The sequence below is a fragment of the Terrapene carolina genome, unplaced genomic scaffold (genome assembly GCF_002925995.2).
Source record: "Terrapene carolina triunguis isolate 2854851 unplaced genomic scaffold, T_m_triunguis-2.0 Scaffold998, whole genome shotgun sequence".
Classification (NCBI taxonomy): Eukaryota; Metazoa; Chordata; order Testudines; family Emydidae; genus Terrapene; species Terrapene triunguis.
Genome location: NW_020665349.1, coordinates 3,141,645 through 3,212,284, shown reverse-complemented (window position 1 = coordinate 3,212,284; position 70,640 = coordinate 3,141,645). Strand labels below are relative to the sequence as shown.

Below are 70,640 nucleotides of genomic sequence, written 5' to 3'. Positions count from 1 at the left end.
AGAAAAACATGCGGGGGGGAAAAAGCCCCCAAAGGCTCAAAAATCAGAAGGCAACTCAAGAGAAGTGTTTTTAAAAAATTTTACGATTTTGGGAGCCCGACTCCTGATTTAGTTTGAGCTCTAGAAGTTGGCAATAAGGAGCTTGTGGCAGCTTTGGGTGTATGGGAAATAAGCACTTGCCATGGTGTCGGCCAGTTACTAAACAGGGACAACGTACTCAGTGCTAAATAAAGACACGGAGGCCAGCAGCCATGTCCTATAGAGGCCCATCCAAATGCCCTGTCCTTCCATGTCTCTGCTGGCACGCTAATAGATCTGCACAGACTACATATTGAAACTCGGCAGAGTTCTCTCCATACAACCACCAAAAAGTCCACCCATATCATAGGAATGAATGTGAACTTTATAGTCTAATCTTGCACCTCTATACAGGCTATTATATGATTTGATCAAGTTTGGAATGTCCTTTTACATTACAGTCATGCCCAGACACTTGATCAGTTAGGTAAGGAGTCAACTCTGCAAGGGCAGAACTTGAAGAGAAATTGCCAGCTGTAAATGTATATATAATATATGACTTCCTTATTTGAGTTCCTAACAGCACTCAGAGTTAGTAAAACTGAGTTTCAAAGACAGATTATGCTTTTCTCCAATAAATGCCATGGGCAGTGTTGTTGCCAACTCCCAGCATTTTATCAGGAGTCTCATGGTTTTTCTTACGCCCCTACCTCCCGCAGAGATGCTATTTGAGAATTTCAAATTTCACTGACCTAGTTAGTTCTAGCCCTCCTGATTGCGGAGCAAAACTTGAAAACAGGACTCCAAGAGGCTCAAACCAGAAAGAAAAACAGCCCAAATTATGATGACATTTAAGTGTAATAAGATTGAAGCAAATCTCATAATTTTTGAATGCTTGGGGTTGGCAGTACTGCCATTGACCAAGAATGAGCGAAGTACAAAAATTGGGTGTAAATGGTCAGATCTACCTATTTTTAGGCCAGTTGCTAGTGAGTTTCCCTTAGCAGGGAACTGCAGAGAACGCAGGGAAATGTTATTTTCCCCCCTGCCTCCACATATACCTTTTTTTTTTTTTTTGAGACTCTCAACAGAAGCATTTCTATTGATGATCAGGTTTTATAAGGCCCTGACTGTGTCCTTTTAAGCCAGGGGTTCGGGACCCCTCAGGGGGTCGCAAGGTTACTACATGGGGGGGTCGTGAGCTGTCAGCCTCCACCCCAACCCTGCTTTGCCTCCAGCATTTATAATGGTGTTAAATATATAAAAAGTGTTTTTAATTTATAAGGGGGGGGTCGTACTCAGAGACTTGCTACGTGAAAGGGGTCACCAGTAAAAAAGTTTGCGAGCCACTGCTTTAAGCCTCTGCCAAAGGGCAAAAAACCATTACCATACCATTGCAATCTCCTCTCATTGCCTCATAAGGGCCTCTTTCTTTATTGCCAATTTGCCATCAAATCGGGCACCGCATGTTCTCGAGAAAGATCGTCCTAGATAAACCTTTGACGCTGATGCCAGGGTTACACTGGAAGCTTGCCAGCATAGTAATGGCTGATAGAAATGTTGCCAAAAAGTCACACCCCTATTCCAGCAAAAGTCCTAGTGTAGCGGCAGTTATACTGGCCAAAAAGATAGCTTATTTCACTCAGGGAACCAGGATAAACTATACCAGCAAAAGCACATGTTTGCCAGTATAAGCGGTGTCTCCACTGGGAAGGTTTGCTGGTATCAGTATACCGGTCTTCAGATTTTTATTGTTGCCGTGCACTGTATACCGGTGTAGCTATATTGGCAAGACTTTGCTAGGTGAGACATGGCCTTAGGGGCAAGTTACGGACAGGCCTGTACTAGGTGGAGCAGGCAGCCCTTCCCTCTCCCCTTCTCCAGGGGCATCACACAGGCAGTAGCTACAGTTGAGCTGCAGGATATGGTCCAGCCAACGCTTCTGGAGGGGCGTGCCTTGCCAAGGATGTACCTACGGCCCCACCACTGCATAACAGTATGGGAGCTGTACTGGGCAGGAGCTGGGGAAGCAGGATGAGGGCATGGTTTTTCTGGGGATGAAGCTGCTTCCCAGCATGCTCACTAGTGCCTTCCCTAGGCATAACCCCTCCTGGCTTGCCCCAGCCCAGTTCTGCTTTGGAGATGGCAGAGTTTTGCCCTTCAGCTCTTCCAAACTGGTTCCTCAACTTCCGACGTTCCCAGACCCGCAGGCCTGGTGTTGCCAGTTCTAATAGGAGCCTGGCACAAAGGTGAGGGAAAGACCCCAAACTTCCAGGCCAGCCTTTCTCCAGTAGGCACAGCTGTCGCCCAGGACTAGGGGATGGCCCGTTCTTGCCCTTGCAGCTCTGGGCGTTGGTGTAGAAGGAAGCAGCATCACCGGCGTTCTAACTGGTCATGGGACCACAGCTAGCTGCAGGCTCGGACCCTGAGAACCTGTCTGAGCTGCACTTCTGACGTGCTTGGGCTAAGGAGCTCGGTTACTTACCGTGAAACAATGCGGCTAGAGTCCTGTCCAGGAAACACCAGCGCCTGGTTTTTAGTTCAAACGTCTTCAGCAACAGCCATGTCCGCTTGAGCGGTCCGATGCCACATCGCCAGCTAGCCTGGGAGCAAGCCAAGCGAGGGACTGGATGGGACACCACCAAAGCAACACAGAGGCACTGCAAAGAATGGCGCTGGTGACTCAGTTGGGAGCATCTTTTCCTCAAGGCAAGTCCTGCCCCCAGTGCTCCAATCTGGCGTTTGGGGTGCTGTGTTTCAGAGATCCTGACCCCATAGGCTCCTTAAAGATCCCATAACCTTTGCCACAAGGTAAGATGTAGTGCCTCTTGAGTGCTGGTCAAATTCCAGCTTGGGTAATGACAGTCTGGCTCCCTAAATCCTCCCTGCAGTTTTCATTGGCTGTAGGAGCATCCTTCACTTTCCTGTTGTCAGCTCCTTTTTTACTGTTGCTGTGCACCATTATGAAGGTGCCACACTTCACCTCAGAGGTGGCTGCATTTTGATGGTAGGTGAAGTTAGCCCTGTGTAAAACAGCAGTGACTTAGGGCTAAATGGGGCCCAGGGCCACCAAGACCTTCTCTCCCATTCCACTCTCCAACAGTTTCTTTTCCCCAGCACTCCAGCTGGTCTTTGCTCTTGCCCATCCCCATTGAATTCTTGATCTTCTGAGGGAGGCAACCCTACCTAACCCACCCACTCACAAAGCTGGGCAGTGCTCCCATCTCATCTCCCCAGCCAGCCCACTTCTGACCATGGAGCCGAGATTCCCAAGGGTCTTGCTCCAAGTTCTCTCCCAGTGGTGTCTCATTTGCACTGAAGTGCTTTGCTCTCCATTAGGCGTCACCGCCAGAAGAGATTTCTCAGAAGGTTCTCAGCTCCCAGAGCTGGTACCAGAACGTAAGGAGAGCGGAACTCCCATTTCAGCACCTAATAAGTAGCCTGGTTTTCCAGAGAGCTCAGCATGCTGCCTGCTGAGCAGTTCTGAAACCCAAGCCCCCATGAATATTGCGGGGGGGGGGGGGGGGGGGGGGGGGGTGGCACCGGGGGCAGGGAGCCGAGAGGGCACAAAAAGGCAGCCTTAAAACTGAAGAATAAATTGGAAAGGGGGAAAAAAAAAGTTTCTTGTGTCTCATAAAGAGCACCAGCTTCCATGGCTCCAGGGAGCACGTACACCTGCAGACAAGGTGATTAGCTCCAAGCGAGCTACTCTTAAGGCCAAACACTCACTGTTGCATAATCACATTGCCAGCGAATGTTGCCATTGCAAAACATGTATATATAGTGCTGCGAGGCCACACTGCTCTGCCTAAACAGACGGGGGCACATTCCCTGACCTCAGGAGTTTATGGTCCAAAGAAGATTAGCTATCAGTCATAGTTGCATGGAAAATTGGCACAACTCCAGCATTTAACAGCTCGGAAGGATTATACACCAAGGTTGCTATTTCGTACGGGACCTCACAACTATCCAGATAGCTTTAATGCTCCCATCTCTATGGTATCCAAGTGCCACTCACGGGCATTAGTATTTTCAATGGTCCATTAAGGGTTCCCTAACATTGCAAAGCTAGTAACCAACAAGATCCTGCTAACTCTCTCAACTCCAGATTAAGTATACTGCAGGGCAGTGAACTGGGTTTCTGCTCTCCTTCCACCCTTCAACTGATGTGTGTGTTTTATAGCCACTTATTTGGTAATTATAGTCCTAAAACGACAGCTGGTTAGTAACAAGCGAGGTACAGGGTACATCTGGAAGAGGCAGCTTGGCTTGAGGGATTAGAGGTTTCCCTGTAGCGCATCCATCCCACCCATCAAAAGTTATTACAGTAATTAAACTCTCAAGGCACTGGTCCAGACAAAGAGCCCTGAGCCCAAAAGCCGTTCATTCTAGAGTCCTGTATAAAAGACATATGACATGAGTGCTTCCCCGCTCCCCCATTAATAACGTTACTAAATTAGTTGATGGATCCCATTGTCCCCACATACCAGGATCTTTTAACTCAGCCTGTTAAGTTTGAGCTGTAAACTCCAATCCAACTCCAGGGTTGACGCTATGTCAGGGCTCAACCCTACTAAGCACCGTTTTCCATATGATTTTTTGGATTCACTAGTTAAAAAACACTATTGTGAAGGAGCCAATCTTCCTTAACTCCCCAGGCACAGAATTCAACACCCGTCCAGGAAGAAGTAAAGTGCATGACCTATTAACCAGAGAGGCAACAGCTTCTTCTAGTGCATGGGGGTCGAGCCAGGAAACTTGCCTGTCAGCCAGCAGAGTGCTGACAACGCACACGGAGTGCACACCAGAACTCCCCGCCCGAGTCCTACGGAGCAATGGCAGGATTTAGTCGATTTTGCAATGATTTCTGGAGGGGAGGCGGCTGCAGGCAGAGGTCTCCAACGCCACAGACGCACGCAGCAAGACAGGGCGCCTTGCTATGAGCAAGCCCCAGAAAAGTGTCCCAAGGCAGGGGGGTGGGGAGTACACCCTAGTCCCACTGGAAATGGAGAGACAGGGGGGGCAGATCCTGCAGAGGGGAGATGGCACAGACCCCTGGCTGATTAGTCCTTGATCCCCTGCAGCCTGGCTCTCTGCAGGCGACAGGCGGCTTGTCCCAGCCAGGGATGGGGGCTCGCAGCCTGGCCGGGCAGGTGGCCCCCTCGCCAGCCACACGGAGGGGGGGGCGCTTGTTTATGGGGCTGGGGGTTCCCCCTTTCCCCAGCCCCATTTGGCCAAGGGAGGGGACCTAGGAGAGGCGAGCGCCCTGGATCCCACAGCCTCCCCACTCCCGGACCCTGCACGCCCAGAAACTCACCGCGGCGCAGCACCGTCCCCAACGCGCCCCGGTGTCACTGGGGCAGGAAGCGCCGCCTGGTATTTGGGGCTGCGGTGCCTGGTTCCTCATTGGCTCTTCAGGTGTGTGGGGGGGGAGAGGGGGGAGGAGAGGCACTGTGGGGCCAGCGGGATGCTGGGAGATGTAGTTTGCAGGCCCGGATTGGAGGGGCCGGGCGGGGGGAGCCGGCGGGGGCGCTGCGCCTTGGGGCGCATGGTCCTGCGCCCTGGGAAGCGGCCGGGCTGCAGCGTGCGCTGCGCTGCGCTCGGCGCTGGGCACGGTCCCAGAGCCGGAGAGTCTCAGCCCAGGGCTGCCCAGAGGATTCAGGGGGCCTGGGGCAAAGCAATTTTGGGGGGCCCGTCCATAAAAAAAAGTTGCAATACTATAGAATACTATAGTCTCGTGGGGGCCCCGGGCAAATTGCCCCACTTGCCCCCCCCCTCTGGGCAGCCCCGTCTCAGCCAGGCCAGCGCCCCCACCCCTGGGCATGGGGCAGGAGCCTTCCCTGCAGGGCAGAGCCCCCCCCCCCGCCTCCTCTCTCCCTTTGGCAGGCTGGCCACAGCCCACTGACGAGTGAAGCTGCCCCAAGCCCAGGCTTATCAGGCAGACCGGGGTCCAAGCCCACTGGCCGCTAGGCAAGTGAAATAATCCGGGGCAAACTGATTATAGCGCTGGGGAGTGGGGGGGGGCAGTGGGGTACACTGCCGTTGTGTAGGAGGGCGTCAGAGCTTGCTCAGCTGTGTGTCATAAGCCCTCTACTGCTCACGGCGAAGGGAGGTTCTCCTTTAGCTCAAGCAGGAGGCGCTTTGGAAGCAGAAGGCCCCCGTCATTGCTGCGGGGGGTGGGGGTGGGGCGCACACGGTCGGCCGTTCTAGTAGCGGCTAAAGGCCTAGGTGGTTGTGAGTCTTTTACGGGGGCAAACGGGGGTCGGGTTGAGGAAGTGGAAGAGCCACAGGATGAGGTCACTGTGGAGGAGAGTGGAGGAAGTGAATTTGCAGGCAGGGCCAGATGACGTCCGTTCTGGGCCCTGGACATTTTATGGCCGTGATATGAGGCCCCTCTGCCCAGCCCACTGGAGGGTGGCCTGGAGTCCCCCCCTTTCCTCCCAAAGAGCTGCAGCAGCACCATGGGGTCCCTTTCTCCCCTCCAGAAATGGCAGCAAGAACCCTCCCCTCACTTACTCCAGCAGCCCGGGTGTCTCTGCTTGACGAGGGAGGGCTGCTGTACTTTTCCCCTCAGAGTCGCCTGTTGTGGTGGGGTTAGCAGGGTCTCCAGAGCCGTGGGTGGTGGAGATATCAGCCCCTAGAGATGAAGGGGGCAATTCACCCCTCTGAGGGTGATGGTGTCTGACTCCCTGTAAACTTCAGCAGCCTTCACTGTGTCTGTTACGCTCCCCCGCCTCAGAGCCATTGTCCCAGGCTCTCTACAGACCCAAGCATCAGTAACAGCCAGGTCACATTTTTGAGTTTTTCCTCCCACTCACTAGGGCTAGAAACTATTCCCCCCCCCACTCCAGGAAAGCTGAAATTCTGAAGTAATCCCGGGACTCCAGGACCTGGTGCCCTAGGCCTGGGCCTATAGCTCAGTGTTGCCCTGTGTTGAAATTAAGGCACATTTAAGCTTGGACTCCATTGGTTCTATCTTCCAGTGTAGTGTTCTTGTGTGCAGATAGAGGGACACGTAGCTTGGAGGCACCATCCCAACAAAGCATGCTTAGAAGTGGCCCTGGTCAGCACATCTGTAGACAGACACGCAGCCTTCAGCCACTGATGTCTCTGCCAGCCTGTTTCTTAAAGACCAGATCCAATAGGGATGAGGAGTACAGAAAGGAACAGGGCCGGCTCCAGGCACCAGCCCACCAAGCGTGTGCTTGGGGCGGCGCCTGGAGGGGGGCGGCGCGGCGGGGCGGGGCGCTCCGGCCCGAGAGCGGGGCCGCAACTGGGCTCACCGCTCTCCCGCGCTCCGGTGGCCGGGGAGAGCGGGGCCCCGGCCGGGGAGAGCGGAGAACCCCAGCCGGGCTCTCCGCTCTCCCCCCGGCGCTCTGGCCGCCGGGGAGAGAGGAGAGCCCCGGCCAGGCTCTCCACCCTCCCCCCGGCGCTCCGGCCAGTCGGGGACTGCGGGCCCGCGGCCGGGCTCGGCGCCCTCCCCTGCCGCAATGGGAGGGGGGCGGCCGGTGGCTTTTTTGCCTAGGGCGGCGAAAAAGCCAGAGCCGGCCCTGGAAAGGAGGGATAAGGGAGCATGTGTCCTTTGCAGGAAGGCAGGGGAGGTTGCTCCCTAGCCTCGGGAAGTGATGAAAAGGTGCAGATAACTCAGAAAGCTTGAGTTAAACATTACCCCGTGTAACCAGTTGGCCTAGATCGAAAGGCAGGGCAGCAACAGGAATGGGAATGGGAACAGACCCGGTATAAATATGCTGGAGTGACTGAAGACCCAATTTCACTAACAGGGCTGCCTCCTGTTCTATAGCTCTGTACATCCCACAAGGCCACTCTGTGGTGGTGTGAGCCGCTGACAAGTGACTAAATGGAGCTCCAGGTGATACAGTAATGCCCTTCTGACTTCCGCTTATGTGCCGGATAATCCCAATGCGGCTGCCAGTGCACAGATCCTGGACAAGCCAAACCAACAGGCTTCCTGCATTGAAAACACGTTTGAAACACTGTGGAACTGGTGCCTTTTTCATAGTTAGCTGTGCGGGATGTATCGACAATGCGATTCGTGGGCAGAGCTCTGCACCAATAGCATGGGACATGTAGGTGCCTCACGTATACAACGCAGCAGTCTCCAGTTTTGGCTTAGATAATGTCACCCTGGTATTTGCAGTATTCCCTGCACCAAGGATAGGAAATATGGCAAATCCCAGAAAAACACCTGAGCCACACAGACTGACCCAGTGTGTGGGCGGGTGGGGGGTTTCATGGAGGTTCAGGGGTCTGCCCACAGGGACCTTATCAATTGGAAAGCTTTAAGAATGACTGGGCGTGTGTTGTATGATTTCCTCTATTTTATTATTATTGGAGTACCCACAGAGTGCCCGGTGCTGTACACGGACCCAGTCCTGCAAAGACACATGCACAGTCTGACTGATCAATGGAATTAACCGTACAGTGCATAAAGGCAAGCGCGGGCATTGGTCTTCACGGGACTGGGGCCATGATACAGAGATAAAGACAGTCCCTACTCTAAAGAGTTTACAATCTGCCAGCCAGAAACAGAGGAGGCAGGATGCCGTGGGACCCTGAGGAGGGAATACACGAGAGTGGGATTTGAAGAATGATCGTTATAATGGGTCAGATCTTTAGCCAATCAGTGTCAGAGTCAATGGCGCGAAGTCAGTGGAGCTGGGATGCTTTAGGCTAGCTGAGGATCTGGCCCAGTGACTCCAGTTGAGCTATGCCAATTTATACCAGCTGAAGATCTGGCCCAATGATCTCAAAGCAGCTACACCAATTTAGACCACCTGGCCCATTGACTTCTATGAAACTATGTTGATTTATGTCAGCTGAGGATCTGGCCCAGGGATTGGACTGGTTCATTCCCCGAACATTGCAAAGCAGTGAAGGAGGGACTTTAATGTAGTGAGGGTGGTGGCACAAATGTTTGAACAAATATCTTTTTGATACACTCTCCTGAAAATACTCTTGTGTCAATTACAGGCTTCACGCTGCCCTCTCCACTGGACCACGCTGCCTCTTATAAAAGGTTCCAGTTCCACAATAGCTAAATCCATTTTCAGTTACAACAAAGAGTCTGGTGGCACCTTAAAGACTAACAGATGTATTTGGGCATAAGCTTTCGTGGGTAAAAACCTCACTTCTTCAGATGCATAGAGTGAAAGTTACAGATGCAGGCATTATATACTGACACATGGAGAGCAGGGAGTTACCTCACAAGTGGAGAACCAGTGTTGACAGGGCCAATTCGATCAGGGTGGATGTGGTCCACTCCCAATAATAGATGAGGAGGTGTCAATTCCAGGAGAGGAAAAGCTGCTTCTGTAATGAGCCACTGGCCATCACATACAGCCCACAGCTAAAACCTCTCCAGCGCATTATCCACGATCTACAACCTATCCTGGAAAATGATCCCTCACTCTCACAGACCTTGGGAGGCAGGCCAGTCCTTGCGTACAGACAACCCCCCAACCTGAAGCAAATACTCATCAGCAACTACACACTACACCACAGAAACACCAACCCAGGAACCAATCCCTGTAGCAAACCTCGTTGCCTACTCTGTCCCCATATCTACTCTGGCGACACCATCAGAGGACCCAACCACATCAGCCACACCATCAAGGGCTCATTCACCTGCACATCCACTAATGTTATATATGCCATCATGTGCCAGCAATGCCCCTCTGCCATGTACATCGGCCAAACCGGACAGTCCCTCCGCAAAAGAATAAATGGACACAAATCGGACGTCAGGAATGGTAACATACATAAGCCAGTAAGTGAACACTTCAATCTCCCTGGTCATTCTATTACAGATTTAAAAGTCACTAGCATTGAACAAAAAAACTTCAGAAACAGACTTCAAAGAGAAACAGCAGAACTAAAATTCATTTGCAAATTTAACACCATTAATCTGGGCTTGAATAGGGACTGGGAGTGGCTGGCTCATTACAGAAGCAGCTTTTCCTCTCCTGGAATTGACACCTCCTCATCTATTAGTGGGAGTGGACTACATCCACCCTGATCGAATTGACCCTGTCGACACTGGTTCTCCACGTGCGAAGTAACTCCCTGCTCTCCATGTGTCAGTATATAATGCCTGCATCTGTAACTTTCACTCTATGCATCCGAAGAAGTGAGGTTTTTACCCACGAAAGCTTATGCCCAAATAAATCTGTTAGTCTTTAAGGTGCCACCAGACTCCTTGTTGTTTTTGTAGATACAGACTAACACGGTTACCCCCTGATACTTGACTCCATTTTCAGTGTGGGCAACACATTGTGTGACCGCTATTAAAAATATTTCTTCCCTACAGGGTTCCTGGACTGCCCATGCGACCCAGTGGAGCAGGGGTTCCTATGTGCGTTCGTAAAGAGAATTTGTAAGAGAACAGCTTGTTGAATACATTAACATGCGCGCATGGAGTTTGCTGTAACATTTTGCAGGCATCAGTCGTTCCTATAAATGGAAATGATTTCCCAACGGGAAGTGGGCAGCTGAGTGTGCAACAAATCTGTGGTGATCTCACAGGACGGGTAATCTGTGGTTAAAGCATTGTATGGGCAAATCCTGGCTCAGCCAGACTCCCTGTATTTGGCCTTGGAGTAGGCAAAGCTGATCAGCGGCAGCTGTGGGTTTTGTAAATGACCAGTAAGTTCAATCAGCAATCAATTGCTACCCAGCTATTCCTGGAGACAGAAGGAAATGCTGAGACCACTGCCTGTTGTGCTGACTCTATTGTCTCATTCTTTGCTTGTACTCCCCCGTCCGTCTGTCTGGATCCCTCTGTTGTCTCCTGTCTTAAATTGAAAGCTCTTTGGGGCCTGGCACAATGGGGGCCTGGTCCATGCCCGGGTCTCCTAGGTGATACAGTAATACAAACAAATATCCAGGTCCAGAGCCGGCTCTACCATTTTTGCCACCCCAAGCAAAAAAAAAAAACAAAAAAAACCGCTCGGACTGCCGCCGCCTGAACTGCCGAAGCACAAAAAAAAAAGTGCTTCCTCCGCTGGTGCCTGGAGCCAGCCCTGTCTAGGTCACCCCAGGGAGGACTGTTTTCCTGGCTGGTGGCTGCCTAATAAAGTCTGGAACCCGGGCGAGGATTGAGATCTTCGTGGCCAATAGGAAACGTCATTGTACAGGCAATTTTGATAGTTGTGAGTTTATTTAAATCGATGCAAATTACACATATGCAGATTAGGCGCCTGATCTGGAGAGGTGCAGAGCACCTGCAACTCCCATTAAAACGTGTGGGCATTGCTGGCGCTGGGCACCTAGCAGGATCAGCCTGTGGGTCACACCCAAGGGAAGTTGTTACTACAGTTCTGACTGTAGTGCTAAAGGTGTGCATGGTAACAAGACCCAGTCTTTCCTCTGAAGATCTTACTGTCTAAGGGCCTGATGCTGCCAGGATCCATCTTGCCTTCAGTGAGCGTGAAGGTCTTTCAGCACCTTGCAGGATCAGACCCTTTGTCAAAAGCTGTGATTCTGTTCATGTTGACGTCAGTGGGAGCAGGCCAGAAGGTGCCAATGCTGCCCTCCACACTGCGAGGTGGGTGTGGCTGGGATAGGGCTCCCAGGGTCACTGATACATGCTCACTGTCCCCATTGCTTCACAGCCGAGTTGCATCCCGCCATATGGTCTCCCTGAGCCAGTCCTGGAGGATGGTATCCTGCTCCCCAGGTAAACACGCCATCATACACGCTGCCGGCCAGTGGTCATTAGAACTGTAGCCTGCCGGACATTAACACTTGGATGTTGCCAGGCGTCTGGCCCTGAAAACCCACAATGAATAAACAACTTTATAGGATGTTCTCCAGCTTCCCAGGCAGGGAGCAGAGGCCGCAGCACAGCAGATGGAAATCTGACCTGTAGTCAGGTCTGTGGGCTGCTCCACAGCTCCAAATGTAGCGAAATTGTTTACCACTGAGCAGGGATGCACCTCTGCTATGCTAGGATGTAGAGGCCCTGTGGAAATAGATATAGCTCTGCCCTTCACCCGGCCCAGGGCAAACTATAAGGCACAAAAGATACGATGCTGCTTTGTTTTTTGCTGTTTATGCAACAAGTCCAGTATGAAGAAACTACACCAACACGGTTGCATTCCAAATAACCGTGTTTACTAAATATACAAAACATCCAAGGCCTGGGAACATACATACGCCGGCTCCTTGGTGGTTTCTGATGGCTTCTAAATCATAGCACATCGTGAACACTACTAGTCTGCTCACCAGCTATTTAAAGGGATACAACTCTATTCCTATAAACTGCACACACACAAATCGCTTTCAACTACACCTCTACCCCGATATAATGCTGTCCTCGGGAGCCAAAAAATCTTACTGCGTTATAGGTGAAACTGCGTTATATTGAACTTGCTTTGATCCACCGGAGTGCGCAACCCCGCCCCCCGGAGCGCTGCTTTACCGTGTTATATCCGAATTTGTGTTATATCGGGTCGCGTTATATCGGGGTAGAGGTGTATGTCAGATTAATACTCTTTATCGCAAGTGAATGTGTCTTTAAATGTGAAAGCGGGAAATCCACCAAAGGTACTGTCAGTGACTGACAGTCTTGGCCTAATGGTTGGAGCAACAGTCAGGCCTACCAATTGGAGCTGAATCCAGATGGGGTGGTGTCCAGGCTGATTCCCCACTCTGGCACTTCGAGTGCAGAAGGTGGGGGCCCGCAAGGATTCTAAAAATTAATACTGACCACTCCAGGCTTGTATTAAACACCCAGGGTTACAGCTTCTCTCTGACCTTGGATGGGTAGATGCTGCCACCACCCAAGTGCAAAAACCCCCTTTGAAACCAGAAAGGCACACTTGGGAATTCCTTCCTGTGGGGTACCCTCAAGCCCTTTCCCCCCTCCTCCAGGGAAGAGCTGAGAAAGAAAAACAAAGGAAATCAGCTGTTGCCACCAGCTAATTAAACAACATGTGCACAAACCTCTTAGGAAACCAAAAATCCAATCCTGTTCTTAAAAAATGGAAAATTTTATTAAAAACAAAAAGAAAGAAAATACATCTGGAACTTAGACTTTTGCTAGATTTAAAAAACCCACTTACAAAAATTAAGCATCAAGATAGCTCTCTTGAGGTTTAGCTTAAAGGTTATAAGCAAAACAAAAACATTTGGGGTTAGCACAGAGGAGTCCACAAGCCAATAAGAAATAAAAGAAATAACCCTAATTGCGTCTTTCTAGACATTCCCTGATTTACTTACATATTTGGGGTTTTAGATAAGTAGGTTTGAGGTATGATTTGATGCTTTTTCATACCTGGTTTTAAAGCTGCTTACACATTGCTGCTCTGTGTCTCTGCTCTCCAGAGAACAACAACAGACACAACGGGGAAGTTTTTTTCCCATTTTTAAAAGTTTTAGCCTTCCCATTGGCTCTTTTGGTCAGGTGCCCACTCCCTTTCCTTTATCTGGGGACTTTTTTTAACCCTTTACAGGTAAAGCAAGCAGAGAACAGCCACCAAGAGGGACTTTATAGCTAACTGGCTGTCTGTGTGTCCATAAAAGGGAGTTATCCCCCCCCTCCCATTCATCACAGGTGGATTCTTGGAGCAAAGCCGAAGGTCAGAGTCAGGAGTCAGAAGCCGAAGCCGAAGCCGAAGGGAAAGCCGGTGTCGTGATCAGGAGATGTAGCTGAGGGTCAGAGCCGGGAGCCAGAAGGCAGGATGGAGCTGGGTGCTGGGGCAGGAACGGGTACTGCTAAGACTGGGACTGGAGCAGGACTAGAGACAGCGGAGACAGGGACAGTACCAAGTGCAGCTGCCAGCAAGGAGCCCGTTGAGCAGCCATCGGACTGCTGCCGCTACTGAGTGTAAGTTTCCGCCTGCCAGTCAGGTAGCGCAGTCAATCAGACAACTTCCATCAGGGCCAGCTGCGCTCCTCAGGTTGCCAGGAGACTGTCTCTGTGGCAGGCTGGCCCCTGGTACAGACAGACGTCTGAACGCCTTCAAAAGCAAACGCCTCGGGAAAATACGAGCTGGCGAGTGGAATGAAGTGAAAACAAATGCCGAGATTCGCCAGCGAGTGCAGCAATCCCTCATCTCTAAAGTTACCCAGAAGAGAACATGGAAGTATCTGGGATGTGGTAAGACTGAAGCTAGAGCGTCTGCCTTGGCAGGGGTTTCATTGGGCCGCTGGAGCAACACACCGACAGGGACGACTGAAAGAATCGCTCCATCACATTGTCCTCAGAGAGGGAAAACGTATGGGAATGGACAACACAGAGGACATGTAACAAGCTACCCAAGATCCCAGGTCGGAGGGGCCTTGTTTGGGTCCTGTGTGACGTTTAACGACGCGGGAAGGATTCAGTCTCATCTTCATGATTCACCGTTCCCCAAATCCTTGAATTGCAGTAAGGACAGCAAGACACGAGACAGAAGCGGAAGGGAGTCAATCGTGGGTCTAAGGGGAGGGATGAATGAGGCAAGTTATTTACAGAATCAAGCTGGAATCAAGAATCTGTTGGCATGAGAGCTTTTAGGACCAAAACCAAAGCCCATTAGACTCTGCCAAAAGACTCCCATAGCCTTCAATGGGCTTCAGTTTAGGCCCTTAATGAAGAGCACGATAGACCGGTGCATTCTGGGAGATGTAGTTCAGTAGGCCCCTCAGATCCACTCCCTCAGAAAAATTTCTGAAGCAGATTTTGCCTTGGGACTGTCACAAGAAAGGCTGCAAAATACTTGCTGCTCTCTACTGCCTCACTATGCACTGCACATGTGTACTGACAATGTCCTATGTGATTTATATTGCCCTCCTGCATGGTGCTCTCTAGTTAAAGGATCGGGGAAGGTTTCCAGGCGCTACTATTTTAGCTGTTTAATAACACCAAAGCATTCCCTGTTGCACCTTGGCCTCCAGAGCTTGGCTTAGAACTAAGGGCTTTTTCCCTTAGTCCATTTCAGTTGTTCAGTTCTTAGAGGCTAACTTGGCAAAAGCGAATGAGTTATAAACAGCCCAGACTGTAAGTGATGAACGTGTTTATTGTCTGTTGGGCCGGTATCAATATCACGTCTATTTCTGGCTGCGTTAATGTGCTGTGCCCCTGGCGTGTTCTTTTGCAGCCTGCTCCAGAGACCTGTCCTTGCAAAAGGTGCCAGGCTGACAGCCCCGGAATGTGCAGTGGGTTTGCTACAGAGCAGGTGCAGCCCAGGTCAGCAGCAGCCTACACGAAGGGAGCCAGTGATTCTTTTACTTCAACAGAGAAGAGTCTGCTTGCACCCCCAAGTCTTTAAGGTATCTCTCCTTACAACACCCCTGTGAGGTACAGGATCCCCATTGATGGGGAACTGAAGCCCAAGAGACTAAGGCCCAGATTTTAAATTTTAGGCGTTGCTCTGCTCAGCACTGCAAGGCCTTTAGGCAGTTAAATCCCATTTCCAAAAGCAACTAAAGCAATCAGGAGCCTTCTGAAAATGGGCCTTAGCTATCTACGTCACTCAGACCTTGTAACACCGAATGGAGCAATGGCGAAACACCTTTAAAAATCTGGGCGTAAGTGACTTGCCCAACATAATGCGGGCAGTTTGCAACAGAGCAAGGGACTTAATTCAGATCTCCCAAGTCGCAGGCTTTCACTTTAACCACTGGGCAATCTTTCCTCCCTACATGAGCCATCAGGACTGACCCTGGCAGCATGGACAGTGGGATGGGTAGGGGTTAAATCAGGGGTTGGCAACCTTTCAGAAGTGGGGTGCCGAGTCTTCATTTATTCACTCTAATTTAAGGTTTCGCGTGCCAGTAATACATTTTAACGTTTTTAGAGGGTCTCTTTCTAGAAGTCTATAATATATAACTGAACTATTGTTGTATGTAAAGTAAATAAGGTTTTTAAAATGTTTAAGAAGCTTCATTTAAAATTAAATTAAAATGCAGAGCCCCCTGGACCGGTGGCCAGGACCCGGGCAGTGTGAGTGCCACTGAAAATCAGCTCGCGTGCCGCCTTCAGCACGCGTGCCATAGGTTGCCTACCCCTGGGTTAGATGCTTGCTCCGAAGTGCCGTGTGCTGCACCTGTTCTGTGGATAAAGACAGCACTTCAGATGCCTGGGCTGGTAAACCCACTGTGGGGAACATACTGGACCATGATCAGGTCAAAATTCATATTCTGCAGGCAATTCACTGTTCCTTCCTTTGTCTGTGAAGTGGTATTTCCATTATCACTGATCACGGCTTCAGAACTTTAGTGTAAGAATGCTCTGATTGTCTTTGCATCAGCTGCTGCTCAGCAACCCCCGCCTGTGCCACCCACGTCTAATTAGCAAACACTGGAGATCTTCAGATCCGCTCTGGTACTTTCCAACCCCCCTAATTGCTGGCTCTGTACCCAGTGCTGGGGCTAGCCCATTGGGGGCCCTAAGCAGGAATATTTTGCCCCCCCAACACATAATAAAAAGCGAATGGGGGGCCCCTTTAGCGGCCCGGGGCCCTACGCAATTGCTTAGTCTGCTTATGCCTCGCACTGGCTCTGAATGTACTTTTAAAAGACAGCATGGTAGAGCTCTTCTGAATCCCCTCCCTTGGGAGTGCATCAGAGGGGCTGGGAGAGACGGCTTGTGTGGCCCTATAATGAAGGCTAGTATGGGCCTTGGTTCTGATCCTGCACGTGCCCCGTGCCGGCATGGAGGGAGTGCGGCCATGTGAAGAGGTCTGCAGGACCCTTGTTGGCTTGTCCTTTGGCTTCTGCCTGATGCGAGGGGCTGAGTGTATTTAGACTCCACTGACTGCCCTCCACACGACCTCCCAGGAGCAGAAGCCCAAGAAGGGCTGGTTCCTCTCACTTCATCACAACGTTCCCTCGGTGGAGGTCCCGACTCAGGGGCACAAAAGAGCAATCGGCCAGTGAGACGCGTGTCAGTGCTAAAGCCAGTTTCCCCACATTCATTCCCGCCCCGGCTGCCTGGAACCCCAGAAGAGATGGGCTCTCTGCCCATAAAACCGGCTGGGCCTTGCACTTTCCTTTAATGTTTTCATGTTCCCTTAAGGACTTTATGCTGAGAGGTCTCCATGTTCTTCCCCGCTCATGAGGGTGCTCAGCCCCTGGCTGAATCAAGCACTTAATAAGCCGGTATATTAGCCAACCCCTTTTAATTACTCATCCCTGACACAGCAGGTTGATCTGAATGCTGGGCTGACTCCTGAGTGCCATTCATTGTCTTCCTGGACAAGTCGCTCCCCCAGCTGCGTGTCTCAGTTCAGTGGAATTAATACCACCCTAACTCACAGTGGGCTTGGAGTAAGTGTCTTACATGCAGAGGAAGGGGCATCAGTCCTCATGTGCTGTGAGGGTGTGAGGTATGAAGAAGCAGGACGTAGGCAGGGGTTCTGGGGGCAGAGTTAAGGTTGGTTTAGTCAAGGATGACTCAGGCAACCCTGGAGCCTTTGTCAGAGCCACTTAATTGGATGGCTCCCAGCTGCAACGCCCAAAAAAAGCACCTTCCCCTATTCTGCACCAGCCTGGGGCTGCTGGTGGTGGTGGTGGCAACCAGTTGGAGGTGTGTGGGGAATGGGAATGTAGCTGGATTGCTGTGTGGGTGGAGAAAGGGACACAGTGGATGGGATTTTCCTGTTCATCCAGTGTGGGAAGCAATCTGTGATGTGCCCCTGCCAGGCCTGCGATAGAGGGGGGAAATGCCTGATTCCCCCAGGGACCCCACATTATCATCAAGCAGCTTGCACTTCATGCCATGGGTCCTCATGGCAGTTAAATCTAGTGTGTGTGTGTGTGGGGAGGTGTCCCAACACTTAAAGTGTTTTGAGATCTACTGAGGAGGGACCATTATCCCTGTCTTACATATAGGGAAACCGAGGCACAGAGCAGAGAAGTGACTTGCCCAAGGTCAGCTAGCAGGGCAGTGGCAGAGCTGGGAATACACCCTACGCAAAGGCACCAGAATCATTAGTTTCTTTTGCAAATCTTGGCCAGTAACGCTGTGTATGTAACTTTGGGGGGAGGGGGGAAGGGACTCGTCGGGGGGTTGGGTAAAAATGAGCCTTCTACAGGCAACACACTTGCGCATTTCTAATCTGTTCCTGAAATGGAGGGAGCTGGTTAATTTCAGCTAACAGCGCAGAATCTTTGACAGATCCCAGCAACACGAACATGAGTCTGGTCCACATTTATCCTCAGTAGGGTGACCAGACAGCAAGTGTGAAAAATCAGGACAGGGGGTGAGGGGTAATAGGAGCCTATATAAGAAAAAGACCCAAAAATCAGGACTGTCCCTATAAAATCAGGACATCTGGTTACCCTAATCCTCAGTGCAATTTTGTGGCCTGCAGTGAAGTTACACCAGGGTTGACTTCGGCTCATTATATTTAATCTTTATTTTCTGAGACCAAGATCCACCTGTTAAAGGATCGGGCCATCTGCTGAGACCTGGCCAGCCCATAATTCCAGAGCTAGCTTTCCTTTTCTTCCTAATTTGGAATAAACGAAGGGAGCTCTGGATCAAATGTAGACTGGCTCTGCTAGTCTGGGGTTTGGGGCGGGGGGCGGGAAGAGGGAAATGAAGATACAAGCAAGGAGACTCGTTTTTCAAGTTGGGTACAAACCACCTATTGTAAGTCTTTTGGCATAGCTATTACTGAATGGATTCTCATCACACTAATATTCAAGCAGTGAAAAGTAAAATGCAGTCATGAGGTGGCAAGCCAGTCTGTGAACTTACCACGGTTCCCTTCTGAATGGAATCAGCACTGCTCAACTGTGTGTCATGTGCCCTATATTGCCAACATGATGATTCTCTTTCAGCTCAAGCAGCGTGGGGTCTGTTCTCTCAACCTTGTTGTTGCCATGAAATTCCAAGTGGTTATGGAGTGTAGCACAGGGATGGTTGTGAAGTTCTCACTAGGTGGCCACCAAGTTACAATATGTATCTAGCGCTGCAGTTGCAGCAGGATAGGGAAGGTTTAATGAGATAAAGCCATTACAGAATCCATCACCAAATACGTCTGCTGTAGGCTGGCTTGGCAACCTTGGACCTGGTTGGGGGCAGGGGAGCAGCTTGGGTTTTCTTCCCAGATCCCCTGGGATGTCAGTAAGCTCATCTCTGCAGGGCAGGGAGTGGCTTGTGTCCCACAGCCCCGCCTTCTAGTGAACTAGTGTGTGGCAAAGACAGACTCCAAAGGCAGGTCATTCTTCTGGAAGGAAGAAGGCTGCAAACTCTGGGGCTTGACAGGAGATTGCCGGGGGAGCTGGAGCCTCCGGCCTCCCTCAGGCAAGGGGAAGACCCTAATCCCTTTTCCTGCCCAACCATCTTGAGCAGCAAAGCTGCCAGCCATGCAGAGGCTTGGGGGAGGGCTAAGCAGCTGCCCAGCAAGGTAGGTTTCCACCCTCCTCTTAGCTCCCTTTGCCCCTTGTCCGATGCTGCCGCTGGGGGGCGGGGATGTTTCACCGACGGCACCCTAAGGAACGAACACATGAAGGTTGGCAAGACCCATTTTAATGGAAGCCCGACTCTGTTCTCTACCAGCACGGCGAAGTGGGGTAGGACTCCGACACAAACTCGGGATGGATGACGTAGTTATCCTTCTGCGGCCCGCCAGCCTTCTGGAAGTGACTCGTGTCCCACCTGGGAAAGGAGGAAAAACCGATGGATCGTAAGCCTCACCCACGCAGGAGGGTCCTTGGTAATCCACTTCCTACTGGTGCTCATTAGGAGATTCCAGGGAGATTGCAAAGGGCAAGCTTTGGGAGCCATTCTCTTGGCTGATTCACTGCAGAGCGATGCTTCCACAGGTTCACCGTTTTTCTGCCCCATATCGAATGCCTGGTCCTGGGATTTGGGGAGGGAGGTGGCCTGGTCAGTGGGGTCTCTGGCAGATGGGTGTGGCAGGTGAGAGACAAGGGGCTAAAAGGCACATGGGAGCCAGTGGGAGGGACGTGACGTGCTCGGGGGTTCTGGGAAAACCCCAGAGACTACCTCTCCGCCTAGCTAACTAGCCCACGCTGGTGCCTATCTTTTGTCTGCGGTGAGATGAATACAAACAACAGGAAGATGAAATAAAGCAGTGGTGGGCAACCTGCAGTAATCCACTGGCGGGCCGCGAGACAATGTTACATTGACCGTCTGTAGGCACGGCTGCCCGCAGCTCCCAGTGGCTGAGGTTCGCCATTCCCGGCCAATGGGAGCTGCGGGAAGCAGTGGCCAGCCTGCGCCGCTTCCCGCAGCTCCCATTGGCTGGGAACAGCGAACTGCAGCCACTGGGAGCTGCCGGCGGCCGTGCCTGTGGATGGTCAATGTAACACTGTCTTGTGGCCCGCCAGCGGATTACCCTGACGGGCCACGTGTGGCCCGCGGGCCACAGGCTGCCCACCACTGAACTAAAGGTTTGTTCTACCTTCGCCAGCATTGGAGAACCATTTTCAATCCCAATTTTAGCTAAAATGATTCTTCCCCATGCATGTGAACACTGTTGCTAATGCTTGCACTATTTTGGTGCTTTCCTTAAAGCCCCAGCTCCTGGAGTCATGTGATTACATGAAAATCTGTTTTTAAAAAAATAAGTCAGTTTCTAGCCCTCCTGGTTGCAGAGAGAAGTTTGAATATGTGACCCGAGTGGATTTTAAAGGCTCTGAAATCAGAATGCAAATAAGAACATTTATGATTTTTTTTAAAATCTCACAATTTTGGGGGCTTGACCCCTGATTTTGGGCTGCTTGGGGTTGAATAGGGCCTACAACAGCAAGGCTAAATCTAGTTAAACAGGCCCTCCTCCCAAGGCCGGTTCCTGGTGATCGTTGCCTTCTCAGTGGCAGGATCCTAAAAGTAAAGGGGGCAGTGATTAAGAGGCGCTGCCAGAGGAATGGGTGAAGGACACAACCAGGACACACCACAGCATGCTATGGTGTGACGTTATCTGGTTAAAATATGACCATATAGATCATGGTTGCAATCACTGTTATATATTTGCAGCAAATCTTGTACAAAGGTTGCTGAGTGAGGTGTCTATGAAAAGGTTATGATTTTCTGGTTATGATTGTGCTATCTGTATGCATGTATCATTTTTGTATGTGAAGTTATAAGTGTTGGCTCTATGCTTGGATTTCAAATGTTTGCTCCTGGGGTAACGCCCACAAGGTAGCTAGCCAGCACATCTTGGAGGGACTATTCAAATTAAGTGGCTCATCAAGAAACACTTGGTTGACAATGGACCATGGGAGACGCTCATCTACCCTGAGTGGACTGTCATGTAAACGTGCTGTCTGGAGCGCGGGTAATGGCTTCCTGCAATGACTGAGGAAAATTGGGCATGAACATGTGACTTGCCCAGGTGACTCCAAACTCCATCTTGTTGCTGTAATTTTCCACAGTAAGAACAATGGGATGCCCTCCACATGGCAAAAGCTATAAAAGGCCCTGGCAACCCCTCCATTTTGTCTTCAATCCTGCTTCTTGCCTCTGGAGGAACCTTGCTACAAACTGAAGCGCTGAACAAAGGACTGAATGACCCATCCAAGCAGTGGATGTATTCAAGAGATTTGATTTGAACCTGCAGTTTAGTCTATCACTGCTACAAGCCTGAACCAAGAACTTTGCCATTACTGGATGTAACTGATTCCTTTAACCAATTTTAGCTCTCACCTTTCTTTCTTTCTTTTTATAAATAAACCTTTAGATTTTAGATACTAAAGGATTGGCACCAGCTTGATTTTTGGGTAAGATCTAAATTATATATTGACCTGGGTGTGGGGCTGGTCCTTTGGGATCAGAAGAACCTATTATTTGATGAGACTGGTTGTAAAGAACCACTCATCTCTGAATCCAGTGGTTTTTTTGTTTTTGGTGGTGATATAAGAACTGGAATGCCTGAGGAAACTGCCTTTATGTTTTCTTGTTAGCCAGTGTGGTGAAACAGGAGTTTACTTTTGTGGCTGGTTTGGTAGATCTTATGAAAGAATCACCACCAGTTTTGGGTTGTGTTTGCCCTATTTCTAAGCAGTTCATCCTGAATGTGGCATCCTCAGTTGTGACCCACGGTTACACTATGGAAACAGGGACACTGGATAACTAGGGCTCTGGGCAGATGATGATGATAACAAAAGCTAGTGCCGCAAAGACTAGACATGGAAACCTGTTAAAAATGGCACAAAAACAAATCCCAAGCGATGGCCGCCCTATCTCAGTAGTGTTGTGAGCCTGCAGGGGTTTCGAATACTTACGTGGGGTTTTATGATTTCAAAGGGGGAGGGATAGCTCAGTGGTTTGAGCATTGGCCTGCTAAACCCAGGGTTGTGAGTTCAATCCTTGAGGGGGCCACTTAGGGATCTGGGGCAAAATCAGTACTTGGTCCTGCTAGTGAAGGCAGGGGGCTGGACTTGATGACCTTTCAAGGTCCCTTCCAGTTCTAGGAGATGGGATATCTCCATTAATTTATATGTAATTTAATTTAAATAACCATATAAGCATTAACTAGTAAAAAGCAACAGAGGGTCCTGTGGCACCTTTAAGACTAACAGAAGTATTGGGAGCATAAGCTTTCGTGGGTAAGAACCTCACTTCTTACTTGCATCTGAAGAAGTGAGGTTCTTACCCACGAAAGCTTATGCTCCCAATACTTCTGTTAGTCTTAAAGGTGCCACAGGACCCTCTGTTGCTTTTTACAGATTCAGACTAACACGGCTACCCCTCTGATAATTAACTAGTAAATAAACCCTCACACCCCTGCCCAGGTCGAGAAGGCTACCAGGCAGTGGCTACCCCTGTTTTGCAGCTGGGGAACTGGGGAGGTGAAGTATAGTACAACTAATGAAAGCATTACAGCAAAAAGGCAACAAACCCATCTAAGCAACTGTTTTTAGGTCTCCTTTAAACACTCCTAGTTACATTTATAGTTCTGGGGACTCGCTCTGCTGGTCCTGGGCCCAAGTCACCATCCAAGGCTCCCGGCCCCCGGCAGGATTTGTTTTACATCAAGGTGACCTCTTGCAACCCTTTTGCTAACTGCTTCTCTTGCTGTCAGGCTAGGACCCCAAGGTGGGCAGAGCAAACACTCCTCCTTTGTTTGGTCCCTTACACTCCTTCATTATTTTGTACCATGAATAAAAGCATGGTGCTGTCCCTTAAAAATAAGCTCCTCCCACCCTGCAAACTCTGCCACTTGCTCTGTGACCTTTGGCAAGTCACTTAATCTCTCTGTATTCCAGGGGCTACCATAATACATGCAGTCATTTGTCACGATTCACTTGAAACCCAAATGAGGGAAGTTCTAGCCTCTGGGGAAAGTCCAAGACTGTTGTGAGTTTCCTGTTCTCCCCAGTGTAAGACATGATTTTCTAGAGCCACAGTGCCCTTCCCCCACCACTGAACCCGGCTTTAACTTTCTTACTTAAGGTTCATATATGGGAAAGATTGCGGCGGGCTGTGCAAAGGTGCATAGTCCATCGTCTCTCGGCTGCAGCCGCAGTATGGGATATTCCTGAAAGAAACGCAAGGGGATGGTTAGCGATAGCAACAGGCGGCCGGGCTCGCTCCTCTCTGCTCCCTCTCGTTTTGGTGGGCAGTGAGCGTACGTGGGAAAGATCCTTCCTCCCTCCCCACAAGTGGGGCATGGTGGCGTCAGCAGCGTCAGAGACGCAAGTGGCGGTGGTAGGACTCTGGGGTGGAGTAGTAATGACAGGGAGAGGTCTGTCCACAGCACAGGGACTAACGTCCCAGGGGCAGGTTTTAGCGGTGCCAAGCACCCAGACTTTAACTGCAGGGAAAACCAGATCTCTGGGCTCCTCAGCTCCGAGTTAAGGCTGCTACAGCTCTCTCCTCCACAGAGAGAGGTGATGCTAGGAGCACTGCTCCTGGAGACGGAGGGGTTTTCAATGGGCAGCAGTGGGGCTACAGCGCTATCCTAAGAGGGCTAGAAGATTGCCTGCTGCTCCCCAGCAGCGAGGCTGTGACCCCGAAGGCAAGGCAGGGCTGGGGCTTTGGGATGGTCTGCACCCAGGAGCAGCACCACTTTAACCACACTGGCTCCTGAGCAAACTGAGTGAAGCAGACTGTGTATCGGCCGCTCTCCAATCGGTTTGAGGGCATCTGCCCACAGAGATTGCATTGGTTGCATGAAACAGGTTCAGAAACCCGCTTCGTAAAAACTGCAATTTCTGTGTGGCTGGACCCCATGGGTGATGGGCACTTTATAAACCCCGAGACAGAGAGACGGCCCACGCCCTGGAGTGGGTTCCTCTGGGCAGCCTCTCGGATCCAAAGCAAAATAATGCCCAGAGCTGCTACTGCAACCTCTCCGCCTGCCCGTCAGTCACTAACTCCGTGAGTCAGTCCTCTTCATATTGCCCATTGCTCCAGCACCCCAAGGACCCAGAGCTTTGACTATTTGGGTGTCCTGGCCTGTATTTGCCAGGATTGCTCTCAACTCCTGTGCTGAAGGTGTCACCCTGACTCTTCTCCTCACTGCCCTTGCCTCTGTGGCTACAGAGCCTTCGGCCACGCTTGTGTATAGATATATCCCTCTTTACGGTATTGCTCTTACCTCTGCGGTGCCGGAGGGGATGTACCTGGCTCGCAGCCCTGTCCTGGGGAGCTGCAGGGCTGCTGCTGGCTACTCAAGCAAAGAGTTCTAGTGACTTCAGCTTGGGCTCACTGACAACTGCTCACCCAGTTGGGTGGAGAGGGAGGAGGGCACTGGGGTGTGGGCGGGGGACGGAGGGGCAGCGCACCGGGGGAAGGAAAAAGGAGGAGGAGAGAACTGGGAAAGGGAGGGGTGGGGGAGGCAGAGAGAGCAGGGAGGCAAAGGGGAATGAGAAATGAAAACACCGCCCAGGGAAAACCCAACGGACTGAGAAAGGGGACAGGTGCCAGAGTGCTGCCAACTCTCAAGATTTTGTCATGAGTCTCAGGATAATTACTGGGTTCCTTAAAGCCCCAGCTCCTGGAATCAGGTGGATATGTGATGACTTCAGCCTTCATTCTTAAAGAAAAACGTAAGGGCTACGGAGAAAGCATCAAAATGTGACCCCAGTGCGCCCCAAAGGCTCAAAAGCAGAAAGCAAATCAAAAGGACACCCAATCTATTCTTTTTACATCATCTCACGATTTTAAAGCCAATCTCGTGATTTTTGGCGAGCCTGACTCATGATTTTTGAACATTTGGGGCTGGCAATACTGGGAGAAGAACGAGTGAGACGGGGATCTTACCCTGGGGCAGGATGGGAGGAGATGGGGGGTGCGCCTGGAGGTGGGGCAAAGGTGTCGATCCTTTGCAAAGGGGCTTGGAAGGGCCCTGCTTTCTCTGCACTGATCCCCACCTCAGCCTCTCCTCCTACACGCCCTGGCCTCTCCTGATCATCTTTCAATGATGTTCAGTTGTCTGGGCCCGGGGCGACAGTGAAGGGCAGGGCCGAGAACACCCGTGTTTCCCTGAACGCTGCCTTTCCTTTCCCCAGCACCGGGCCTGCTCTTTGCCCCGCAATGCCCATCTGCCGGAAACGAGGGCCCGATCCTGCATGCCAAACTCTCCGTCCGCCCAGGGGAGCTTTGCGTGCGACGGGCAGGATCGGGGCCCGAGTTCTGACCCCCGTGAGCCCTGCAGGAGCAACGAGGAAGGACGGGGCTGGATTCTGCTCTGCCCCGAGAGGGAAGTGTTATGTGCACTGCGTAACCCTCCGAACCTTACAATCTTCTCCACGAGCTGATTGAGCTGCCTCTCGTTGCAGGGGGCGCCGTCCACGTAGTAATCCATCCCGCGCAGGCAGTAGTGGCGCCCGGTGCAGGGGCTGTAGTAGCCTTGGAAGGGCTTTCTCCCGGGGATGGTGGAACGGTTCTGGACGGAGGGGAGCTGGCTGCGGGATAAGCTGTTCAGCATGTTGACCACCACTTCCCTTTCTGAAACAAGAGGAGCCAAAAAGGTGGGGGAGGGGAAACCGGACATTCACCGCCCTAGACGGAGAGCCTGGCCCTCAAGCGTTCTGGGTACAGCGCCCGTGGCAACTAGGGCAAAACCAGAGCAACCAAGGAGTTGCAGAATCCAAACGGGGGGGTGGGCTAGTGACTAGAGCAAGGATTCCATGCTTGTGTGCGCATGCACATGCCACGTCTCCCTGTAGTGGCCGTGTACAGGACAACAATCTACTACTGGGGCCAGCTACTGAATTGCTTCTTTAGCTCTAGCTGCAGAGGTTTATAATAATATATGGAGATATCTCATAGAGCTGGAAGGGACCTTGAAAAGTCCTTGAGTCCAGCCCCTTGCCTTCACTAGCAGGACCAAGTACTGATTTTGCCCCAAATGGCCCCCTCGAGGCTCGAACTCACAACCCTGGGTTTAGCAGGCTAACGCTCAAACCACTGAGCTATCCCTCCACCCATGCTTTGGTGCAGAAAGGCCCCACTGGTGACCTGGGCAGGTGGGTCAATGCACAAGGGATTGGAAGCCCTCCACAACATTTCCCAAGGGGAGTGGCCCTTTAAGAAAGCCCCCAACATCATCCAGGATGAAGAGACTCAGCAGTACCATAAGCTACCAGCGGCGGGGATCAGCCAAGCCCACCGTGCCCCACTCCCAGCAGCCGCAGGGAGGAGGCACCTTCACAGCCTCAGGAACCCTGGTAACCTCAGGGGTTCCTGACCATGAGCTGCCTTGTGGGGTTGGAGAGTAGGGGAACGGAGGTAGCTGAGTTGGGGGCAGTTAATTGGCAAGTCCTGGCATCGCCTTCACAGCCCCAGACGGCAGCGACAGCAGAGCTTCTGCTCCAGAATGGCTCATGGGGCTTCCTAGCCTTTTGCAGCTGAAGGGACCCAGAAATGCTGCACATAAAAACCTCCCAAGGAAATATCTACCCGCTGCTCCTTGCGGGACGCCGTCCGTTTCCAGCCTGCGAGGCATTGTATGGATTAAAATCTCCCCCACTGGCTCTCCTGGAATCCCCGCTCTCTCGAGGCAAGGTTATAGGAGGACCCAGTACAATTACCGTAATTATTGAGCCGGTCGGGTTTCGGCGGATATTCCATGGGCATCCCGCGGAGAATGGTCTCCATCCCTGCTTCCTGCAAGGAAAGATTTCAGAGCCTTCATGTATGTCCAGCAAACGTGCAAAGCCCCCTGTTTGTCTCTGGATCAGGAACAGCCCGGGCAGCGAAAGCGCAAGCTTCCCTCACCCTGCCCTGCCCTTGCCCGTGGGAGGTGAGAGCAGGCGCCATCCTTGCCTTGGCCTCTCTGCCGAGACCGCCAGCGTCGATGCTGCGTAGTGAGCCGGTGGCTTTTCTGACGTGGCGGACGCTTGGCCACTGGGAACTGGGCCCACACCTGAGACATTCCAGACTCCACCGAACCCAGAGTTACCTTGACCGTTGTCTTCTGTTTCTATTGCACAGAACTACACAGCACACGTGCCATGAAAACAGCACAGACACAGCCACGTTTGGGGAGGATGCGTGTGCCCGGACTGTGGCCCTGCCCCGAGGCCCACCCCTGAGCAGTCTCCTCCCCCCGAAGCCCCACCCACGCCCCATCCCGGGGCCCCACTCGGGCTCCTCCCAAAGATTCCCCCCCGTGCCTACTGCTTGTGCCTCTTCACCCCCTTCCCCAGGCCCCTGCGCCTGCCCACCAGTCGGCCAACTGAGTCGGCGGTCTGCCCACCGCTTGCGTGCACCTCTTCACCCTCTCCCACGAGGCCTCCATGCCGGCAGCGTGGGGCTGGGAAGAGGACAAGCGGGAGCGGGGCCTTGGGGTGGAGCGCATGCTCCAAAGGCGGCGGGCTGGCTGGTTGGGAAGGCTTAGCCTCCCCTGGCCTCTTATACCCACCGCCTTTGCACAGGTCCTAGCTACGGATATTTGCCGTGTCTGAACCCTGTCTCTGAAAACACAGCTCTCCCTATGGAGGGGGGAAAGTCTGCTTGTAGCTGGAGCAACTCCTCGCTTCCTTCGGGAGGATGGCCTGGAGCCAGACGAAGCCAGGACTTCGCTTAGCGTGCAGGGGGACTGACTCCATTCTGCAGTGTTGCGCGGTTGGGGATGCCCTGCTGGAAGGCGCTATGCAAGTGCAAAGAAGTATTATACTGGATTTTGACCTGGGTGATTAAGGGTAAAATTTGCAAAGCAAAGAGTGGAGAAGGAGCTAGCTGTAGGAGGAGTCACACGGGCTGACACCCCACAGGCCGCTTTGAAAGCATAGCCCCTTCCCTGCTCATCCGCCGCACCCCGCCTAGGGACGAGAAGCAGGCGCATTCTGGAGGTCCAGGATTTACCTTTGGAAGCCTGGGGAGGTAAGTGGTATATTTATTCCACCCCGCGCTGTTGTAGGGGCCTGTCCTCCACGTTGCGTACTTGTCTCCGCTGACAAAAACTGGATTGTACTTTTCTGAAATGTAAACGGACAAACAGACAAACATTTCCTACCAGGGAGGAAGAACAACGGGATTCGCAGAGTCCTACACGTCAAGGCCAAAAAGGACCCTTAGACCATCTAGTCTGACCTCCTCTATTCCATGGGCTGGAGAATTTCACCCAGTTCCCCCTGGTATTGAGCCCAATCACTTAAAGCATCTCTTCCAGAAAGGCACCCGTCTTGATGGGAGGACGTGAAGCAATGGAGAACCCACCCCTGCCTTTGGTAGTTTGTTCCAATGGTTAACCGCCCTCACTGTTAAAAAGTGTCATTTCTAATTGGAATTTGTCTGGCTTTACCTTCCAGCTTCTGCTGCTTGTTCTGCCTGACTCCGCTAGATTAAAGCGCCCTTGAGTGACGGGTATTTTCTCCCAGGGAAGGTGCTTAGACACGGTAAATCAAGTCACCTCTTCATCTTCTTGTCGATAAGCTAAGCAGTCTTTCACAGTCAGGCTTCCTTCCCCTCCCCCCGCCCAACCCTTGAATCGTTTTTGTGGCTTTTTGCAGCACCCGTCTGAGTTTTCAAAACCCTTTTCACCATGTGGGCACCAGAGCCGGACCCAGGGTTCCAATACTGGTCTCACCAGTGCTGTAAACAGAGGCCAAATCACCTCCTTTCCCCTACTCACTCCTCTCACGCTTATGCAGCCCAGGATCACATTCGCCCTTTTGGCCCCAGCAAACCGATTAACGTGTAGCTAGCCAACGCTGCTGGGCGGGAGCTGGGGTCCTTAACAAAACCCAAGGCAAACAGCCCCGCCATCCAAACTAACTCAGCTCCAGCCTGTCGAGTGTGCGCCGGGGAATCCCAGAATGCTGGCGGGACCAGTGCTGGTGCCTCAGTAGGTGCCACCATCCCCACTGGAATTAGACATTAATCAGTTCCACAGCATGGTGCAAGGGATTCTGGGATGCTGGAGGTGCCCTCTTTTGGATGGGACATACAGCTGAGACCCTGACCCCTCATACCCTTTTAAGATCCTCTGGCACTGGCCAAATTGCAACTCAGGGAATGCATTCTGCCCACCTGAAGTCTCTCTTCAGTGTCAAGTGGATTCTTCCTCACTTCCCATCCTCCACTGTGGTCTAGTATCCCCGTACATTGTTACACAGCAGCTGTGTGCCTCACCAGAGGTGGCTGCTGTGCAGTGGTGGGTTAAGTGTGCCCTGGGCAGAGTTTGCGCATCAGGTGGTTACATTGGGGGCTGGAAGGCACTGCAAAAATAGACAGTGGGGCACCAGCTAATGCTGCACTCATTTCTTATTCTAAATAACGGTAGTCTCTCTGGCACTGCTGTGTGAGAACTGAGTCAAATGTGGACTTCTGAATAGCACGTGCTCTGCTGTTGGCCTGCCACTCAGCAGCAGGCTTCGAGAACAGCAGCGGACAGTGCCGCTGGACCAGGGTTGATGCGGTGAGCAGGGCCGGAGAAACTAGAGCAAGATTTGCAACAATAGGCGCCTAGAGCCAGCCTCCGAGGGCCTTATTTAGGCACGTAAGTGAGTGGCGTGAAGCTGACGTCAGTGGGAGCCCAGCACTTTGGAAAATCAGGAGCTTAAATAAGGATTTAGGGGCCTAACATTGGACTCCTGTAGTGGAAACTCTTGGCCTAGGTGCAACAGCAAGCTCCAACAGCCTCGTGCTTTAAAACAGCCCTTTTGGTGCGTCAGCAGCAGGGGTGAGGTGCCAAGGGAGTGTCCCAGGGAGCCAAGTAACTGCACCTCTCCAGGGTGTTGCTAGCCTGGCCGTGAGGGCCAGAGGGAGAGAGGAACCACGCTGGGGTTTTTTAAAAATCAGCTTCCCTCCCTCCCCACTACCCCTTGCTTCTCTTCCCATTTCTAGGACGAAGATGAACCTCCCAAGCCAGGGGAGACAGCACTGACCCAGCACCCGGAGAAGCCAGGGAAGGGCAGTCCCATGGTGGAACCCCCATCTGCCACACTGCGGGGTCCGGGGGCAGCGCCCCGGCTGCCAAGCAAATAGGTCAAACCTGGACTGGGCAGGAAGTGAAAATGGCCATAGCCTATCTCCGCACACTGGGCTCTGGGGCTGTGCCCGGTTCCGTTGACATGTCCCCGGCAATGAGGGTCCCACCCTTCCCCCGGGAGACGATTCCACAGCCTGGTACGTCCCGCCCCGTCTGGGGGCTTTTCCTGCTGTTCAGCCTAAACCCTCCTTCAGGTAATTCCATCCCATCGTTCCCAGTTCCCAGAGTCCTTTCCTGCTGCTTGATGGTTATACCCTTCAAGTACATGCAGGCTGCTGTCCCTTCTCTGGTGCCCCTGGGGTGGCAGGAGCAGGCGTACAGGTGCCCACAGACAGTCCCATTTGCCCTTCCCTCCTGGTGGCAGAGTGAAGGACCAGCTGGGAGGCGAGCAGAGACAAGTGGACCAACCTGGGGCTCTTCAGAGAGAACAGGGGAGCTTAGCTAGCCGCCTTGACTCCATGCCAGCCGGGCTGCTGGCTTCCCCAGGCGCGCTCCTCTTCCCTGTCCCCTCCCACTCTGTGCCGTAGTAATATGGAGGCAGAAGGTGGGGGTGGGTGGAGGAGGGGAGCTTGTAATCAGGTAGAGGGGGAGGGGAGCACCGTGCAATGGGCGTGCATCATGGGGAAGGGGAGGCCTCAGAGGAACTGGTGCAACCTCAGCAGGGCTGGTGGGGTTTCGATGGTCCTGGACTCTAGGGCTGAGACTTTCCAAAGCACCCCCGGAGGTCTGGCTGCTGGAATCCCATTCGTTCTAATGGGAATTGGGTGCGCAAATCCTTTGACCTCTGCACCTGGAATCTGGGCACTGAGGCCGGCTGGCCCAGGATCCAGGAGCGGCTGGGTGCATCCTGGCCTGACTTGTGAATGGTCTGTGGCTGGGCCAGACCGGCCACGCCTGCTCCCTCAAAGAGGGCCCCGCGTATCAGCAGCAGAGAACCACATGAGGAGCCCAGCAGTGAGAGAGCTGCTTCCCCACCGTCAGTGCTGAGCACTGGGGAGGAAGGGTCTGTATGGAGGGGAAACGAGTTTCTTGCAGGAGAACAGGTAGGGATGCACAGGGTGGGGACCTGTGCTTGCTCCTGGCGGCCTTTGCTTGTACCGCAGCCTCCCGGCCTCCAGCGACCCAGCCAAGCTGCCCCTGTTCGGCACCCCGAGGCCCACTCTTCTTTAGGAACCCCCGGGCTCTGAGTGCAGTTCCCAGCACTGGGTGGGAGCACGCTATGGACGAGCTGGAAGAAGAGGGACAGGGAGCTGGGCTGTGGGGCAGGTGGTTTAAACAATCCAGCAATACCTTCGGGTCTGGTTACCCAATACTTTTCTGGCCTATAGGCTGTTGGTTCTATCGTGTTCTTATAGGAATAATCCTGCACTGCATGCTTAATCATCTTCTCCAGCTGAGCTTGGTTCACCTGATTTTCCACTCTGGGCCTCGTTAACCCCTAAAGGCAACAGAGAGTTGGGAACGAAATCAGTTAAATGTTGCAAGGATACCAGCTTGCCCTTTGCAAATTCCTCTGTGTTTGGGATAAAGCCAATTAAATTCAAGGCTGCAGTGAAGGGGGAAAGTCCATGGGCATCAAGGCGTGTCATGACTGTTAATATGCTCATCACCGTGGCCACCCAGAGTGTAACAACAAGATCAGGGCTAGAGCTGAAAACCTCATTCTCAGAAAGCCTCTGCACTTGAGTAAAAGGGAAATCACCTTTAGTAGTTAGTCATATAGGGCCTATGACACACAGCTGAGCAGTTCTGGTTACAGCCAGTAGGAGGTAGCTAAGCTAGTTCAGTGTGCAAATCTGAATGCTCTTCTTCTTCAAAGTATATAATGGCAACACCTGACAATAACATGGTGCTTTTATCCATAGGTATCAAAGTGCTTTGTAGAGGTAGGTTCCCTACTTTTATTTTTGCAGGTGATGGAATTGGAGCCAAAAACCAAAGGAGGAATCAGTGTACTGCCAGGATTAAAATTTAGACCCTCCTAGCTTCCCGTCCTACCCCAAAACCAATAGTCACATGGGCAGAAAACAGCCCCACTACCATTCGCTCATGGATTCCCAGTGGCACTGTCCATGCACACAGGAGTACGTGTTCATTTGTCTTATGCACATGAACTTGTACAAGAACCAGTGCCTGCAAAGAGGAAGTTTAAAAGCTCACTAGAACTCAGCCACTAACCTGGCTTGTTCTGGATATTTGGGGGCTACTCTGGTATGCCGTGGGTTAATGCTTATTGGTGTGTGTGCACTGGAACTGTAGGTGCTCCTTTGGCATCCCGCAAGACATGATGCTACATCAAAATATTGTCCCGTAACAATGGAGCCTGGTGCCATTTCACCATCCCTGGAAGTGATGTAAGAACATGTGACTGTCTCCTCTGGAGGGAGGGTAGCGTGGCCTACTGGATAGGCACCAAACGAGGCTTTAGAAGAGCTGGTTCAAATCCCAGCTGTACCATGAACACACAAACTCCTGTCTATTTCCCTTCCCACCTTTGGTCTGTCCTGTTTATTGCGCTCTTGGAGGCAGGGACGGTCTCTTTGTCCAGCACTCAGCTGAAGGGGGCATCTCCATGCCAGGGAAATATAAATTGGAATAAAAGCACTGTCCTCGTAAGCAGGGTGATCTCAGAAATACCAAGGCGCACGGCAACCACAAGGGTGTCACCCACTGAACACGCAAAATGACCACCCACGTCCTCCCTCTTAAGCGCCCAGAAATGCCCCTTTAACCCAGGCCCCCGCAGCGAGCGCAGGAAGAGCCCGTGTTGCTCACACTCAGATCTCTCCCAACCCACTTCGCGGAAGCTTTTCAACCGTAATCCACTAAAAACATGCACAGACACGCACCACCCTGCACAGCAGGCGGCCCAGGGGATGGCGGTTTGAACCGGAGTGGTTGGGTCTTATTTGCATTGCACGCTCTCTGGACCGGGTACAGTGGGGGCCCCATCCTGCCACCTCCGGGAGACTCAACGTTGGCTTCAACAGAACGTAAAAAATCTCTAAACTGGTGACTGGTGTGGAGAAAGTGAATAGGGAAGTGTGATCTACCCCTTCTCATACCACAAGAACCGGGGTCACCAACTGAAATGAAGAGGCGGCAGGTTTAAAACAAACAAAAGGAAGTATTTCTTCACACAACGCACAGTCAGCCTGTGGAACTCATGGCCAGGGGTTGTTGTGAAGGCTGAAACTAGAACAGGGTTCAAAAAAGAACTAGGTAAGTTCCTGAAGGACAGGTCCATCAATGGCTATTAGTCAAGATGGTCAGGGTCGCAACCCCATGCTCCGGTGTCCCTAAACCTCTGACTGACAGAAGCTGGGAATGGGCGACAGGGGATGGGTCACTTGATGATTCCCTGTTCTGTTCATTCCCTCTGAAGCACCTGACATTGGCCACTGTCAGAAGACAGGATTCTGGGCTAGGCGGACCATTGGGCTGACCTATTATGGCCATTCTTATGTAACACACTCAGGCCCTCTAGCCTGTCAGTGCTTGTACAGGGCTGAGTGCCCGATCAGTAACTAAGGATGTACAGAGACACACCACCTTTACAAAAACAATTGCAGTGATTTTAAAATCTCCTTTGAACTGCAGCATTGGGCACCTCAGCAGCCCCTTGCTTTCGGGAGCAATTTATTAACCCTCAAGGCAGGTCATTATTATTATCCCCACTTTACAGATGGGAAACTGAGGCATGGTGAGGGTAAATGACTTACCTAAAGTCAAACAGCAAGTCAGTAGCCGAGCTGTTTAGAGAAACCAGTTGTCCTGAGTGCCTAGTCCCCTGCTCTGCTCACTGGAGAGCTCCCATGAATAGAACCCAGGCATCCGAACTCAAAGTCTCCTGCTCTACCCACTAGACAATACTGCCAGTCTCCACCTGAAAATCTCCAACTTGTTCTGTAGCGAATGCGGATGGGCAGCAGCACCAGGGTGCATCAACAGGAATTCGTGCACACCTGGCTAACCTGCTCCAGAGGTGGGAGGGCTTAACGCAGACTGGTATAGCTAGTCCTGTAACCAAGGGCTATATGCAAACCTTTCCTTCCCTCTGCCAGTCCCCTGCCATCAAACCCCTCCCCTCTCCAAATCAACAAGGGTGGGAATCCCACACAGGAGCAATGCACAGTCAAAAACAAATAACTGCATGTCAGGCCCATGCTATACACACAGAACAAAGCAGGGTCGGGGGAGCAGCTGAGGCACGTCAAGTCAGGACCCATTTCTGCAGGCTGCAGCCTCTCTATTGCGGCCACATACGTGAGCTCAAACACGCCCCAACCCAGAAAATACCTGTCAGCCTTTCAAAGAGACATGAGGGTGATGGATAACTTCAGGAGGGGGAGCTCCTGGGAGGTGTGACCTGCAGTTCCCTAGGTTTCTTTTGAATACAAAGATGGCAAATGCTTTAATTTCACTGCAAGATCACGGAATGCATAGCTGGCTGTGCATTCAATGGCAAAAACGCAGAGGATCAGACATACAGCCTGGCTGGAGATGTAAGAATTAGCAGCAAAGCTGATGACATTTAATTCAGCACACAACTTAATGAATGAATGTTTATAGCGCTTGGGGAGGTCGGAGTGGCACTGTGGAGCGGGGAAGTAATGCTACCGTGATCGTTGTAAGAGCTGGGTGCTTTCAGACACATCTGGGGCCAGAGCCACCATGCAATCACGCCAAGTGGGGCTCAGAAATCTGCTGGCCGTCAGAGAGGCAGGAAACAAATGGCGTTTGCAGGTCTCTCTCTAGGTCAGGATTTGTGCAATGCTCAGCTAGAGGGGTGAAAATGCATCGGACAGTCTGGTGTTTTGCACTCTCAGGCTGTTAAACATTTTCAAAGCAACCTTCCTGTGAGAGGGTCGCCACCAGAGTGCCCCCTCATGGCATGGGTGACCCTGCAGCATCCCTGCCTCAGTTTCCCCTCAGTGATAAACCCTCCCCCCCCGCCCAGCTAAGCCATTAACAAAAAGTCCACCCCTTATCTTTGAAAACTCATGACGATCGGGGGAGGTCCCGGATGACTGGAAAAAGGCTAATGTAGTGTCCATCTTTAAAAAAGGGAAGAAAGAGGATCCGGGGAACTACAGCCCATACAGCTTCACCTCAGTCCCTGGAAAAATCATGGAGCAGGTCCTCAAGGAGTCAATTCTGAAGCACTTAGAGGAGAGAAAAGTGATCAGGAACAGTCAGCATGGATTCACCAAGGGCAAGTCATGCCTGACTAACCTAATTGCCTTCTATGAGGAGATAACTGGGTCTGTGGATGAGGGAAAAGCAGTGGATGTGTTATTCCTTGACTTTAGCAAAGCTTTTGATACAGTCTCCCACAGTATTCTTGCCAGCAAGTTAAAGAAGTATGGGCTGGATGAATGGACTATAAGGTGGATAGAAAGCTGGGTAGATCATCGGGCTCAACGGGTAGTGATCCATGGCTCCATGTCTAGTTGGCAGCCGGTTTCAAGCGGAGTGCCCCAAGGGTCGGTCCTGGGGCCAGTTTTGTTCAATATCTTCATTAATGATCTGGAGGATGGTGTAGACTGCACTCTCAGCAAGCTTGCAGATGACACTAAACTGGGAGGAGTGGTGGATACGCTGGAGGGTAGGGATAGGATACAGAGGGATCTAGACAAATTAGAGGATTGGGCCATAAGAAACCTGATGAGGTTTAACAAGGACAAGTGCAGAGTCCTGCACTTAGGACAGAAGAATCCCATTCACTGTTACAGACTAGGGACCGAATGGCTAGGTAGCAGTTCTGCAGAAAAGGACCTAGGGGTTACAGTGGACGAGAAGCTGGATATGAGTCAACAGTGTGCCCTTGTTGCCAAGAAGGCTAATGGCATTTTGTGCTGTATAAGTAGGGGCATTGCCAGCAGATCGAGGGACGTGATCATTCCCCTCTATTCAACATTGGTGAGGCCTCATCTGGAGTACTGTGTCCAGTTTTGGGCCCCACACTACAAGAAGGATGTGGAAAAATTGGAAAGAGTCCAGTGGAGGGCAACAAAAATGATTAGGGGGCTGGAGCACATGACTTATGAGGAGATGCTGAGGGAACTGGGATTGTTTAGTCTGCAGAAGAGAAGAATGAGGGGGGATTTGATAGCTACTTTCAACTATCTGAAAGGGGGTTCCAAAGAGGATGGATCTATACTGTTCTCAGTGGTACCAGATGACAGAACAAGGAGCAATGGTCTCAAGTTGCAGTGGGGGAGGTTTAGGTTGGATATTAGGAAACACTATTTCACTAGGAGGGTGGTGAAGCACTGGAATGGGTTCCCCAGGGAGGTGGTGGAATCTCCTTCCTTAGAGGTTTTTAAGGTCAGGCTTGACAAAGCCCTGGCTGGGATGATTTAGTTGGGAATTGGTCCTGCTTTGAGCAGAGGGTTGGACTAGATGACCTCCAGAGGACCCTTCCAACCCTGATATTCTATGATTCTATGGTATACAAGCCCAAAACCAAACACAGAGTTTTAACACCCATTTCAAACAGGGCTCAGTCCCACTTTCAAAGGGGCTGGTCCATCTTCAATAGCTCAGACGCTCTCCTGCCCACGCTCTGGGCTCAGCTTTCACCCTTCCAGGGCTCTCTTTCATCTCCCCCACCAGCCCTTCCTGGGCTCACTGCTCCCTCCTCCCATGCCTTCCTGCTTGGAGACTTTCCCGGCTTTGGCAGGCCATTCCCAGCCCTACCTAGCCGGAGTCTCCCCGCAGTGTCAGAAGGTCTCCTACCTCCCTGCAGACACCTCCATCTCCCCCTGCCTAGACTTCTCCCTCATCTATCCCACAGGCCTGGTTGACTCACATGCCCCATTTTCCCCACCTGGAGAAGTGAGTTAGTGTCACAGGTGGGAACTGAGAGAACCACCCTCACTGATAAAGGACCAGCCACCCTGTGACCTCCCAGATTGGCCGGGGAACCACCTCTCCAAGTTAAGCTCCTCTCCGCCCTGCTCCTTCTGCAGCAGCGAGCATTGTGGGTAAGAGGTGCCCCAGAAAGCAGACTGGATTGCTATGATACTGCAGTGCTTCCCGAAGGCCGGATGAGTCGGGCAGGGCCCATTTGAGTGGGGCGTGGAAAAGGCTTTTGGCTTGGGGACCGCAGGCGACGTCTAACCCCAGGGCCCATGAGAACCGTCCCACTGCCCATGTTGTCACAGTTTCGGTCTGGTCCCTTGCTCTCTGCCCTGTGGCTCTGTTTCCTTTTAGGGCTGTCGTGTGTGAGTGCTGGTCGGAGGAGGGGTCGGCCAGCATGATGTCAATTAGAAGCATTTATTTATTATGCTTTGTACTGTCAGATAAAGCACTCCCACCCCAGCCTCTTTACAATAAAGAGCAGCCATTAAATAGACAGACACCCTCCACTGACACCAGCGCACCATACCTCAAGTCCCATCAAAGATCTCCCCCAGTAAATCCACCAAGAACCTCCATGTACCACCCCACCTGGCAAATAGCCCTGCAAGCCAGGGACCGAAGCTGGGCCTGGCCACAAAGGCATAAAAAGCACCGGGCAAGAGTCAGCCAGTCAACCATGTCTGCTGTGTAGAATTCATGCAAGAAGGGAGGAATTGCTGGTCTGTTACTCGGAACAGCAGACAAGTCATGAGGTCAGCAGATGTGTGTTTCCACTGTCGGTTGCTGGATGAAACTGGGCCCGTGTATGTCGCTATTGTTCCTTCTTGTGCCTTAAGATCCACAGAAGATACAGGCCCAGATCCTCAAAGATATGTAGGTTCTTAACTCCCTGGGAATTAGGTACCTAAATATCTTGGAGGATCAGGGCCATAAGCCCTAGCAGATTCATCGATTTAAAGGCCAGAGAATCATCTAGGCTGGTCTTGTGCGTAGTACAGGCCAGAGAATCTCCCCCACTGATTTCTACATCAAGCCCATAACTTCTGGTTGAGCTACAGCATATATTTTAGAAAGAGACACCCAGTCTTGATTTAAAGGCTTCAAGTGGTTGTGAATCCATCCAGTAATAGCACTACCTTCTCCTTTAACTGGGGTGCCAGGGACCTGAGCTGGAACCAAAGGTCCTGGGGTTTGTCCCTCTGTGGGGTGAGCTGACCACAGGTGTGTCTGTTGTACGATGGTGACCCCAACAGACGGGGAGATGAAAGAGGGTCAGATCCCTCCCAGTGCCCAAAAGGAGAGAAAAAAGAGATCTGTCAATTTGAAGGGAGAGGGTGTGGCTTGGCCTCAGGACAAGGGCTTGGTGAGTGGAAGAAGAATATGATACTTAGCTCGTATAGCGCATTTTTCATCAGTAGATCTGAGGGCTTGTCTTCACTACCCGCCTGGATCGGCGGGTAGAAATCGATCTCTCGGGGATCGAATTATTGTGTCTCGTCGGGACGCGACAATCGATCCCCGAAGCGACGCGCGTACTCCACCAGCGCAGGTAGGAGTAAGCGCCGTCGACGGGGTAGCCGCGGCGGTCGATTTGCCGCCGTCCTCACAGCGGGGTAAGTCGAATAGGATACGTCGAATTCAGCTACGCTATTCGCATAGCTGAATTTGCATATCTTAAATTGATCCCCCCCCCAGTGTAGACCTAGCCTCAGAGTGGTTTACAAAGGACGGGAATCTCATCCCCTTTTGCAGATGACGAGGATAGATTTTAGCTCAATTGTGACCCAGTTTAAGGGGAAGCGAGTCAACCTGCCTCCCAGGGAGCCTCTGGGTTGTGGAAAGGCAGGCAGGCTTTAATCACGGGTGCCACTGAAAATGCGACCATGCCAAAGCATCCCCCCTCTTCCCTCCCCTCAACACCCAAACATTCTCAGCGTGGGCGTGGGAATCTTTGCAAAGCACCGGACACACTTCACCAGCGGACACCCCTTCCGCCAAGGCTGAAAGCAGCAGCCTTTAAACAATACACAAGAGCCCTGCACAGCAGTTCAGAATAAGCAGAATCCTGGCTCCACTCCTCTTGCACCCCAACCCCCTGCCCTGAGCCCCCTGCCGCACCCTGCACCCCTGCTGTACCCCTCACCCCTCCTGCACCCCACACCTCATCTCCCTGCCCTGAGCCCCCGCCACATCCCACACCCCTCCTGCACCCCCTGGAGGCAGGAGGGGGCAGAGTTGGGGTGGGGATTTCAGGGAAGGGGTTGGAATGGGGGCAGGGAAGGGGTGGGAAGAGGCGGGGCCTCATGGAAGGGGTGGAGTGGGGGCCGGGCCGAGGGTGGCGGGGGGGACGTGTCAGTTAATGCGGCCCTCGGGCCAATGTACTAGTCCTCATGTGGCCCTCGTGGTCATTTGAGTTTGAGACCCCTGCTCTAGACCCTCCTGCAAAGCAAAATACCATCAGCATCATCATCTCTGTGGTGACTGAAGATCCTGTGGGACAAGGCGGAGGGTATCATCCCTGACACCACAGCTACATCCCTTCTGCCCACTCATTCCCACTGCAGGGCAGGCTCCCTGCCTGTCTGCCCTGCTCCCGCGCTGCTCCGGGAAGAGGCTGGAACGTGGGGAAGGGGGGGGGCGGAGGGGCTGTGTGTTTCTGTTGCTTCAGGCACCACCCCCAGCAGCTCCCATTGGCCGCGGTTCCCCGTTCCCGGCCAATGGGAGCTGGGGGCGCTGACTCTCTTCCCGGAGTGGCGCCGGGCAGGGCAGGGCAGGGCAGGGCAGGCAGGGAGCCTGCCCTGCCCCCGGTGCACGTCCGGCCGGAGCCGCTCTAGGTAAACACTGGGAGAGGGCGGGGGGGCTGCGAGGGGCTTGCGGGCCGCAGAAAATAACCCCGCGGGCCGCATGCGGCCCCCGGGCCGCGTGTTTGAGACCCCTGGTCTAGAGGCCCCAGTGCACTCGGTGTTGTACACGCCCACAGTAAGAAAAGTCCCTGACCCACAGCGGTTGCAATCTAAAAGCCCCACAGCCGCCTACGGTAAAGGGATTCTGATGCAAGCCTCGTTGGAAAGACAGCAGAGTACCCCGGCCCTCAACTTTCCCGCTAAGGGAAAAACCACAAAATAACCCTCTGGCCTGCAGCCCCCTTCAAAATGTTTGGAAGTCTCCTGTCCCACTCCCAATTTAGCCCAAAGCTGCTGAGCTTATGTCAGTGGTCCCCAAATTTTTCAGCATCGCGTCCCCCCCTTACCCCTATCCGTGCCCCCTAGGACACGGACAGGGGTAAAGGGGCTGGGGCCACAGCTGGGGGTGGGGCTGGGGCCAGGGCTGGGGGCAGGGCTGGGGCCAGGACTGGGAGTGGAGTGGGGCTGGGTGATGCTCCTTCCCCGCTCCCCGGAGGGGCTGGCCTGGGACCTGCCATCCCCCCCAAAACATTCCTCCGTGCCCCCCTAGGGAGGTGCACCCCATAGTTTGGGGGCCTGTCATCTGATGCTGTCCACGCCCTGGGTGCCAGGCTCACAGACCATCGGGAACCCGTCCTTCAGCTAACAGGGCTGTAGATTAGCAGTCTTAGAAGTGGGAGATTTACCTCGGTAATAAACTTGTTTTCTTCCCACAACGTAAGTGGCCGTTCCCTGTAAGTCTGTTTCACGGTACAAGGCGGTCGGTAAGATTCTGTATAGGTGCTGATCGGCGTCTTTGTTTTATGAGCAAAGAGGAACATCTCTCAAATGGGTCCTTGGAAGGGATTCCACCTTCAGTCTAAACTACGTCTCAAGTGATCCCCAGGCGCCAGCCAGGGCTTTATGCCTGAAGTTAATTTCTGGAGGCCACCACAAGCCACGCTGAGGGGTCAGACTATGAAAAAGGCTCTCTGTACTATTGTAGCAAATTAAAAGTCTGTCTCCCAAATCTGACCGCCTCCCCCAGTCACCAGCCCTGCTTGCATCACCAGTGATGTCACAGTCGGTTGGGTCAACCACATTGTAGCTAAAATTTAAAAGTGAGATCCCTGCGGATCCAGCCCTTCGGGCAGTAGATTGTAGCAAAACAGGGTCCTTTGGCAGATGGGAAACGATTGCCCATAATATCAAAGGCAACCCCTTGGCACAGAGGCGCCGACTTTCTGATCTGCCGGGGGGCCTTGACCCCCACTCCGCCCCAGGCCCGGCCCCTACTCTACCCCTTCCCCCAAGGCCCCACCCCACCCGCCTCTTCCTGCCCCCCCGCCCCGCCCTGCCTCTTCCCACCCTGTTCCGCCCCCTCCCTCGAGCACAATCCGCCCTCGCTCCTCCCCCTCATCTGCCACCTTCAGTGAGTTCCTAGCCACCTCCAAATCCAAGTCACAATTGCTCCAGCTGTGTCTCTCTCTTGCCATCTGCCTGGGGCTATCACCGTGCTCTATGAGAGCCCCCTGAGATAAAATCTTTCACCATTGCCCCATTACGTGTAAGGTGCTCGCTAGCATGATGTCTATGCACCCATGTACCCTGGCTGGCTGGGGAGAAAGGCCCCGTGTATAGTCACATCAGAGGAGCCGGTTCTGTGGTGTGACTGGCTAGGCAGCGGTTCTGCAGAAAAGGACCTAGGGGTTACAGTGGACGAGAAGCTGGATATGAGTCAACAGTGTGCCCTTGTTGCCAAGAAGGCCAATGGTATTTTGGGCTGTATAAGTAAGAGCATTGCCAGCAGATTGAGGGACGTGATCATTCCCCTCTATTCAACATTGGTGAGGCCTCATCTGGAGTATTGTGTCCAGTTTTGGGCCCCGCACTACAAGAAGGATGTGGAAAAATTGGAAAGAGTCCAGCGAAGAGCAACGAAAATGATTAGGGGGTTGGAGCACATGACTTATGAGGAGAGGCTGAGGGAACTGGGATTGTTTAGTCTGCAGAAGAGAAGAATGAGGGGGGATTTGATAGCTACTTTCAACTATCTGAAAGGGGGTTCCAAAGAGGATGGATCTAGACTGTTCTCAGTGGTACCTGATGACAGAACAAGGAGCAATGGTCTCAAGTTGCAGTGGGGGAGGTTTAGGTTGGATATTAGGAAACACTATTTCACTAGGAGGGTGGTGAAGCACTGGAATGGGTTCCCCAGGGAGGTGTGGAATCTCCTTCCTTAGAGGTTTTTAAGGTCAGGCTTGAGAAAGCCCTGGCTGGGATGATTTAGTTGGGAATTGGTCCTGCTTTGAGCAGGGGGTTGGACTAGGTGACCTCCTGAGGTCCCTTCCAACCCTGATATTCTATGATTCTATGAGACCAAGGAGTGAGCAGAGGCCAAGGCCCGCCTGGAGCCTGAGACATGCAGGAGTGAGCAGGGGCATCTCAGTGAGAGGAGCGCAGGATGTGAGCTGGGGCATACGGGTTAGGGTGGCAGTAGGGGAGTACATTGGACTATGATGCATACAGACATGTACCGATTTAATAGCAAGTGCAGTAATTCAGAAATAATACAACACATGGACTGTTGGGCATTTAAATGGAGGCGGGGGGGGGGCAGTCAGGTACCTGGTAATCAGCAGGGTACAAAGGCTGGCTGGAGAGAGAGGTCAGATCGTTAGGAGAGATGAGGTTTGGCTTAGACACATCCCCATAAAACACAGTGTGACCCCCTGCCTAGGATGTTGGCAGCAGGAATCAGACCTGAGCCTTCTAGAGCTAAAAATCCCAGCTCTAGCCCCTGGCAGGCTCTAGCAGACTGATAAACCTCCATATGGCCTGGCCACCCGAGGTAGACAGAGCACCACACTGCATTCGTAGGGGTTACAGAAATGACCCCCCCTTCTTCCATTGCCAGGTCCCCAGCATTCTGCGGAGCTCTCTCATCCCCACCGCCGCGCCCATCCAAGGGGATGGCTTGTTGGATCTTTCTGACCATGACTGCCTGAGCGGGCTGCACCGCCTCTCAGCCTCGGGCGCTTGGGAGCCAGCCTCTCGGTCGCAGTCTTTGCTATGTTCACTTCATGACCAATGACTCCCTCCCACTAATTGGAGTGATTAGATTATTGGCGATGGGAAGTAGATAATGAATAATTAGCTGCTGCTGGCAGCACCTCCTGGAGTACACCATGTCTTTCCTCCTCAGCCTGCAGCGAGCTTCTGTTGCAATGAGCTGGCTGGGGTGTGCATGCAATGCTGTCCCCTACTAGAGAGAACCAGAGCTGCTTAGCTGTGTGTCATACGCCCCATACTGCTAAGTGCCCAGGCTGAGCCTGCATTGCCCCAAAAGAGCCTCCTTGTGATGGTTTAACCTCCCTTTTTTGGATGCTCTCGCTCTGCACCTCAGCTCGAAAACATTTTCTAATGGTCATTCACCAGTTCTGCCACAATCTGGACAGCAGAGGGTGCCGGGTACCATATTCCAAGCCAAAGGACAGATGCACAGAGGGTTGTAGTGGAAAGTTCATGCACAGAGAAAGAAGCTGGCTGGCTGCTCAGATACCATGTCTGTGGAGAACAGGCTGAACCTGGAGGCTGGGGAACTTTTGTATATTATGTTCATTGTTACCAGCTGGCAAAAATTCATCAGCCATTTGCTTATAGGCTGTTCTGCAGGGTTTTCATCCACACCTCTAACTCACCCGGCATGTTTCAAACTCTCTAACGAGAAAATTACTGTGATGACTTGTGGAGGCCTCGACAGCTGGGAACCCCCCAACAGGCCAGTTCTAGTTTGGCCATGCACAGAGCCTCAGAACCACGGAGACTAACCAGGATCCACTGAAAGACACGACAAGAGAGTCCAGTCTGCGATCTCTGGAGTGTCTTTAACCAGAGGTGGTTTGCAACAAAAGTGCCCCCAAATTTTGGCACCTAATTTGGATAAAACTATGGTCTATAGAGACAATAGGGCCCAGCGTGCAATGTCACATTGAAATCTAAATGGCCAGGAGATACACCTCTACCCTGATATAACGCTGTCCTCGGGAGCCAAAAAATCTTACCGCGTTATAGGTGAAACCACGTTATATCGAACTTGCTTTGATCCGCCGGCGTGCGCAGCCCCGCCCCCCGAGAGCGCTGCTTTGCCGCGTTATATCCGAATTCGTGTTATATCGGGATAGAGGTGTATTCCATTACAGTCAACCCGTGGGACATGTTGCCAGGGGCTGTTTTGAAGGCCAAAAGTATAACGGGGTTCAAAAAAGAATTAAATAAGTTCATGGAGTCCATCAATGGCTATTAGCCAAGATAGTCAGGGACGCAACCTCATGCTCCAGCTGCCCCTAAGCCTCCAGCTGCCCGAAGCTGGGAGTAGACGACAGGGGGTGGATCATTCTGTAACGGCCCTGTTTGTTCATTCCCTCTGAAGCATCTGGCACCGGCCACTGTCAGTGACAGGATTCTGGGCTAGCTAGACCATCGGTCTGACCCAGTATGGCCGAATTTATGTTGTGACCTATAGTCTCCATGGACCACCTCCCTCTGTGTATTATTTTATAGCACCTACAGCCAGGTGCTTCACAGCGCTAACAATGAAATCCCTGCCCGCTAAGAGCTATGGCTGGCCCGAAGGACACCATGACTTCAGTACAGACTGTTGTTAGTGAACGCTTTCCATTTGGGACTGGCATGCAGCTCTTCTTGCACCGAGGAACACGAACAAATGAAAATGTGGCCTACTGGCTCAGGCAGTGAACTGGGCCTCTGGAAACATGGGTGCTGTTCCTTTCTCTGCCACTGACCTGCTGGGTGACCTTGGTCAAATCACTTGCCGTGCCTCAGTTTCCCCATCTTAAAATGGAGAGAACGATACTGGCCTCTTATGAAAAGTGCTATCTAAGCATTACAGTAGCTGCATTTATTATTTCCCTCCCACAGCAGTAGTGACCAGCGCTCATTTATAAGCGAGGACAACAACAGATTGCCTCTCGCTCACCAGCTGCACTTTTAGGTAGTTTAAAGCGATACTGTTACCACCACGCTGGCACGGCTGCACAGTCAAAACGCTAAGCGGAAAGGGGAGACCCCCATTTTATGAGGACACCCAAAACATCATAAAAATCAACATCTGAAGGGCTTATGGGGCTCCGCAGAAGCTGAGTTGCAGAAGAGCTCCATGGTGGCAGAGCTTAGGAGCGCTACAGAAGCTGAGCTCCTGCGTCTGATAACACTGCCTACTGGGGGGTGGAGAGGGGGGGGAGATTTACCTCCGTCACAAACTTATTTTCTTTCCACAGAGTATTCGGAGGTTCCTGGAAGGTTTTTCTCATGCTGTTCGGTGCTCTGTAGGAGTCCGTGTAGGTGCTGATGGGGGTCTTGGTTTTACGGGCGAAGAGGAACATCTTGAAACACACCCGTGTGGGGGAATCCTTCTTCAAATACACTCAGCGACTCCACAGGTCACGGGGACACGTCATCCGCCAAGGGGTCTTGTGCCTCAACGTCATTAGATTAGGATTCCCCACCCCCTCAAACGTCTGTGGCTGGCGGGGAAGGGAGAGGGGCTCTGCATGCTGGGGTGGCAAACTAACGTGTGTTCCTTGAATGTGACAGCCTCTCCCACTCACCAGCCCTGCTTGCATCACAGGTGATGTCACAGTAAATGAGCAGGGAGATTTCATCACCTCCAGAGTCAAGGCCTTTGCATTTGTGCCAAGTTCCAACCTATATGTAACATGCTGTGCTGCTATTAACACGAGGAACCAGAAAATCCTCGTCCTAGGACACGTCCCTTTTCCCAGTGGGTTGCCACATTCTCCAGTGGCATTCTGTTCCAGGGGACACCATTTTGCTGTATGTCTTCTGCTCTCTTGTCCATAGCAGGAGCAAGGCTATCTTATTAAGCCAAAAGAACAGGAGTACTTGTGGCACCTTAGAGACTAACAAATTTATTTGAGCATAAGCTTTCGTGGGCATATGCAAATTAGAGACCATTAACTTAGGTTTGAACAGAGACTGGGAATGGTTGGGTCATTACACTAATTGAATCTATTTCCCCATGTTAAGTATCCTCACACCTTCTATGGGCCACCTTGATTATCACTTCATAACTTTTTTTCCCTCCTGCTGAAAATAGCTCATCTTAATTGATTGGCCTCTTACAGTTGGTATGGCTAGTTCCACCTTTTCATGTTCTCTGTATGTATAAATATCTTCTTGCTGTATGTTCCCGTCTATGCATCCGAAGAAGTGGGCTGTAGCCCACGAAGGCTTATGCTCAAATAAATTTGTTAGTCTCTAAGGTGCCAAAAGTACTCCTGTTCTTTTTGCGGATACAGACTAACACGGCTGCTACTCTGAAACCTATCTTATTAAGCAGCAAAGAGTCCTGTGGCACCTTATAGTCTAACAGATGTATTGAAGCATGAGCTTTCGTGGGTGAATACCCACTTTGTCGGATGCATGCATCCAACGAAGTGGGTATTCACCCACGAAAGCTCATGCTCCAATATGTCTGTTAGACTATAAGGTGCCACAGGACTCTGCTGCTTTTACAGATCCAGACTAACACGGCTACCCCTCTGATACTATCTTATTAAGGTTATTTGGTACATGCCAGCAATGTGCTTGGTCCCACACCAGGCATAAATGAAAACGTCTCTTGCAGTAAGAAGTTTGCAATCTAAGGTCCTGATTATGCAAACTTCTCTGAGTGGGTGGAGCCTGCATCCATGTGAGCAGGTTGCAGGATCGGGGCCTTAGGGTATGTTTACCCAGCAATGTAAGCTCAGGGTTAAGAGAACTCGAATTAGCAGACTCGGCTTTGTTAACCTAGGGCTAGAATGTCTTCACTCATCTGTAACCCCAGGTTAGGAATTGTTGAACCCTGGGTCCCAACCTGGGGGTTCAGCATCTACACTGCATTATGCAGGCCTGAATCCAACCACCCATATCCCAGACCTCCTAGCACCCTCCCAAAATGCTCCCCACCACAGCCCGGGCTCCCTGGGTGGCTCTTATCATGGCCTGGCTCTGGGTTGGGGTGTGGCCAGGGGGCAGGGTCATGGGGGAAGAGGAGGAGCAGAAGGTGGCACCACAGAGGGGGGCGGGGCTCCTGTAAGTGTCCTGTTTTTGCATTTTGAAAAGGCGGTCACCGACCCGAGGGCCCACATTGCGCCCAGGCAGTGGGCAGACCTGCTATGTTATTTGAGTTAGCAACTGCAGGCCTTGATGTTAAAGATCCCCAAAGCATGGGTGCACCCTCTGGCCTGCCCACCCTCCCTTCTCCGAGGCCTGGGGAGACTCCATTTTTCGTCCCTATGCTGCTGGTGGGACCCAGAATCGCTGGAGAGGAGGGGACGGGATGATCGAAGGGAGCTTCTGGTTATCTGGGGGTCATTTAGTTATCAACATTTAGCCCTGGTTCTTTCCTAGTCCCCTTTATATTTAACCCTATCCTTTCCCCTTGGCTCATCTGTTCCTCCTGGCTGTGAGCCTCGTGCTGGTCCTGAGCCCCGGCTCCCTCCTCCTTTCTCTGCTGGCTGCCCCGTCCTGTTAGCTGCAGGCTGGCTTCTGATGGACTCGTACTATGTTCAGTACGTAGAGCGGTGTCTCAGGGAGGACCTGTGGGACATACAGAAAACCTACATGGAGAGGGAAGAGTCCCATTTCTGGGTGGCTGAGTCTGAAGGGGAAGTGGTGGCCATTGTATCTGCCAAGCCCCCGTCCCGTTATATCAGGGGTTCTCAAACTGGGGGTTGGGACCCCTCAGGGGGTCGTGAGGTTATTACATGGGGGGTTGCGAGCTGTCAGTCTCCACCCCAAACCCCACTTTGCCTCCAGCATTTATAATGGTGGTAAATATAAATTAAAAACACTTTTTTACATAAGGGGGGGGTCGCACACAGAAGCTTGCTATGTGAAAGGGGTCACCAGTGAAAAAGTTTCAGAACCACTGCGTTATATCGATGGTGAGCGCATGCTGGAACTGGCACAGCTATCGGTCAGATAGAGCCATCGGAACAGGGGCATTGCCAGAGCGCTGTCCGGGACAGTCCTTAGCTTTGCCCAGCAGCGTGGCTACAAGGCGGTGATCCATGGTGAATCTGGAGGGCCAGAGTCTGTACCAGAGCCTGGGGTTCAGAGAGATCTACCATTTCTCTTCCAAAAAGCTAGTGGGAAAGATATTCGAGGGTATTACGCTTTGTTATAGATATGACATCCCAGCAGGGAGAAGCTGAGTCAATGCGGTCTCAGGTGGACATATGCCGGGGAACGTCACTTATTCAAGATTCACTTTAGAAAAGTGTGTGTGTGTGTGTGTGTGTGTGTGTGTGTGTGTGTGTGTGTGTGTGTGTGTGTGTGAGAGAGAGAGTGAGTGAGAGAGAGAGAAATCTGGATTTTTGGGGGGTAGATTTCAGCTTTATGCCAACTAATTTATTCATCTGGCTCTATGAATCCATCATTGCAGCATCTGAGCACCTCGCTGGCATCTGTGGGTTCATCCTCCCAGGCCCCCCCATGTGGCAAGGAAGTTCTGTCATCCCCAGGGGACAGATGAAGACTGAGAGGCCCACTGATGCCACAGTGAGGAGAATGGGATAAGCACCTCTACAAAATAGAGATTAAGTGACAAGGCTGTGCAGGAAATCAGTGGCAGGGCTAGGAATCCAAACCCAGATCTCCCGAGTCGCAGTTCAGTGCCATAACCTTATTGTCCTATTGTTTCTTTGTACTCCCCCATCTGTCAGCCCGTGTCCATCTGTTGTCTTGTGTTTTAGACTGTGAGCTCTTTGGGACAGAGACCGTCTTTTTATTGTATGTTTGTACAGCGCCTAGCACAACGGGGTTCTGGCCTCCTGAGTGCTACACTACCGCAACTAATTATTCATCATAAGTAAGCACACCACCAGCCTTCCTCCATCTGCCACTCCTTCTTGCTGCTGACCTTCTGGAGGGAGGGAGTGGCACCGAAACACAGGGTGGGCTGGGAGGAATGGTGGGGCAGGCTGCAGCGTCAGTAGGAACATTGCACTCTTGAGCGGAGATCTTCAGTGGCTGACGAAGGGGTGAACAGCAGTCCAGGAATTGCAGGAAACGGAGAGAATCTCTGCTGATCTGAAACAGTTCGTGCTTCAATCTGCACTGGCTATACTGCGAACGGGCCCCCGGGGAGCAGATTTCAGGGTTAATACGTTCCTGACACACTCAGCAAGGAAAATGGCTGATTGAAGGCTTCAGTTAGGTGGGAAATCAATACAACCTGAATTGAGTGATCATCTCCTCTCTAACCTTAGGATCAAGGCGTGTGTGTGTGTGTGGGGCGAAATGATGTTCGTCCATCGTTATCGATGAAGACCTCAACAACTCATTCTTTCGATGACCGGGCTCTGTGCGTCCGGAGATGACTGATCAGTCCGATTCGGGCGTGGAACGTCCTGTCACATGTCGGGCAGACACCAGTCGATGGTGTACGAGCAGCTCTGGACTTGCGCAGCTCACGCTTTTTTTCAGCCTCAGCAATACGCCTCACCTCAGAGGTATTACTGCCTGTGTGAATGAGGCTGCGCCATGCTGAACGGTTCAGTGCGGAGGTTTCCCATGTGGCGGTGTTGATCTCGAAGGACTTCAAAGAGATCTTCAGCGTGTCCTTGAACTGCTTCTTTTGTCCTCCATGGGAGCGCTTTCCCTGAGTGAGTTCTCCGTAGAAGAGCTGTTTAGGAATGCGTTCGTCTGACATTCTCACGACATGTCCGGCCCACCTGGTCTGGGCGCTCATCAGCAATGTGTGAACTGACGGCGGACTGGCTCTAGTAAGGACATCAGTATCGGGCACTTTGTCCTGCCATCTGATTTTTAGAAGCTTTCGCAGACAGGAAATGTGGAAGTGATTGAGCCTTCGTGCATGACGCCGATAGACAGTCCACGTCTCGCAGGTGTACAGCAGAGTTGGAAGCACCACTGGGGGAGGACGGCGCTGGCACACAGATGCTTTTTGTGTTTTTGTTACCTTTTCCTTCCACGTATACATGGCGGGTGGAGGGTCTGGGGCTCTCCACAGCGGCCCAGGCTCCCTGGGCGTCTCTTACCATGGCCCTGCTCTGGCTTCTGGCCTGGCCAGGGGGCGGGACCTTGGGGGGAAGAGGAGGAGCAGGGGGCGGGACCTCAGAGAAGAGGAGGAATGGGGGTGGGGCCTTGGGGAAGAGGAGGAGCAGGGGGCAGGGCCTTGGGGAAAAAGGGGGAGCAGGGGGCGGGGCCTTGGGAAGAGGAGGAGCAGGGGGCGGGGCCTCAGGAAGAGGAGCAGGGGGCGGGGTCTAGGGGGGAAGAGGAGGAGCAGCGCACTTCTACACAGGTTCCGGCACTCCTGTGGGGGCCCCCAAATTGGCTGAGGCCCCTGGGCAGAGGCCCCATGGGCTTGTGCGTTAATCCGCCACTGCATCCACCTATATCTTAACTCCCATTGGCAGTGATAGGAACCGTCATTGCTTAGGCAAGGGCTGAATTTGGCCTTCAGGTTTCCTGTAGGAACTGGAATTGTTATCCCCATGTGTCTGTTTGTTCTTGTGCTTTGTGGATTCGTCTGTTTTGGCCACGTTAATCCAAGTGTACTAAAAAGAAGTGTAACCCTTCTGCCAGGTGGAGCCAGCAGCAACCAGGGCCGGGTTCAATACCTAGGGGTCCCTTTCCATTGATACAACACAGAACCGGCTCGAGCCCTCATCCAGTAACCTGAGAAAATTACACACCACCCCTGGGTGCCTTGGAGAGGCAAAACTTCCCCTCTCGCAAGCACAGAGTCTGAGGGTAGAAAAGAAACATTTAATGAAAGGAGGGAAGTCACCCGACATTAATTAGGGAAAATGCCGCAAGCAGGATTCAAAATCATAAAACTGTGAGCAAAACACCCATCCCGGAGTACACTGGGCCGTGTCTTTTGCCTCAGGTTCGTGAATCCAACTACCAAAAATTCCTTTACCGTGCCCCTCCCTTCTCCCTCCACCACACGCCACTCACAGTAGTTGTCCTTGGTCAGTGCATCTGCATGAGTTCACCTCCCACCCTGGGGGACAGGGGGAGAAGCACCTCGCTTGTTCCACCATCCGAGTGCTTGCTCTGGTGTCGCTGCCCTGCTGGCCAGGCACTGCTCCGCTCTGCCGGCCGCTCTGCCAGCCGCTTTCCGCTCCGCCCTGCCCTGCCCTGCCGGCCGCTTGCTGGTCCAGTCTTCCGGCCGTCCTGCCAGCTGCCTTGCTCCGCCAGCCGCTTTGCTGGCCACCATCCCAGCTGCTTACCGGTGCGCTGGCCACCCTGGGAGCCGCTCTGCTGGCCACGCTGCCAGTCACTCGCTGTCCCGCTAGCTGCTCTGCCAGCCGCTCACCGTTCCACTCCGTGGCCACCCAGCCGGCCGCCACCAATGCACACCATTCCCTTCTGCTGCCATCTGCTTCTCTACTGTGACCTCTGCGGATCGGTCTCTTGAGGTTCCATCCAGCCCTCAGTGATTTGCAGCTCTCAGGGGGGAAACTTCACTGCTGAAGCAGGCTGGACAGAAACACTGCCCCACAACAGACGATTTCAGCTCTAGTGATCACTTAAGAAAACAAAAAAGAGTCCTAATACAGCCTTAATTAGCTCTATCTTTGAACGGTGGGGAGGGGCAGGTTAAACCATGCCGAGGACTCTTAGGAAGAGCCCACAACTCCTGGCAGGTCCCCAGCCCCTCTTACCCTTCACCGGGGTCTGGCATCCGAGCCTCCTGCTTAGCGAGTTTAGTTCAGTTTAGGAAGACTCGCTCAGTCGGGACAGGATAAACACAGTTCTGCTGCCCTTTACTCGTACAACAAGGATAACAACATTTCAGTGGTAATGAAATGTTGTTATCCTTATTGTCCTAAGTGGAGCACAGGATCTGGTCCAAGAGGTGAATAGAGCTGAACCACTTGGTAATAGTGACCATAACATAATTAGATGTAATATCTCTGTGGTGGGAAGAACACCACAGTGGCCCAACACGGTAGCATTTAATTTCAGAAAGGGGAACTACACAAAAATGAGGAAGTTAGTTAAACAAAAATTAAAAGGTACAGCACCAAAATTAAAATCCCTGCAAGCTGCATGGAAACTTTTTAAAGACACCATAATAAAGGCTCAATTTAAATGTATACCCCAAAGTAAGAAACATAGTAAGAGAACCAAAAAAGTGCCACCGGGGCTAAACAACAGAGTAAAAGAAGCAGTGAGAGGCAAAAAGGCATCCTTTAAAAAGTGGAAGTTAAATCATATTGAGGAAAATAGAAAGGAGCATAAACTCTGGCAAATGAAATGTAAAAATATAATTAGGAAGGCCAAAAAGAATTTGAAGAACAGTTAGCCAAAGACTCAAAAAGTAATAGCAATTTTTTTTAAAAAGTACATCAGAAGCAGGAAGCCTGCTAAACAACCAGTGGGGCCACTGGACAATCGAGATGCTAAAGGAGCACTCAAGGATGATAAGGCCATTGAGAGAAACAAATGAATTCTTTGCATCTGTCTTCACGACTGAGGATGTGAGGGAGATTCCCAAACCTGAGCCATTCTTTTTAGGTGACAAATCTGAGGAACTGTCCCAGATTGAGGTATCATTTGAGGAGGTTTTGGAACAAATTGATAAACTAAAAAGTAATAAGTCACCAGGACCAGATGGTATTCACCCAAGAGTTCTGAAGGAACTCAGATGTGAAATTGCAGAATTATTAACTGTGGTTTGTAACCTATCATTTAAATCAGCTTCTGTACCAGATGACTAGAGGATAGCTAATGTGATTCCAATCTTTAAAAGAGGCTCCAGAGGTGATCCTCACAATTACAGGCTGGTAAGCCTGACTTCAGTAGCGGGCAGACTGGTTGAAACTATAGTAAAGAACGGAATTATCAGACACATAGGTGAACATGATTTGTTGGGGAAGAGTCAACTTGGTTTTTGTAAAGGGAAATCATGCCTCACCAATCTACTAGAATTCTGATTTGTGTCCATTTATTCTATTGCAAATCAGATGTCAAGAATTATAACATTCAAATACCAGTCGGAGAACACTTCAACCTCCCTGGACACTCAATTACAGACCTAAAAGTGGCAATTCTTCAACAAAATACTTCAAAAACAGACTCCAACGAGAAACTGCAGAACTGGAATTAATTTGCAAACTGGACACCATCAAATTAGGCTTGATTAAAGACTGGGAGTGGATGAGTCATTACACAAACTAAAAACTATTTCCCCCATGCTAATTTTCCCTCCTACTGTTACTCACACCTTCTTGTCAACTGTTTGAAATGGGCCATCCTGATTATCACTACAAAAGTTTTTTTTCTCCTGCTGATAATAGCCCACCTTAATTGATTTGTCTTGTTAGAGTTGGTATGGTAACCCCCATCTTTTCATGTTCTCTGTATATCTATCTATCTTCCTACTGTATTTTTCACTCCATGCATCTGATGAAGTGGGTTTTAGCCCACGAAAGTTTATGCCCAAATAAATGTTAGTCTCTAAGTTGCCACAAGGACTCCTCATTCTTTTTGCTGATACAGACTAACATGGCTACCACTCTGAAAACTACTCTAGATAGTTAAGTCCCAGGCAGACTGTGAAGAATTACAAAGGGATCTCACAAAACTAGGTGACTGGGCAACAGAATGGCAGATGAAATTCAATGTTGATAAATGCAAAGTAATACACACTAGAAAACATAATTCCAACTATACGTATAAAATGATGGCGTCTAAATTAGCTGTTACCACTCAAGAAAGAGATTTTGGAGTCATTGTGGATAGTTCTCTGAAAACATGCACTCAAGGTACAGCGGCAGTCAAAAAAGCAAACAGAATGTTGGGAATAATTAAGAAAGGGATAGATAATAGGACAGAAAATATCATGTTGCCTCTATATAAATCCATGGTATGCCCACATCTTGAATATTTTGTGCAGATGTGGTTGCTCCATCTCAAAAAAGATATATTGGAATTGGAAAAGGTTCAGAAAAGGGCAACAAAAATGAGTAGGGGTATGGAACAGCTTCCATATGAGGAGAGATTAATAAGACTGGGACTTTTCAGCTTGGAAGAGACGACTAAGGGGGGATATGGCAGAGGTCTATAAAATCATGACTGCATGGAGAAAGTAAATAAGGAAATGTTATTTACTCCTCATAACACAAGAACTAGGAGTCACCAAATGAAATTAATAGGCAGCAGGTTTAAAACAAATAAAAGGAAGTATTTTTTCACCCAACGCACAGTCAACCTGTGGAACTCCTTGCCAGAGGATGTTGTGAAGGCCAAGACTATAACAGGGTTCAAAGAAGATCTAGATAAATTCATGGAGGATAGGTCCATCGATGGCTATTAGCCAAGATGGGCAGGGATGGTGTCCTTAGCCTCTGTTTACCAGAAGCTGGGAATGGGCAACAGGGGATGGATCACTTGATGATTCCCTGTTTTGTTCATTCCCTCTGAAGCCACTGTCGGAAGACAGGACACTGGGCTCGATGGACCTTTGGTCTGACCCAGCATGGCTGTTCTTAGGTTCTTATGTCTCAAGCCAATCCCCCAGCTCTGTACAAGGTTATTCTCCACTGCTTTGTACAGAATAACTTGCTTATGTGCGGTTTTCAGAATTTTAAGATGCGCCCTACGCTCATAAGAAAGGAGCCTTGGCTGGTCAACGGAGCTGATTGGTTAGAAATTCTTGAGAGGTTCTTCATTATTCAGCTCACGTTTCCATATTGCACGTCCGTGGGGCTGGTGTTTGAGAGGCATTTTCAATCGCCCTCTGTGCTCCATTATACCTGCCACAAGTCTTCACACGCGCATCGCTTGTTAACAGCAGGTTTTTGTAGGAGTCTCATTAAAGAGATTGGAATTGTTCATGTCTTCAATCCCAAGGCTTCCTGAGGTCAGCCAGAACAGTTCTTTCATGTGCCTGGAGTTTATTAGAGCTGAGGAAACCTGTAATCACAAAGCCCGTTACTCCAGTATAAAAGCTTATGGGCCTGGTGTGAGTGAGCCATTAATGGCTGGAAATATGCGTATTCTGTAGCAGATACACAACATCTGCCTAGTGAAAGAGGCCTTAGATTAGGAACTATTTCCTCATCCTAAAGTATGAATGCTACTTCTGGGAGACCTAAAAGCCACCAAAACTTTGTAATGCTTTGCATTGAAAACACACAATGACATTTAATCAAAGATCCTACAAGATAAGAGTGAAATGCTGGCCCCATGGAAGTCAGTGGCAAAACTCCCATTAATTTCTGTGGGGTCAGGGTTTCACTTGAAGAGAGGAAAAAGTCCTAATAGCTCATCTAGTGCATCTTTCTTCTAGCATGAGGTTGTCTCCTACCGTTGATTCTCCAGGGCTCTGGCCCAGACTACTTTCAAATGGCTCAACCAGCGGAGCACTGCAGTAGCTCATTTGATCCATCCCTGCCTTCTAGAGTTTGGATGTGGAGCGTGGGTCTCTCACCTAACCCCTTTGCTTTCATTACATAAGGCCCTATTCCAGCACTGTGTTGGCGGCCCAGTTACAATATGGACCAGGTTCAGCACAACTCCAGCTTTGTTAGGGACTGGGATGTGAGTGATCTGGCCCAACGGTCAGGCCCAGTGTCGGAGCAGCAGTCAGAGGCTGGATGCCAGAGCTCGGGGTCAAGCCAGAGTCAGAGCCAGAGCCAGGAATTGGAGCCGAGGGCTACAGCTGGGTTATCTGGAGTCAGGGAAGGCAGGAGCAGGGCTGGGTCCAAGGTAGGAGCAGGAGCAGAAACTAACACAGCAACAGGCTAATGCTTTGAGCAACCCATGCCATGCTGCTGGTTTTAAGAGCAGGTTGCATGATCCCCTCAACCAATTGGGCAATTTGGCCCATCAGGGGGCTCACCTGAGGCCCAGGTGCGCTCATCTTACTGCCTGAGGATTAAGATAGCAGGTCAGCAGGCTCGGTGCAGGTCCAACTCCTCACAGGCTTGCAGCATTCGCATCCAAGGACAGGGTCTAATTGTCAAAGGTGCTGACCCCCTGCCGCTAAGATAATGGGATCCTGGCAACCCAGGATGGGCCCTGATCCTGCAAGGTATGTCGGCTCCTAACTTCCGTTGAGATCTAAAGCCCAGCACCCACAAAGTGGGGCGCACAAAATCACAGGCCACTTTGGAAAGTGCCGAGCCGCTCTGAAAACTGGGCACCTTCGAGTTAGGCACCCAGAAGTGGAGTCCACCGCCATGGCAGGTTAATGCTGAAACGCCTGGTTTTATCAATGCGGTCAGCCTCCCGCATCTCCAGCCACCTGTGGTAAGTCCCCTGATCTATAGCACTACCCCAGGGCCAGTAAACTCTTATTGGCTTTTTATTCCCTCCTCCTGGGAAGACCGGGTGAGTGGCTTTGTACCTGGCCTGGTAGGGTTCATGGCCATGCAGCTAGACTGAGCTAAGAGCAGACGCCTTGTTAATACCTAATCATTCAAAGGCCCCATGGGGGGTGGGGTAGCAAGGGCCATTCAGAGCTCTTCCCAGCCGTTCAGTGGCTGATGCTGTGTCTCTGGTGAGCTGAGATCGAGGGAGGCCAACCGGGACCAATGCAGGATCTTCCTTCCAAATGGACTTGCCCTGTCACCACTCCTTGCCCTGCAGGGACACCAGGCTGTTGCTAGGTTTCTGTGATACCACTCGAGTTTTGTGACTAAACTCTGATGTGTTAGCAGAAAGCTGCTGACGTGCGTATGTATGTGTGGCAGGGACTGCAGGGAGATCCACTCCACCTTTCCCATCAGGGGCAGGGCGAACGAACAGTGGAGGACAGGAAGGAACCCACTCCAACCCCTTCCAGGGCAGGGATCTGCAGGTCCCATTCCAGTGGGGTGCAAGGCTGCAGGGCGCAGACCAAGATGGAGGGCCGCCAGGATGTGTTTCTCCCCTCTGTCACTAGTAGCAGCATTGAAGGACAATAGTAGGGCTGCAGAGATCTAGTAGATGAAGGGCTGGATGGCAGACTCTGTTCACATCTTTCGCAAGCTGAAGAGGATAAAAAACCCAAGGTACCTCTTCCCACGGCCACTACTGCAAAGTATCGGGAAAGGACAGTACGAACACCGGCTCCCGGGTGTGACCCGAGCTAGACGCAGTGCTGCACCGACTGAGCCAGGCTGAGGGGCTGTCACAGTACAGCGGCCGTGTTCTGCTAGGCTGCCTTTATGGAGCGGCCTTTTTCATGCCGTCTCCTGTTCTACTGACCTTAGGGTAGCAGAGAGCAATGGCGGGATCCCTCCAGACTGAAAACAGGAGTGATCAGTTCATTGGGACCAGAGGGTGCCAGGACCCCAGCTATGGGGGCGTGGGTGGAGGCTGGGGCCTGGGTTGCAGGGGACTCAAGCATGGGGTTCGAATTCAGTCAAGGCCAGAAGCAACAGTCAGCACCAGTGTCACACTGCAGGATCAGGTCAGAGTCAAGGTCGAGCTGCATTGAGTTGGAGCCAAGTGAGGCAGCCAAAGTAGGGTTAACGGAACAGTCAGGCAAAAAAGTCAGGAGCGGGGCAAGGGACCAGGAACCGAGGCAGAGTGACGCATCAGGAGCAGAGCAAGGGCCCTGAAAGCAGGCGGTCGCCATGGGCGCTACAATTTGGGCGGTGGGACCTTCCGCCGCCTCTGTGGGGGGCAGCATTTCGGGGCGGGACCTTCCTAGGGCGGCAGAAAAGCTCGCGGCGCTCCTGGCCAGGCAGAGTGGCAGAGGGTGTCTACTTTATGGAAAGGGCCTTGTGATCAGGGTGACCAGTCGTACAGACTGAGTCTCCAATCTGCCAGGAGAGGGACTTGGGTTATGAACTGTCCATCAGGTCCCACTGAGAGAGGACGGGAAAGGACCTAGTGCTGAGTTTCTTCTCCCTCTGGTCCCAGGCAGGGCGATGCAGCTGGCCCATGAGTGGCAGAGATTGCATAGGATGCAGGGATGAGGCTGTGATGGTCTGTGAGGAGAGGGGACGGCAGCATGGCTGAGCTCCATCCTCTTTCACTCGGTGGCTGCTGACGGCTGCAGGAGGCGGCGGAGGCGGTGCTAAGCAGAGCCGTTTTCATTGTCTTCCGCTCTGGAAATTTTTTTTTAGCAGAAATCTGAATACCGTTTTTTTTTGGCTCCAAACCCCAAATGCCACCGGGATGCATCAAGGGAGATGTAAGTCAGGTACCTTGCACCCCCTTCTCCTCTGGTTGGATAACAGCTCCCATGGTGCATCAGAGTCTCCCCTCAGAGTAGCAGAGTTGGGGAGTGGGTGTCAGGCTTGCTCAGGGCTGGAGGTCAGGACTGACCCCTGCTCGGTCTGTGAGAGAGAAGCTGGCTTGTTGACATCTGGCTCCAGCCTCCTTTCGTGAGCTAAAATGCCCAGGTCTGGGGTTGCTCTTTGCAGCCTCTCTTGCTGCCATGGGCTTTGACTCTGCTACTGGACTCCCCAGGCCATTTACTGGTGTTTGGAGGCACCCTCAGCCAACAGCACAGGCCCAAGGCCAACACGCTGCCGGGACCTGCAGCACACACTGCTCTCACGCCAGGTTCTTGTACTGGCATCATGTGCCGAGGTGTCCAAGGGGCCCCCTTTCCTGGGTGCTGGCTCACAGTCACACGGGGGCTGCTGGTCAAGGTCTGAATTTACAGAAAAGGAAGAGCTGAAATAAAGAGACACATACATTCCCCCCTCCATCTGCTTCAGCAGCAGAGAGCACCGTCCTATAGACGCCTCACCAATGTCCCAGGCACTCGGCCTTCCTTCTCTGCTTGCCCCTGCACTGGTTCTCTTTCCCCACAAGCAGTCAGCCGACAGCAAGAGGCTTTGACCTTCAAATGACTTACAGGTTACAGCCTTGCTCAGCTTGGGCTGCAACAAGTCACCTGCCGCACAGAACAGAGGGCCCACCCACAGTGCCCTGCATCTCCTACCTGCCAGTTACCCCAGGGCTCTTGGCAATGAGCTAATCTGCACCAGGCCGCTGCATTAAAGGGGGAATTCATAGGCTCTGAGGATTGCTTTCGTACCCCCGAGCCCATAAGCATAAGCAGGTTTAACTCTCTCAGGGTTTGCACTGCTGCCCATCATCTTAGCTTCTCATCAACTTCCATGTAAAACAGACAGGCAACAACAGAGTCCGCAGCTGACTTCAGGGAGTCTCTGGCTCGTCTCTTGTATCAGGTAATAGGCAGCTCTCTTTGGGCACTTTTTAGGGGAAGGGGAGGTTTGAGTGGAGGGAGAAGGTGGTGGTAACGGTCTACCTTATCTCAACTCCTGCTGGCTGTGATAGGAGCTGTGGCTTAGAATCATAGAATCATCGGGCTGGAAGGGACCTCGAGAGGTCATCTAGTCCAGTCCCCTGCACTCAAGGCAGGACTAAGTAAAAATTTATTTGCCCCAGAACCCTAGGTAGCCCCCTCAAGGATTGAACTCACAACCTGGGGTTTAGCAGGCCAACGCTCAAACCACTGAGCTATCCCTCCCCCCAAGTATTATCTAGACCATCCCTGACAGGTGTTTGTCCAACCTGCTCTTAAAAATCTCCAACAATGGAGATTCCACAACCTCCCTAGGTTTCTTAGGCAAGGGCTGAGTTTGGCCTTCACATTTCCAACAGGAATCAGGGTTTGTTCTCCCCACATAGGTGTGTTCTTGTGCTCTGTGGCTTTGTCCATTTTGGCCACATTCATCCAAGTGGAATACAAAGAAGAAAACGCAGAGTTGGGCAAGACTAAGTCACCTACCGGCCTTGCTGTGGGTATTCCTGATGCTGTGACACTGGAGTATTTAAGCACGGGCCCGAGTCATTCACTGGGTGCTCTGGAACAGCCATCCTCTATCCTCCAGCCTTATCCACCCTCAGTTCTGGTCTCACCTGAAAGCCTCCAGCTCCTCCCTGGTCTCTATTGTGACAGACAGAAGCTAGATTGAATGGGGCAGGGGAAGCCAGGGTGGCGAGGAAGGTTGGAGATGCTAGTTGAGGCCACGGGAGCCAGGTGCATGGGGCCAGATCAGTAATGCTGCCAACCTTGAGGAACAATGGTAAATTGGTGCCGTTCCCCAGCGGGGCAGAAGCCAGTCTGCTGGTAACAGTTGAAAAGTAAAACTCATCCTATAAACTTGCACCCCCACCCCTCCAAACACACCCACGTATCTGCTGTTATGTAGGGAGCAGAGATGCACAGCGAGAACTTGTTAAGGGATATGCTGCCCACTTGTGCTCCCAGTTTATACCAGACTCACCACAATAGGGATTTGGAGAAAACCTGTCTACACACAACAGCTAAACAGATCCTTCTCCTCACCCCAGTACCCCTCCCTTGTGGGTCACACGTCACACACGGGTCTCCCCGGCAGCGTGAGGGCCATGCAGACCAGTCCTGGGGGGAGGAAGGCGGAGGTGCAAAAAGCGGGATTGATCACCCATCGCCAAGCGTGGCCTTGGCAGCCACACGGGCGGGTGGTGAGTTTCATTCTGCTGAAGGGAGGGATAGAGCAGGATCAAGCCGTAGGTTTCCTTCCGATCTGGTCTTGGGGCCGGCTCAGGACCTGCTCAGTCATCACAGGAACCCGGGACAAGGGGACCCTCCAAAATGCAATGCCCCGGATGTAACGACGCGGGATTTATCTGCTGTGTGTGTGTAGTGTGAGCTGCTTAGCCCAAGGCTGTGCCTGATTTAATCAATAGTCCTTAGTTCTTCCTGGGCCTGGGCTTTAGTCCTTTGCGGCTGCAGCTGCAGTGGGAATTACAGGGATTAGCACAAGCATCAGCAGCATTCTTTTATTCCAGCCAGATGCAGCCGCGTCTGCACGATGCTTTCAGAGGCATGAATATTTGAGTGTGTGCCTGTGCGCTGCTGAGACGGGCCTGCTGGCTCCGTTTCAATGCAAAGGGCTGGCTTCGGAAATAAACCGTAATACATTAGTGGCCGTTTCCTGCTTCCCTGCCGGGGTGAGCAAGAAGCTTTCTGTCTGTTAAGCAGCCATCACAGAGCTAGGGGGCAGGGTTTCCAAGGAGACAGATATTTCACTCCACTTGTGTCTCTGCTGCCACCACCCTTTCCTCACTCCCTGTTCCTGGTCCATTTCAGTTGCCCTATCTAAACGTACCTGTCCCAGGTGTCTTCCCAGCCCTCGTCTTCTCCCCGCTCTGTGCTCTCATTCACTCCCACCTTCTCCACACTCCCAAAATTGACAACTCCGGCCTAATTACTCAGAAAATACACGCGCACACGAGCCAAAGGTGCAAGTTACGTCTACACTGGCTATTCTTCTGGTTGCAGTTGGGAGCACACCGCCTCACCTCTAGGGAGCCCCCCCTGCTTAAATGCGGGGTTATGGGGGGGGGGGGGGGAACTTTGACTCTGGCGCCCTCTACAGGGCTCTCGCTTGGACCTGCGACGGCCTCTCTCAGCCTGTCTCTTCTCCTGATTCTCTCGCTGGGCGTTCTGTGGCTTGGCCTTCCAGCCAAATCACATAGAAGTCTGAACCCCTTGAGGAGTAGCACAAACAAGTGCAAATAAAAGTTCATACCAGCCTTCCACCCTTCTTAGGCTTCACTATAGTTCCCTTGTTGGCCCTACCTCAGGGCCTCCCCGGCAGGCGCCTAACCTGCTCCTGTTGTGTTTCCCGCCTCGTATCCTGCCTGTTAAACTCTAGCCCAGGGCTGCTCTCTGCTAGAGAGACCGGTCTCCTCTGCAGTCTCTTCCAGCTGAGCTCCCTCTGTCTGGCAAGTAGTTCTAGCAGAAGATGGGTGAGGTTCTGTGGCCCACCATGTGCAGGAGGTCAGACTAGATGATCATGGTGGTCCCTTCTGGCCTTAAAGTCTATGAGTTAATCACCCCCTCGGTGTGAGGCATGACTAACCTGGGTTCTTTCCCCTATGTTGCAGGCGATGGGGGTTAAGCCCTGTCACACGCCTGCCTTCTTCCCACTTGCTTATTAGTCAGCATGGTAAATGTCCTGTCTAACCCAAGATTGTGAGCTGTGTCAATCTTCCCAGCAAGTCCCATAACTCGCTGGCCTACTAGGTGCCATCCTATCTTTTTCGAATGTCTAGCACCCGCAACGACAGTAGAAGGCCTACAAAAGGGGAATCCAGAGCGTTACTTCCTTAGCTCAAGTTGGAGCTTTTGCTTTTTGGAGCTGACGACCCCTTTGGTCTGACCCAGTAGGGCCATTCTTATGACCCCGTGTTTCATCCACGCTGAGGAATTCTCTCTGATCATTACAGACCATGGGATGCCTCAACTATAGTTGAGCTACAGCGCTGTATTAAGTGTTTAACATTAACAGAGATTCCAATGTCCACACGAGCCGAGGAAGAAGACTTAGGGGCGGCTCTAGCGTTTTAGCCGCCCCAAGCCCGGCAGGCAGGCTGCCTTCGGTGGCACGCCTGCGAGAGGTCTCTGGTCCCGTGGCTTCGGCGTACCCGCCGCCGAATTGCCGCTGAATCCGCGGACCTCCCGCAGGCAGGCCGCCAAAGGCTGCCTGACTGCTGCCCTCGCAGGGACCGGCAGGGCACCCCCCGCGGCTTGCCGCCCCAGGCATGCGCTTGGAGCGCTGGTGCCTGGAGCCGCTGCTGAGCAGAGTGGGTCCGTAGGAAGGAATGTGACTTACTCTTAGGCAGTGCAAGTTTAACTTTAAAGCTAGATCATCCTCTCTGGGTCTTACCTCAATGCTTTGCTTCAGATGCTGGAGAGAAAGCTGGAGTCGATGGTATTGATACAATATTAATGGATGTCAGCCTGACCCTGTCCAGTGCTGGGCCGACTGCAGAACCCTTCCATTGATCACTGTTGGCGACTAAACCACCCGTTAATGAGTGGAAACAAAACGTTTGTCCCAAGCAATCCCAGCAAGAGGAAATTGAGAGGGAAATGCAATAATTATCGACTCATTTTCAGGCTGCTCTCTACTTCCACCAAGGTTTCAGACAAATCCATGATGACTGACTTGAGTTTGCTAATGCAAATGGATGGCATTTTAATGAGTGCTTGAGCTAAATTTCATCCTAAGCACTTTTAGTGCCTGTGAAAGGTACCGGAATAATAAATCTCTAGCCTGAAGTCCTCTATTTAACACACAGTAGGACACAGTCCAGGCAGTTGCACTGTCAGCTTCCCTGACATATGCCTCCTCCCTGACCTAGACTGACCACCCTTGTGGATGAGAAGGAAGATCAGTCTCTGTGGCCTGCTCAGTCCTTGCTTACAAGGGGGTCAGTTAGTGCCAATTCTGATGGTGCTTTCTGTGATCTAGTCACGCGTTCACTGGGAAATGGGCTGAGACCTACCAATTTGTTTTACATAAGCCTTCAAATAGCCATGAGACAGCAGGAACTTTCAGTCAGGGCTGGTTACAAACCGGTGGGCCGTCTAGTTCCCTTCCAAACTACAGCTTTGTTATTCATTAGCTTGCTAGACCTGATCATTTGCTATGGATATCGGGACTGTTAATCGTTAGTTTGCTGGGGTGTAAAATTAGTTTGGGTTTCTCATACCAATAAGGTTAAATATTACCTTAATGAGGGAAACAAATTATTTTACTCCTCGGAATAATCTAAAGAGCCCATCAACACCACCCTGACACTAGCCCCAGAGGCTGCTTCCACAATATTCCAATTTCCTGCAGCTGTAGGAAGAAAGAGACACTTAAGAGCCTAAAGCTCATTGAAAGTAAATGGGATTTAGGCACTTGTGAGACTTTTACCAAGTCCCTTTTGAAAGTGGGACCTGGACACTTTTGAAAATTCTACCTAGGATTTAGAACCAAACCCGGGTCTTTGCATGGCACTGAAAAGGACATAACCACTAGGGCATCAGGCGTGCTGGCGAGTCACATATTCGTGATATCCGTGATGCAGAGTTTGGCTTTCCCAGCGCAAAAAGTTGTTGGAGGTAGTGCAAACAATGACGCCTCCTGCAGGTGCTGAGGGGTTAGCCTGCTTTGGACTCGTAAGAACAGTCACTTGCTGTATATTCAACTGGATTACACGATGTTTAGAGAGACAAGGTAGGAAGATATTACCCTATGGACCTTGTCTCTCTTACATCCCGGGACCTACATGGCTACAACAACACTGCAAACAGAGATTAGAGCAACTCTAAGATTTAGTTGGGGTTGGTCCTGCTTTGAGCAGGGGGTGGGACTAGATGATCTCCTGAGGTCTCTTCCAACCCTAATCTTCTATGATTCTATGGGTACGTCTACATTACCCACCGGATCGGCGGGTAGTGATCGATCCCCAATCGCTCTGCCATCGACTCCTGTACTCCACTGCAGCGAGAGGCGGAAGTGGAGTCGACGGGGGAGCGGCGGCAGTCAACCCCGCGCTGTGAGGACGCGAGGTAAGTCGTATTCTCGTAGATGAAGTTGTATATCTTAGGTCGATACCCCCCCTAGTGTAGACCAGGCCTATGAACTCTGTTCTAGTTGTTTTATTTCTGTGCCCAAAGTGGGGGCCAATTTGGGACATGAAGTGAAGATAACTAGTCCTATTCCTGTTTTAAACCCAGGACTTGGACTACTAAGGAAATGTATCCACCTCTCCTTTCTAGGGAGAGACAGTGTATTTTGCTTGAAATGTGCCAGGTGATGGTTGCTGCCTCAGCAAATTTATCCCGCCCATGAGATAGATGAGCAGTGACCACCCCTGCTGGGCCAAACTTCTTAATAAACGCCACAAAGAACAAATTGTGTCTGTGTGGAAAAGAACACGACAGGGTGGATTTTCTTCTCCAGAGAGGCAGCCTGTGAAGAGAAGCACTGAACAGCCCCAAAGCCCTCAACCACGGAGGAAACTGATTACATGAGACAGACCCACTGGATCCCAATGGTGGATTCTCACTCAGTGCTTCGGAAGAAAGTGAAAATTCTGCAGTCCCTGCCAATATATCCCTGGGGGAAGTTCCTTCTTGAGCCAGAGTCTGGAGACCAGCTGAATTTGTGAGTGAGCATCTCCATGGTTAGATACCTAATCCCATTGTTCACTTCCCCCTTCTAACTCCGTCAGTAGCTCCGGGGACAGAACACTCTGGAGAATGCTCTAACTACAGCTTTTATGGTCTGAGTTTTCTTTAGCCCTGGTCTACACTGGGGGAGGGGTTGGGGGGGTGTCGATCTAAGTTATGCAACTTCAGCTACGTGAAATCGATGTACTTAGATCGACTTACCGTGGTGTCTTCACCGCGGTGAGTCGACTGCTGCCGCTCCCCCGTCGACTCTGCCTGTGCCTCTCGCGGCGCTGGAGTACAGGAGTCGACGGGAGAGCGCTCAGGGGTTGATTTATCGCATCTAGACTAGTCGCAATAAATTGATCCCCGCTGGATCGATCGCTGCCTGCCGATCCGGCGGGTAGGGTAGACATACCCTTAGAGGTCTAAGTGTTCTTTAGAGGTCTAAGTCTTCAATATGAGTTCTGGGTTCTCAGCACCATCAAAATCAGGCTCCAGTCATTGCTAGTGGTAATGGGCAGAAGAGATATGTTTAGATACAGGGAATCTAGGGTTGTTTTAAAGAAACATATATGTCGTTACCACTGTTGCTATCCTCTCACCTCTTCCAACAGCCGGCACGGTTATTTCCAATGAAGGACGCAGGTTTCATATGTATGCTTTTTAATATCGTTAATTCTGTTACACTACACACAACCAGTAACAATGATAAATACTGCAATGGAAATGTTAAAAAAATATTATACACGTTTCATGTTTTCCAAAAAACACATTTGAAAATAAATTAATGCATAAAACTGACCGTAAAAAAATAACAAAAAAACCCACAACACAACGGATCTGTTTAAGGCAATACTCTACACAGACGGGAGTGGAAATACACCAGTGTGCTACAGGTTCTGAACAGGAAAGGAAAATTAAAACCCATTCTTTAGAAGATACGGGCTGACACTTCCAGAGTGGAAATAAACCAAAACTAGAAAGAAACCAAATTGATAAGTGAAGCGTGGCATTAATATGCCTGGCTGTGCCAAATGACTAGCGGTTTCTTAACGTGGAACAAGGCCAAGCTATGAAAATCATCTCTTCTTCCTAATTAAATGATTGGTTAGGCCGAACCCTATACTTAATGCCATTTTGTATTTGGCAGCTTCAGCTACATTTCACTACACCCGAGAGCCAGACTGGGATGGAAATTCATCTCTTGGTCTGAGACCAACGGAGAGGTCAGGAGTTCTCTCCACGAGAAGGAAATTCCATGTAACTGATCCAAAAAAGAGCTCAATTCCAGTGACCCACACACCCCTCCTGTCGTCTGCTATCTCGGACTCCATGCAGTGAATTGATATCTTGGCAATGCTTTGACACGGTTTTTAATGCAGAGCACAAGGTTTACCTTCAGGATGGGTCTAGACACAGTAAAGAGTTGAGCTCTCCTATGCTGCTATCCTCATAAACAATGGAGATCAATACAACCCTGCTGAAAGCAGAGGCCTGTTTAATTCCACAGAAGGAAAAAAATAATCACTACAAACCACTGTACTCTGTGACCCATTGTACAGATACAGCCAAGGTATTTGCCATTTTGATGAACGCAAAGGCCTGAGCAGGACTCTGCCACATCGGATTAATCCTGGGTATTAATGAACCCTGCAAGTTGACCATTTTGAGGTTAACAAATAATCTTAGTGCAAAAAAATTCCCCTCTACCTCCACAAAATAAAAAGGGACAGTAGCCACTTTCTGCCAGCTTCTGTGGGTGGATCCTCGTCAACTGTAGTGTATGCAAGAAGGGCAATGCCAGATCTCACCTATATCGACCAAATACATTTCTAGTAAGGTGCATGGCGGCAAGGTGCCGGTGGGCCTTCTGGAAGATGGCAAGCAACATCTACGCAACCCCTTTCAAGTATTTGAAGAATATGATCACCTATATATATATATGTGTGTGTTCAGATAAAGAAGCTTAAAAACAGAGGGGCGAAAAAAACCCAATGAATAAACTAAAACTAGTGACGGTCAACAATTTTTTGTTGCTCAACTATCTTTGCCATCTTGGATTTGGGTGGGAAAGGGGGCAGAACTGGTCTGAGAGTCCTTTGGATACAACAATCTATGTCATCCATCACTAGTTCATATGAAGAAAACGACAACAGGTGTGAATGGAGGGTGTGTGCAATATAACAAGGCTTGCAAGTCTAGAGCTAACCACTGGACACGGATACCAAAGTTTACCTGTTACAACTAGTTATACTTTTACAGTTGCTGCTGCTGCTTTCTCCCCTCCCGCCCCCTTCCTTGTCTGAGTCTCTGGTTTTGGGAAGCTGTAGCTGTTTGACATGATGGTCAGCATCGTATCTCCTGCCCCCACCCCTACACAGAGCACAAGGTGACTCATCTACAGTATGTACAATGAGATTTGCAAGTAGCATGTTACCGCACAGAACGACATTGCATGCAAGATGACTCCTGCTTTCAGAATCCTCTAGAATGCTATTAAAATGGCGGTTCGTTTCCTTCTTTAAAAGGCTCAGTAACCCCTGCGGAAGGAGTAAAACTGGTTAAAAAATGTGCAAAAAAACTTTCCACTTCTTCTCTTTGATAGAGACTTAAGAGTTTTCATGAGAGCCTTCTAACCACAAAACAACAACCTTACCAGGAAGTCTGCTTTCCCTGCAGGGCACAACAAGATGGGATAGGGCATAGCATAGCAAGTGGCTAATTGGCTGACCATTCGCCATGCATCTCCATCATGGGACCTACGAATCCATGTGAATACCACCCGTACTACAGTGAGAGGTGGGTCTGACTCCTGGAGGTCAGATCTGCGGTCAAACGTCCCCTGAGTCCAAAGGGCTTTGGATCTTGTGCTCTGGTTCAGATCTGTCTCTAGTATTGCTTAAGAGAAAGCAACACCCCTCCTTTGCACAGCAACATCCTCAAAGTTGAAAGGCTTTTTGTGCATTTAATTTAAGGTCTCAATTAAAATCAGCATTTCAGAGCTGCCGGCTGCTACGCCGCAGAAAAGTAACCTCATCTGTGACTGGAGCAATGTAAGGCCTTGATGTCAGGTAGAAGCCAGCTGCCAGTATTAGTTGCTTAGTTTGATTCTTTAAGCTTCTGCAGATGTTAGCTAACTCCTGCTTGGAACCTGCGTTTGGGACTTTGCTCATGCGCCGGCAGGGCCTGGGCCAGCTGGGGAAGCTGGATAGCACCCAGCACCCAGGAGAGGAAGCTCCCTGTATCACTCTAGTGACGTCTCGGATTTACTCCATGAACAGCTTGGAAGGGAGAGATGTACATCTCTTCTGCCCAAAGGGTGTTCTCATGACTCAGCCTTTGGGGCTGAAAGGAAAGGGAAAAATGAGGAAGGAAACATCTCCCCTGCAGAGGAAAAACCTTAGCATGAAGGAAGGATGACAACTGCTTGTAATCCAACGTCCATTTTTTCCACCGCCTTCATAGAGAGAAATTCGTTATTACAAGAAAGTAGACATGAGCCCACACCAAGAGCCAGATCCAAATCTCCTTGAACTCTGAGAAGTCTGGATCTGGGTCATAACTTTGAAGGTTGGACCCATCTAACGCAGAGCACGAACTCTGAATGCTGAGCCAAGTGGCTGCAGCGGCCTTTCATCGGAGAGGTGAGCAGGGTCTGTTTTAATCCTGTGCTTCTTTTATACATGGGGAAGTCAGACACGAAAGAACCACCAGCCCGAAACTCAAGCCCTTCTATGCCTTGTATTTCGATTGGATCCTCTGCTTCTATAAAGCCAGCGGTGACTCTGCCCTACTCCATGGACGAGAGACACCGATTTTCAGTTAGCCATTGTAACCCTCAGAACACATTACACAGGAGACATCCCAAGGGGACTGAGTTTGTTGGACGGAAATCAAAACTGGTTCCCGCCACTCCGCCATCAATTTGTTTGTAGGCTCTCCCTCTGGCCTAACGCCCACTTTGATTTGCCTTGGTATAGCCAACTGCCAGGACTGGCTACACCCCCAAGGTATTAGACGTCAATGCACCTGGGCCATTATCGGTGTGAGCTTTTCAAATACAAGTAATTTGCAATAGGTTGAGCAGAGACAGCTGGGAGGTGGGGGATGCTAAAAGCCCATATGCACATCAGCTGGAAAGTAACTGGTAAAAATTGATTCCTTTACCCTTTTGGAAGGAGTAGGGGGACTGAGGTAACTGGGAAAGAGAGCAGGAATTCTTGTTAAATACAGTCTGGGCATCAGAACAATGCAATATCAGGAAAAAGCAGAACCAAGTGAGTAACCAGGGAAGAAAATGCAACTCTGGAAACGAACATCCCTACAGGGAATGGGACTTATCTCACTGCCGCACCTCCTGGGTGCTTTTGTTTTTCTGGTGCCTGTTGTGGTGACATGTCTGAGACAGCCGCATTGCAATGAAGGCTGCATTATACCATCTCCTCGCTTGATGTACTTCCACTGCTTCGATCATCATTTGTTACTATGGAAATAGCTGCGTCACAGGCAAGGGATGATCAGCAAGACACTCTTGTTCCAAACGCAAACCCATCTTTCACTAAGGCACGTCGCTAGAGGAAAAGATGGAATCGGACCTGTCACTCGCTCCCACTGGCAAATCCCACTGGATTTGGAAGATCCTGGGAACAACTGCCACCTGCGGCTGCAGGGGAAGGCTGCGACACACGGTGATGGCAAGGGGGCCAAAAGGAGCAGCCTACAACCCCCAAAGTCGCGGTGTTCTACAACTACCTTCCCTTTCGTACAAAAGTGCGGCTCCCGGGAAATCCCCGAGTGCAACGTTCTAGCCCAACGCGATGCTCTTTAGTTCGACTCATGCTGGGTCCCTGCAGTCTGCACAGGCCATTGCAATCTCCAATCCGCCGGCAGGCCTTTGGCCTCCCAGTGACGCTCTCAGTTGGACACAGTTCGGGTGCTGCTGTCCGACGGATGTCACAGACTCCGAGATACCACAGAGATGGGTGCAGAGGAGAGACGCTGACACCCAGGCCCAAGGGTGGGGCTCTACTCTGTGTCAGCTGTGTGTGTCAGGCCTGACAAACTCACCACACCTAACACATTGTTGTCATGATCTGTATCTAAAAGGGGACATCTAAGTATACAACCTGGTAACACGCTGGTCCTGAAAATCACTGCGTGGTGTATGCCCAGTAAAGCCACAAAGGACTTTATAGATACTGTGCTGCAAAAGTGTTCTGAACATGGATATGGCCTGCAGTGTCTGCACGCCTGTTCCAGACAAAGGAATGTGGTTCCACTTGCTTGAATGTGTCTCCAATGTAATTTAGGCAAGGTGTGACCAAAGCCAAGGAAAAGGACATTTACAGACAAGGTAAATAAAGCCCTCAGGAGAGCAAGTGGGACAAGATGATACTTAACAATCTCAACATGGGGTTGAGACAGCACCCTCCAGGCAGCCTTCCTGCCTCCTGAAGCAGGATGAATGAACTGTGGGATGACAGCCTGGCATCTACACCGCGGCAGGAGAGAGAAGCTTGGGCTGGGCTGACTTTTCAA

At 51.3% G+C, this 70,640-nt stretch overlaps 3 protein-coding genes across 3 annotated transcripts in view; 1 reads left to right on the top strand and 2 right to left on the bottom strand.

The window, feature by feature from the left end:
* LOC112104701 (myogenesis-regulating glycosidase) overlaps positions 1–5,402 on the bottom strand; it is a 27,331-nt gene extending 21,929 nt beyond the window's left edge. The window contains exon 1 of the mRNA XM_024197191.3: positions 5,336–5,402. The gene's annotated coding sequence lies outside the window, so the exon portion shown is untranslated. The remainder of the gene's footprint in view (positions 1–5,335) is intronic.
* Positions 5,403–19,521: 14,119 nt separating this feature from the next.
* On the bottom strand, positions 19,522–45,531 carry CUNH9orf24 (chromosome unknown C9orf24 homolog). Its single transcript, XM_026661285.1, has 7 exons — positions 45,397–45,531; positions 31,668–31,815; positions 28,250–28,362; positions 26,974–27,049; positions 25,675–25,888; positions 23,385–23,474; positions 19,522–19,627 (listed from the first exon to the last, which is right to left on the bottom strand). The coding sequence occupies exons 1-7, from the start codon at positions 45,529–45,531 to the stop codon at positions 19,522–19,524; spliced, it is 882 nt and encodes a 293-aa protein (XP_026517070.1).
* A 2,173-nt stretch (positions 45,532–47,704) lies between these two features.
* On the top strand, positions 47,705–48,341 carry LOC113408193 (N-acetyltransferase 8-like). Its single transcript, XM_026661315.1, is given in 2 exon segments — positions 47,705–47,836; positions 48,105–48,341. Coding segments are annotated over 2 exon segments (369 nt in total).
* The last annotated feature ends 22,299 nt before the right edge of the window (positions 48,342–70,640 follow it).

Excerpts from the sequence above, each read along its gene's own strand:
- CUNH9orf24 (XM_026661285.1), bottom strand. The coding sequence starts at position 45,531 with ATGTTCCTCTTCGCCCGTAAAACCAAGACCCCCATCAGCACCTACACG. Across the intron at positions 25,889-26,973 it reads CGACCGGCTCAATAATTACG|AAAGGGAAGTGGTGGTCAAC; the intron begins GTAATTGTACTG and ends CTCTTGTTTCAG. Across the intron at positions 19,628-23,384 it reads TTCCCATATATGAACCTTAA|GTGGGACACGAGTCACTTCC; the intron begins GTAAGAAAGTTA and ends CTCCTTTCCCAG.